The 69,606-nt window shown below is 40.2% G+C and overlaps 6 protein-coding genes across 8 annotated transcripts in view; 5 read left to right on the forward strand and 1 right to left on the reverse strand.

Annotated features, from left to right (window-relative positions):
* Positions 1–771: 771 nt before the first annotated feature.
* On the forward strand, positions 772–9,276 carry fermt1 (FERM domain containing kindlin 1). Its single transcript, XM_030721607.1, has 16 exons — positions 772–875; positions 2,441–2,600; positions 3,231–3,328; positions 3,662–3,797; positions 3,954–4,091; positions 5,127–5,310; positions 5,414–5,516; positions 5,644–5,751; positions 6,674–6,805; positions 6,949–6,998; positions 7,357–7,481; positions 7,717–7,823; positions 7,962–8,186; positions 8,278–8,402; positions 8,504–8,645; positions 8,753–9,276. The coding sequence occupies exons 2-16, from the start codon at positions 2,450–2,452 to the stop codon at positions 8,924–8,926; spliced, it is 1,998 nt and encodes a 665-aa protein (XP_030577467.1). The 5' UTR covers positions 772–875; positions 2,441–2,449; the 3' UTR covers positions 8,927–9,276.
* Positions 9,277–10,916: 1,640 nt separating this feature from the next.
* On the forward strand, positions 10,917–25,758 carry trmt6 (tRNA methyltransferase 6 non-catalytic subunit). Of its 2 annotated transcripts, XM_030721253.1 has the most exons (13): positions 10,917–11,223; positions 11,438–11,568; positions 11,782–11,891; positions 13,936–14,027; positions 14,134–14,217; positions 14,311–14,435; positions 14,546–14,716; positions 14,877–15,043; positions 16,139–16,224; positions 16,884–16,986; positions 17,238–17,324; positions 18,877–19,068; positions 25,484–25,758. In XM_030721253.1, the coding sequence occupies exons 1-12, from the start codon at positions 11,117–11,119 to the stop codon at positions 19,036–19,038; spliced, it is 1,425 nt and encodes a 474-aa protein (XP_030577113.1). In that variant the 5' UTR covers positions 10,917–11,116; the 3' UTR covers positions 19,039–19,068; positions 25,484–25,758. The 2 variants fall into 2 exon arrangements, with proteins under 2 accessions (XP_030577113.1, XP_030577112.1); XM_030721252.1 differs by lacking the exon at positions 25,484–25,758 and having other exon boundaries at positions 18,877–19,509.
* On the reverse strand, positions 19,524–23,750 carry chgb (chromogranin B). Its single transcript, XM_030721251.1, has 7 exons — positions 23,605–23,750; positions 23,420–23,466; positions 23,238–23,328; positions 21,471–22,899; positions 21,169–21,268; positions 20,857–20,967; positions 19,524–19,898 (listed from the first exon to the last, which is right to left on the reverse strand). The coding sequence occupies exons 1-7, from the start codon at positions 23,648–23,650 to the stop codon at positions 19,818–19,820; spliced, it is 1,905 nt and encodes a 634-aa protein (XP_030577111.1). The 5' UTR covers positions 23,651–23,750; the 3' UTR covers positions 19,524–19,817.
* Positions 25,759–42,926: 17,168 nt separating the features above from the next.
* On the forward strand, positions 42,927–49,310 carry LOC115774504 (solute carrier family 23 member 1-like). Its single transcript, XM_030721834.1, has 12 exons — positions 42,927–43,058; positions 43,600–43,746; positions 44,155–44,312; positions 45,020–45,179; positions 45,401–45,582; positions 45,841–45,961; positions 46,039–46,195; positions 46,267–46,520; positions 46,676–46,840; positions 46,931–47,039; positions 47,181–47,276; positions 48,901–49,310. Exons 1-12 carry the CDS (start codon positions 43,011–43,013, stop codon positions 49,131–49,133), a joined length of 1,830 nt encoding a protein of 609 aa, XP_030577694.1. The 5' UTR covers positions 42,927–43,010; the 3' UTR covers positions 49,134–49,310.
* Positions 49,311–55,020: 5,710 nt separating this feature from the next.
* Positions 55,021–67,174, forward strand: gpcpd1 (glycerophosphocholine phosphodiesterase 1). Its single transcript, XM_030721301.1, has 20 exons — positions 55,021–55,345; positions 55,658–55,747; positions 55,939–56,029; positions 56,195–56,279; positions 57,518–57,593; positions 58,394–58,435; positions 58,665–58,788; positions 59,023–59,263; positions 59,392–59,554; positions 59,710–59,839; positions 59,962–60,016; positions 60,101–60,193; positions 60,332–60,406; positions 61,089–61,128; positions 61,379–61,437; positions 61,541–61,606; positions 61,691–61,827; positions 62,150–62,285; positions 62,541–62,701; positions 65,822–67,174. The coding sequence occupies exons 2-20, from the start codon at positions 55,699–55,701 to the stop codon at positions 66,018–66,020; spliced, it is 2,022 nt and encodes a 673-aa protein (XP_030577161.1). The 5' UTR covers positions 55,021–55,345; positions 55,658–55,698; the 3' UTR covers positions 66,021–67,174.
* Positions 67,175–69,494: 2,320 nt separating this feature from the next.
* The window catches only part of napbb (N-ethylmaleimide-sensitive factor attachment protein, beta b), a 7,276-nt gene continuing 7,164 nt past the window's right edge, over positions 69,495–69,606 (forward strand). Inside the window, exon 1 of one of the 2 annotated variants that reach the window (XM_030721119.1) lies at positions 69,495–69,606. This exon is cut by the window's right edge and continues 111 nt beyond it. The gene's annotated coding sequence lies outside the window, so the exon portion shown is untranslated. The other variant, XM_030721117.1, reaches the window with a different exon arrangement.

Genomic DNA, 69,606 nt, shown 5'->3' on the forward strand with positions numbered 1-69,606 from the left:
TTAAGCACTGTCTATACGCACTGTATGCATTTCACTGATGTTTTTGAAATAAATATGTCAGTATGTTCTTAACATGATCTTATTGTGTTATTTTGTGAAGATCTGTTATGTCATGTTTTCATATCGTAAGATTGGTTAATATCTGTCTGTATTAATGCAAGTTAGGTTAGAACCTGTTCTCGTCTCATTAGGTTAGATTTGAGAAAAATTTACTTTTAATTCACATCACAGAATTAATATCTAGTTACCACTAGAACAGTGGCCAAGTCTTCTGGAAAAATACAAAGTTTTTTGATTTTCTTTGTTTGTTTGTTTGTTTTTTTGCCTTACATGCACAGCCTAGGATACCCAACACCAAAACTTAAATTTCAAAGTACAAAGCTTTTAAAGTTATTTTAGAGGGACGCAGTGGGTTAGCATGTTTTGTTGTCCCCACCATGGGCCAGCTGTAACACTCTGACTTGCACTAAAATAAATATTATAGTCTTGTCCTTATTACTGAAAAGAGTTGAAGAGTATTAGCTGAGTGGTTGACTAAAATATTTTATTAGTATAATATATCATTAGTAAACGCTCATTGCTATAGCTCGCCGGTAGTGTTTAACCCCTTAGACAGGGGTGAAATAATTTATTATTTTTATTATTCCGCCGTTGAAGCGGTCCGTTCATCTGGGCTGTGAATAGACTCACCTGACCCAAACTGTGGGCTAACATGCTACGTGCACCGTGACCACTTCCTCTTACGTCCCCACCTCTTTTTTCTACCTGTGTGAACTGGGCGTGTTTTACTCCCAGAGGAGCCTCATTCTCGGGGTCAGTCCATTTCATAAGGAAATTTCTGGGAATAGCTCACTGGCAGGAAACTTTAAATTACGGTAAGAACTGGTTTCCTATTCTTTGTAGGGAATATTGTATGGACTTGATAGAGGAGTCGTTTCCGTTATTTTGCTAATGAATCAGTCCAGTCTGAATAAAGCTCATATCTCTGACGGGAAAAAAAAATCATATCACATGCTTGCGAATGACCCTGTTGGGACTTATCACAGATTTGTAGGCCTGCTCAGAAGTCAGTGGATAATGTACACTAGGACTGGTCTAAGACTGTCCCGTGAATCCTGTATTTTCACAGTAGTAATGTTGTTCATGGCTCTAAAGAAAGTTTGCTGACATTTTTTTTTTTTTTTACTTAAGACAGTTTACCCCGCTGTGAATGATCTTAAGGATTAGAAATAATAACCACTTTGCTGTGTGTGCTGTGAATAAAAGATTGCTGTAGCCGGTTTTTCTTTTTAATGTGGGTTCCCTTTATGAGGAGTTCCAATATGAGATCTCATTGTATTGTATATTTTGCATGAATATATTTGATTTTCTCTTGTTAGACCTTTTGCATTAAAACACATTTGCTCCCTCCATCACTTTTGTTTTTTGTTTTTTTTTTAATTTTTGCAGCTTGTGCAATATTGTGCCAGTGAATTCATCATTCTCTGACACATCTCAACAAGCCTTCCCTCAGCAGGCATGCAGGCTCCAACTTTTTACTGTACCCTACAGCAGCACATAGTATAGGAAGGGTGCAGCACAAAGGAAGCAGTGTGTATATAAAACTTGGCCTCCCAGCAACACATTTTCTCTAACTGTACTCTTCCACTTGTATACAGCAGTGTGGTTAATACTTCAGACTAGTTTGTGTCAGAGTTTTCATGTCTTTATTTTCCACATTTCGGAGCTCAGATCTGATGTGAAGGGAGACTGGTGCAGTGTGTGGAGATTGTTGTTTTGTCTGATCTCTCCTGCACCAGATTCGTGTCCCTGCTCGTCACACATTCCACAGCTGTACTCCTCCTCATCCTCCTTTCCTTTCTTATCCGCCTCGTGTCTTTCATCCATCATTCTGCCTTATTAACATCAACCAATCACCCGCCAGATCTGTGCTGTTATATTCAGTCGTGCTGCATTAGTTGTGTATGCTGTCTGTTCTGCAGTCTCATCTGTTTTTCTTCTGTCTGTGTTCGATGGTGTCTTATTTATAAATGTATTGAGTGAGAGGAGTAGATCAGGGGCTGCAGTATCATTGCAGAGACACTGCAGCAGAAGCAGAGTTAAAATCTATTCCATACGTTGCCACTCAGAACTGGAACACTAGGTGATCTGTGGTTGTGAAATGCTTGCCAAGTCAATTAGGATGTGTGGAAACACTCAATCCTCTGACTCAATCCCAGACGTTTCCTTATTCTCCAAACAAAAAGGGATCATCAAAATAATCCACATATTTTCATGGAATTTCCCTCGCTAAGTGTTTAATTAGAAACGGCAGTTGGTATTTCCTTCTAATATCCCCTGTGCTGTGCCCCTGCGATGGTATTCACTAAACCTGTGAGCCACTTTTTTTTTTTCTATTTTTTTTTTTGTTACTAATCTCTTTACTGTCTTTTTTTTTTAGAACAGGGCCATGGTCACACCTGCAAAATATGGAGATGCATCATGGCAGCTAAGTCTGCAAGTGGATCAAAAAGACGGCATCGAGTCCATGAAATTTAAGATGAGGGTGGCAGGAGACTTGCACATTGGTGGCCTCATGCTTAAGTTGGTGGAGAAAATCCGTAAGTGCATTAAAATGGATTTGTTTCTGCATAGTGGTTGCAGGGAGTTTTTGTGTCTGTGTAACCAGAAAGACTTGCAAACTACCTCAACCTCCACGTGGTGCTACAAAAGATCTATTAGGCAAGGCACACCCTTGTTTGAGCTGCATTCTTCTACACCACAGCGCCATTGTGTTGTCACAATGAGTCAACGTTTGTAGCCCCGGGGGCCAAAGTTCAGCCAGTCTCTGATCTGATACCTGTTTATGCTCCTGCATAAAACACAGAGGAGCTAATATAGCTAATCTGAAGGGAAGTTTAGTGAGGTGATTCAAAGAGCATGGGACATAATAAATGACTAAGCAGCTTGTCATCAACAGATGGATTTCAGCCCAGCACCATGAGATGATGTCAGGTAGACTCATTAAACCACACCGCCTACACAACAGTGGGAGCTGGAAATAGTTGTGATTCTAGCAGATGTAGTTGTTGAAATATTTTAGCTACAGAGTCAGAACTTCCCCCCTGAAGGGCCTTTAAATCTGACATGTAAATTGGTGTCATAACTTTATGTGTGAACTACACCTTAAACTTGACATGTGACAGTAATATGGGAGTGATAAAGGTTTTACTTAATATGCCTGCCTGCAGGGGCTCCTCAGGATTGGTCAGACCACGCTCTTTGGTGGGAACAGAGGAAATGCTGGCTGCTCAAGACCCACTGGACCTTGGACAAGTATGGGATTCAGGTAATATGAATTCTTATGCTCAAAGGAATTTGGAATTTCCCTTGAAATATCCAATGGGAAAGTTTTTTTTCCAGTCAAAGCAGAATAAATAAATTACGTGTGTACTTGCAGCTCCTAAAGGTGTGGAGGGGTTTGCTATAACACACTGGAAACTGCTAAATAAATTAGATCCTCTACCTGAGAAACTCAAAGCTCTTTTTATTGATCTGTTCAGTGTAGCCAAAACAATATAGCACCATCTATATTTCATATGTTATGCAGTCAAGCAAGGAGGCTGCGTATATTGACTTTGCATCTGAAGCTGATATAAATTCAATTAATTTTGCTACATAGGCTGATGCTGAACTGCGCTACACACCCCAGCACAAACCACTCTTACTGCAGCTTCCCAATATGAAAACCATCAAAATGACCGTAAGCTTCTCCAGTGTGGTCTTCAAGACGGTGGCAGACATCTGCAGAATACTCAGTAAGTGTCTCAGTTCCTTCTGATTGCCCTCTCTCCTGCACTGTTTCAGTTTAGCTTTAGGGTGTTTTAATCAGACACATCATTCACCTATCTAAGCTCAAGGCTCAAGCTTCTTTCCATATTCTTCCTGTTTGCTCCTTCCCTGCACCATCTCAGACATCAGAAGACCAGAGGAACTGTCACTGCTGAAGCCTCCAGACGATCCCTCCAAGAAGAAGAAGAAGAAAGATAAGGACTCAGATCAGGAGGACATTTGGGACATAGATTTATTCAGTGGGGGACCAGGTGGAACAGGTAATGCGCAAGAAAAACTCTAATTTCATGGATTCAGTTATATGCTGAAATGATATGGTGAATTTATAGCTGACTTTAGATTAAGGACATTGTTTCATATTTCTGAACAGCTTTGTTGTTTAATAAAATCGGATCATTTCTGAATATTAAGTTCAATATCCTCTGATTTATATAAAAAAAAATTTTTTAAAAAGTCTATTGATCTGATTCATTTGAAAAAGCTTTGGGGCATAAGAACAATCTGAGGTTATTCACAGTTTGACGTAAAGAATTCTGACTGGATTTTGAAGCAAAGACCAAATTTAGGTCAGAAGGTGAGTTGCTATTTCAGTAGTGGGGGCAGTGTCTAAAAGTACACCTCTGGGAAAGGAGAAGTAAGGAGTAGGTACACACTGCATTGTCCAAAGGTAATCCAGCAGTGAGACAAATGACCCTAAATATACAGTCATAAGAGTCTTAAGGGTTTCTAACCTCAACAGCAAGAAAAACAAGGAGCTCTGAACAGATGACATGGCCTTCCCACTGACCCCTGATACATCATTATGCAAATGAAATGAACTGTACCAAGTTCTCTGACATGCTTGAAATAATATCCCTGTGCTTTGACAGACTGTGTAAGTATATCTAAGGGAATTGGTGTTGTTTACAGCCAAATATGCATTGGATTCACTACTTTCTGTATAATGCACTTTATATGATGTTAATTTGACCTAAAAAAAAATTATATTCATGGCATATAAATAGAGCTTCCCCACCTTAGTTTTTTTAACTTTTGCACAGTACTGTGTATGTGTGTGTGTAGTGCAGATGTGATCTGACAGGGCACATTTTCAACAGTGAGATCTGACAGAATTGTTCAGTATGCTGCAGAGTCATCCAGGAACACCCACTCTCCACTGAGTACCCAGTTCATACTCTGCACCATCCTAAAAATCACTGTTTAATATCTGCAGTCTTCAGTCTGTAGCTCACTTCACAATATGAAGTTATGTTGAATCTTAGCTAATTATCAACACCTTATTTCCCTCAAACAAGGCCCCATGTATAGTAAGACCATGACGGCAACCTATGACCCAGAGAATGGGATGCCAATGTCTGCCACCAGCGTCTGGTTTGGAGAAAACCCTCTTGCAGAATCTCAGCCAAACTTGCCACCTGCTGAGCTAGCCAAGATGTATCAGTCGTTGTCGCTGGTGGACAAAGCAGTCAACAATGCAGGGTAGGAACTGAACCTATTTCCTGTTTCAAGTGGATTCTTATACAGTCAGAGCGATTTCTGTCCCCACATAGACATCTGATTTGGTTGTTGCTCTAATTAACAGGTGGTTGGATTCATCCCGTTCTCTTATGGAGCAAGACATTCAAGATTACGACAAGCTATTGCTGCGCTTCAAGTACAATGTCTTCTTTGACATCAATCCTAAAGTAAGAGATCCAAAGTGTACACTTCACCCCCCCCCCCCCCCAAAAAAGGGGGGGGGGCTGTTGAAGTGCCCTGAAATTGTTGAATTAAACGTGCGTGTGTGTGTGCATCCATGTGTTTGTGTTTTAGTATGATGGTGTCAGGATAACCCAGCTTTATGAGCAGGCCCGCTGGTCTATCCTGCTGGAAGAGCTCGACTGCACTGAAGAGGAAATGCTCATGTTTGCTTCTTTACAGGTGAGGAAAAATCTGCCATCGCAGTTACGGAGGCACGCCAATGATTTTTAACACTTGAAGGTGATTAAATGCAGTGTAATGATTGTATCATTATTCTTAGCTTGTATATAATATGTGTGAATGATTATTTAATGTCAAATTAATAGAATTACAAGGTGTTTCACAGAATAACATGACAAATGATCAGTTATTGATTTTAGTTGGTTATTACTGGATAAATGCTCAGATTTGGATCCTGAGCTATAGATTGTAGGCTATTATACATTGCACTTACATGCCTTGTTTTAACCTAGATTTCAGCTTTATTATGATAAATGCTTTAAATCAAGATCATGACACAGTTCTTCAGGGCCACAGTAATGTGGCTTTTGTACCCTTAAATACAGTTTATGCTTTTCTTAAAGCTCAGAGCACAAGAGAGCGAGGTGGGTGTTTAAATTCATCTGAGGACATGTCAGGACATGAGGAAAATCCCAGTGGAAGGGGAGGAAAGGAGGGGAAGGCAGGGAAAAGAATCATACGATTAGAGGCAGAGTACCAGAAAAGGTAGTATGGTAACAATTAGAGTGTCCCAATGGACATAATGGGTCTAAGAAACTGATGCTGACGTCACTTTGACCTGACCTGACGTTTTAGCTGCAACATTATGAGTGCCTTAATTTCAGCCCATCTCTGGTGACTTCAGCTATTATTTTGCAATGACTGGGACAGTGATTCAGAAATCACAGATTCAACAGGAGGGCTGTGCTCACCTACACACTGGTGCAAAGGCTGGCACACTGGGCTGCGCTCAAACCTCCCTCTGACTCATGCCAGCCTTGCATAATCTCCTAAGTCATGTCGGGGGAACTTCATTACTGCTTGTAGCTGTTCATTTCAAAGCTCTTTGGGATGCCTAACCAGAAGTATTTTTTCCCGCCAGTATCACATTTGTAAACTGACCATGTCCAGTGAACCTCAGGACAACTCCAATGAGCCTGAAATTGATGAAGTAGAAGCGGCCCTATCCAACCTGGAGGTGACACTGGAGGGCGGGCACACAGACAAAATTCTGGTAAACATATTTTTTTTACAAATCAGATGTTCAGGTTTTCAGCTCCCGTACAATAGAACACCTGTTTTGAAGCAGAGGTTGATAGACAGGCCTTAGATAATTGCAAGCATGGGATAATTGACAGTTGTTTGTCCCGCCCCCAGGAAGACATTACAGACGTTCCAGAGCTGGCAGATACCCTCCGGCTGTTTAGGTAAACCCAACTTGAGATATATTACACTATATTGCACAAAGATGGTAAATAATTACTGAAGTGTAGCCATTTGTCATCTTAGTAATTTGCATGCTCGATGCCCTTAAATAACCCCAATTTATGGTTTGTAAGATTAATATTTAGTTAAAGATCAAAGGAGTGTTGGATAAACATAAAATATTTTCATTTTAAAATGTATTATGTGTGTTTATGTCTCTGATTCATGCTCCTGTTTTATAATGCCCCGAGGAGACCTGATAATTAATGAAAGACCGTCTAAATTGCTGCTCTGAACGAGCAGCCTGTGTTATTAAAAAGTAAGATCTTATGCATTTTTGCCTTTTCTGTGATAAATCAGGCCCAAAAGGCTGACACTGCGCGCGTACAAAGAGTACTGGTTTGTATTTAAGGATACCACAATTTGTTACTACAAGAACAAGGAGGCCTCCAGTGGAGAACCAATAGAGCAGTTTCACCTTCGAGGTCAGTAAATAAAGAATTATGTAAAAAATTATTAATAAGTTTAAAGTTTAAAGTTTAAGAAAAACTAAGAACCAAAGTATTTTAATCATTTACTAAGTAATATAATGTTAGATGGGTGTGAAACTGGGATATAAATTGTGATTCTTTGATACAAATTTTCAAGCTGCCACAAATGCAGGCGTTATATTCTTTGATAATATTCTTAAATTACCGTCTCTTCTTCTTGATTCCCCAGGCTGCGAGGTGGTCCCTGATGTCAATGTCACCGACAAGAAGTTCGGCATCAAGCTTCTGCTCCCAGTGGCCGACGGGATGAATGAGGTGTACATCCGATGTGACCACGTAAGGCCCACCTTCTCATCCATGTGGTGAAAAGTGCATTTTCAAAGCAAAATTTTTGCTTTTTGAGATTTTGCAAATACATAAGAAATTTGAGGCAAACTTTACGCCTGCTGTTCTGTTCGTTCCCGTCTCGTCCAGGAAACTCAGTACGCTAAATGGAAAGCCGCATGTACCCTTGCTTCCAAAGGCAAGACGATGGCCTACAGCTCCTACAAGACAGAAGTGAGGAACGTCCAGTCTTTTCTGAAAATGAAGAACCTGGCGCCCCCTCCTGGTCAGGCAGCTCCTGACATCGAAGCTATGGATATGAATGCTGAGTGTTTTGTTTCGCCGCGATACGCCAAGAAACAGAAGACCAAACAGGTTTGTCTGAGGTGCAGCATGCGTTACTTTTCCAACAGCCATCTTTTTTTTAAGTATTATTGCTCAATTTGCTTTTGATTCCTGCATCAAGCTGACCGCCCGCATCCTCGAGGCACATCAGAATGTAGAAAAGCTGTCCCTGGTGGAGGCCAAGATGCGATTTATCCAAGCATGGCAATCACTCCCAGACTTTGGGATCAAGTACTACATTGTCAGGTACAGAGCAAGTATTTTGCTATAATACACCTTCAACCTAGATGTCATTTATGAATGATAATCTGAGAGGTTTCTCTTTAACTTGTGTTTCATTCATTCAGATTCAAAGGCAGCAAGAAGGATGAAATTCTGGGGATTTCATATAACCGCCTGATTCGTATTGACATGTCTACCGGGCTGCCTGTCACCACATGGAGATTCGCCAACATGAAGCAGTGGAATGTCAACTGGGAGATAAGACAGGTGAGGGACGGTTTTCCCTTTCTTCATTCAGGAAATGTTTGGCATCTTATCTACAGACAGCATTACTTTAAAGACTCGGATACTTAATCTCTTGTGTGTAATTTCAGGTGACCATAGAATTTGACCAGAACGTGACAATAGCCTTCTGCTGCTTGAGCTGTGACTGCAAGGTGGTCCACGAGTTCATCGGTGGCTACATCTTCCTCTCCACGCGATCCAAAGACCAGAATGAAACACTGGATGAAGAACTTTTCCATAAACTTACCGGAGGCCAAGAATGAGCGAAGATGTATTAGTCTGTGCTTTTTTTCTGTTGGGCATCCATTGTTTACTTACATATATGTTACAGTACAGCATTCATCAGTTTTAGCGGTGGTATCCATCAACACTGAGCAAATGTGATAATGAATTGCAGTGAAAGACAATGACACATTTTTACTCAGAGAACAGCATCATCATATATTCTTCCATAATCAGTTACAGCAGTGTTCCCTGCACTAGAAAAATAATGATGTAAATATGCAGTCCAGATTTGGCTGTCTCTAAAAACTTGGATGAACCGATATTTGTAAGAAGTACACTTTTTTTTCAGCTGAAGAAATTTACTCGTTTCAACCAGTAAAAAAATCATTAAAGGATGTTTTTATATTTTAAAACCATTTTTACATTTGTTTATTAGCTTAATTTTTATTTTTTGCATTGATTGTTAAGCTCATCATTTTTCACAGAGTGTAATGAGCTCTTGTGTAGCGCCTTTCTACTTAATTTTAACACTCAAAGTGCCAAAAGTCTCATTCACCCAATCGCACACATTCTTGATTGCATCTTTCAGCTGCTTCCTTTACAGGTGGCCACAGTGGATCATCTGCCTCCATCTCATCCTATTGCACCCGCTTATGTCACACCAACCCTTTGCATGTCCTCCTTCACTACATCCATCATATCGGCCTGCTCCCTCCTTTTACCAGTCATAGTCGCTACATGTAAAGTCCCTGCTCTTATCGCCACGCTCCTATCTTTCCTTTTCTCTCGCTGCCTCCAAACACGCCTTCTCCCTATCCTCCTCTGTCTTTAGCCAACAGTAGCACAGTTTCTAAAAGCACCACCAACAGATGATGGTTGTTAATCTAGGCCTTGAATAATGACAATCTTACTTTTGATCATCTGCATATTTGATGTTGCAAAGATTTTATACCAGATGTCCTTCCTGACACAGCCCTCCCTGTTTATCCAGGCTTGAGACTGAATATTTGTCATATTCCCAGTGGGTTAGAAGTTACACCTGTACACTTTGTCAGTATTTGCTGGAACTGTCTTTAAATCCTGGTCAGACGTTTCTGGTTCTACAGATAAGTTGTAGGAGTATTGGCCTCTTCTTACTGGCAAAATTGATTTTGTAGGCCTCTTTTCTTGCACACTCGCCTTCAGTTCTGTCCACAGATTTTCTGTTGCCTCCAGGCCCGAGCTTTGCAGTAGCCATTCTAACACATTAACCTTAAATGATTTTGCTACAGTTTTAGAAGTACGCTTGGTGTTATGTTTATTTGGAAAACTCATCTGTGCTATCTTATTTCTGTAGTCAAAGCACCCCAACAACATGATGCTGCCACCATTTTTTCTTTATGCTTAAGGTGGTGTTTTTCTTTTCAAATGAACATCTGATCAACCGTGTGATTACAGCCCAAACCTGGGGAAGACCGTTAGAAATGGAAAATTGAGATAAACCTTTAAGTTTGGTGGATGTTGGATTCATGACTTCCAGCTGGCAGAAATGACTAAATCTGCTTAAGATATTCATAGTAAATGGTAAATGTCAGTATATTATAAGAGAACAAAATTGCATATTTTTCATTGTATTGCAGTGATAATAATGCTGTAATGCCTCAGGCTGTTTGATATTGATAATATACGAAAACATACTAAAATATTGCCAGAGCAGATTTTAATTGCCAGATATGACTGTAGAAAGAACCACATATTAGCTATGAGTATGCTTCTGCGCATATTGCCCACCACACATTACTACACTACAAATACAATCCATCATTTTGCATCTCTGTTAAACTACCGCTGCTTCCAGTTCAGCTGTGAAGTCGTTTTCTCAATCGGGAAAGATCAACGCCACCCTTCTCCGCGCCCCCTAGCCCTATATCGATGATTCTGAGATCTACAGTTTAACTCATCGCACTTCGCTCCTATTGGCTAGCGAGTTCATCGATCTCCAACCAGCCAATCACAGGTACATATGTCGAAGCACGACACTAGCACCACTCTGCTTTCGTTTAACCATCCTGAGGAGCTAGGGAAGTGAAAGCTAACACGTGGAAATATTAATTTGGGGTATTTTGCTATTAATTCAGGGTAGTGTAGTACCTTTATAAAGCGTGCCCTGACAGCGACGACCCTGTACGATTAGCAGAGAAAAGCATTTATCGTTCAAGTGACTGGTGAGCTCGTTTATCTGCCTCATTATGGCGGACAACGGAGACGATGATTATCAGTACAGGATTAAAGAGGGTGACTGCGTTGTGTTGAAACGAGGGGAAATCTTCAAAGCCGTGCAAATTCTGCCGAGGAAGTAAGTCGGCAACTTAAAAAGAAAAGTTTAAGCATTTTTAATTTAACCATCTTCAATACGTTATTTAATGTGTGTTGTTTGTTATTTTATCTTCTCAAATTGAGGATTAGCTCCACACAAGTGATATAAACATTAAAAAAAAAGTATTTGTTGTTTTCAGATCAACACGTGTGTGCAGATACTACTAACAGATTGCTCTTTCTGTCCCTCTCAGAAAGGTGATTTTTGAGAAGCAGTGGGTCTTCCTGGATAATGCAGTGGGACAGCTGTATGGCACCACATTTGAAATTTTGTCTGGAGGACATCTAAAGCCACAGGAGCTCAAGCAATCAGCTGCCGCCCCTGGTGTGTAACCAGCTGTTAAATATCGCACATACACCAGTCTTCTTCGTATTTCAGTTATACTTATTTTATGCTGCCAGTGATGTTTGGACTTGTGATGAAAGTCTGTTATATCCAGACTACCCAAAATGAACTGTGTCAGAGACTCCTGACTGCCCACAACTCTTGAATGTTTACTTTAATTAGTGTCTTGTTGTGCATGTTTGTTCTTCCCAGATGCAATGGAGACCGGCACAGATAACAGAAACATTGTTGATGATGGCAAATCACAGAAACTCACCAGGGATGACATTGAAGCACTTAAAGAGAAAGGTCTGAAGGGTCAGGTACATATGAAACTTTACAATTTCATATAAAAATGAGAAGGTGTCAAGTTATTCTGTCACTGGTTTGTAAATGATGATGGTGAAATTACTTATTTTTGCATTGCCTACTGCATGGCAACCCAAAACCAATATTGATCAGCATCCTATAAGCAAAAGTCAAGGCATGATATGGCTTATTGTACTCGCCACCCACTTCATTATCCATGATGTGAATCATCTGTTCAACCACATCTCAAAGTTGCTCTGCTGGATGGAGATCTGGTGACTGTGGAGTACCAGGGCCAGCAGCAGATCATATAAACATGACGGGCAACTTATCAGCAATGTGGGTGTTCAGGTTTTTCATTACCAAATTGTATGAGTTTGTGTAACTTATGGTTCAAGTATAATAATAAAATTCCACTCAGGGCCTGGACCCCCTCAGTTTCCTGTTCTTATCTGACAGGATTGCCACCAGTGTGGTCTGCTGCTGCTGTAGCCCATCTGCTTCGAGGTTTGATGTGTTGCGCATTCATAGATGCTCTTCTGCATGCCTTGGTTATAATCAGTGGTTATTTGAGTTACTGTTGCCAGATTGAAGCAGTCTGGCCATTTTTCTGTGACCTCTGACATCAGCAATACTCAAACCAGCACATCTGGCACCAGCAGCCATGTCATGTTTAAACTCACTTAAATCACCATTCCACTCCATTCTGAGTTACAGTGAACCCTCATTTATTGCGGGGCTTACGTTCCAAAAATAACCCGCGATAGGCGAAATCCGCGAAGTAGTCAGCTTTATTTTTTACAATTATTATGCAGTACTATAGAAGGAAACCAAAGATCAAAACCTGTTTTCAAGCCGAACACATTCTGTACTGGACAGAGACGAGGGACGGAGGAGATTGGCTGTCAATCAGGACGCAGAATACGATGCACGTTCATACAGTTAAAAAAAAAAAAAAAAAAAAAAAAAAAAAAAAAGAAGAAACTGCACTAAAAAAATCCTTGAAACAGCGAGGCCGCGAGAGGTGAAGCGCATTATAACGAGGGTTCGCTGTATTTATATTTTGCTTCCAAAGACCCAGATTTTCTTGTAATTAAAGTGGTCTTGAGCAGTAGTTCTTCAGGGTTTCTTAAGGCATTCCAAAGTTTTTCCTTGAACTTCAGCTGCTTTTTTGCTCATGTTCATTCCACTCCTTGTACCTGACCATTTTCAGTGGAAAGTTTTTATTGTTTTTGGTTGTTTTTAAGCCACTTAACACAGAGCTATCAATCATTCAAGCATTAAAAAAACACCTAACTCAAGGGATGAACCAGTATTATCTACACATATCAGACAACTTGGCAAAGAACCAATTTTAATTTTTTTCTTTAGGTGGAGGCTTTGTCATGGTTTGAAGCTGCATTTCAGCCAGTGATGTTGGGGATCTTGTCAAAATTGATGGAATTATGAATGCAGAAAAGTACCATCAGATTTTGATCCACCATGCAATACCATGTGGAAAACATCTGTTTGGCAGCAGCTTATTTTTCAGAATGGGAATGATCTTAAACACACTGCCAATGCAGTAAAATCATACCTGGATAGACAAACCCACGGTGGAACACTATCAGTCATGGTTTGGCCTCCGCAGAGCCCGGACCTCAACATTACTGAAGCAGTGTGGGATCATCTTGACAGAGAACAGAACAAAAGGCAGAAACATCCAAAGAAGATCTTTGAATGTCCTTCAAGAAGCCTGGAGAACTATTCCTGAAGACTACTTAAAGAATGACAAGAAAGGTGCCTCAGAGAGTTCAGGCTGTGTTGAAGAATAAAGTTGGTCACACCAAATATTGACTTTCAAGCTCATTAGAATCGTACAAACTCTGTTTTTGCCTTATGTTGTATTTTTATGTACGCTTGCTGATGTTTCAACAAAGCACTGCACCAATAAAGAGATGGGGTGATCACATTCTTGGGGGGGGGGCTTTTTCTGGAAACATTATTTTAAATATTTAATTAAAATGTTGGAATTTAACAGAAGTGAGACGAGCAACTCTGTGTGTGTTTGCTCCACAGGACATCATTCAGCAGCTTGTAGATAACCACTCCACATTCGGAGATAAGACTGAATATTCCCAGTATAAATACATCAAGAAGAAGAAGAAAAAGTGAGTCATTTATGATGATACGTCCACAGCCTGTTCTGGGCTGAAAATTAACAAACTGTTCTGTAATTAGTGTTATCAATTGTTTCCATTTTTTTTACTTTTGCAGGTATGAAAATACAGTGATGATTCTAAAACCGTCCTGTCGCATCCTGGCTATGATGTACCACGGCCGGGAACCAGGGAAGATCTGGTGAGTCATTATGGGAATTATCAATAAGCGTGAAAGTTTTCTTTTAATAGCAGTAAGATGACTATATAATGTGAGTGCTTGCATGTACCGCAGCCACCTGCGCTATGACACACTTGCCCAGATGTTGACTCTGGCGAACATCCACGCTGGCAGTAAGGTGTTGGTGTTTGAGACTTGTGCTGGACTTGTTCTGGGATCCATCATGGAAAGAATGGGAGGCAAGTTTATTCTTGTATATGCAATTATTAATTTTTTTTTTTCTTTCTTTACTACTTTCTACACAAATCTTTGAATATGAATAAATACTCTGTGCTTCCTCTTCATCCAGGCTATGGCTCAGTGATCCAAATGTACCCAGGAGGTGGGCCAGTTCGTGCGGGAGTGGAGAGTTTTGGCTTTCCTGCACATTTTCACAACATGCTGCATGAGTTTCCCATCTGCCACGTCAATGCTCTGCTGGCAGGCACTCTAGACACTACTGCCAAAGACCCCACTGCTGGTAGGGCCTGCCTCTTTTTTAACAGTCTTTCCAAGGTGTTTACAGCCTTTTAGTTACAGACATGAAAGTACAGCTACAGTGTAGCATTAGAAATGCACACTCTCTTAATATTAATCAAAATACTTAATGGTATTCAGGTCACAAAGATTTATCTTTTCAGACAATACAGATGAAAAGCCGCTCGGCTTGGCTGCAGAGAAGGAGCAAAACCAACCTGAGGCAGAAGAGCAAGGCAGTCCAGAAGAGCAGAACATGGAAACAAAGACCAGTGATGATGCTGGCCAGGATGTGGAGAAAACAGAGAAGGATAGACTCAAAGAAGCCAAGGTGAGTCCAATGCTAATGAATCTTATTTTATTCCTCAGTCCATGTCGTTTTATGTTTGTGATACGCAGCAACAGGAGCTAGCCTGCTGGTCTCGTTTTCCAAAAGCAAGCAAACACAGAGGCAACCACTGACATGAGGTTGAGCAGATTTAGTAGTAGTTAGCAGTAAGCTAGCGAGGTATTTGACATCTAAAAATGATTTATTATGTCCAAGAAACAAAAATATACCAGACGTCTGTTACTCTGGACTTAAAAAATTAAAACTAAATGAATAAATACATGTAAGGTTTTTCAGGGTTAGTGAAGTTAAGCTAGTTGACAGTTTAGCTTGTGAGTAACCAAAACGCAAATAAAAACTTGGCAGCGCTGTCAGATGTTTTCATGGTGAGGGTTGAATTGTTTAAATTGAAGGTGCCAGTTAAAGTGTCACTTAGTGAGGTAAACCTGTGAGTGCCCAGTGAGCACACCAAGTGCCATCACACAGCGGGAAACTAGAAGAAAACTGCAACCTTCAGAGTGTCTGAGACGACACCATCCACAGCGCAAAACTAGTTTTGTTGCTGCATGCTTGGAATCATTTTCTCCTGATAAATTATGGTCCTGATCTTAATCTACATAACAGAATCTCAGTTGGCTGTACAGTCATTTGTCTTCTCTGAAGTGTTAGAAGCATTTTAACCTGCTTAGTCCATTTGAATCGAACTATGATTTGTTTTGCTCCTCGGTGCAGTTAATTTGTGCAGATGTGAACGCTTTAATCGCACATGTGTGCGAACCAAAACAACCGGACTGAGACCCTTTGGAGGAGGCCGTCGCAGTCCGGTTCCAAACAAGCTGGAACATTTTGTTTATGGTGAGAAGGTGATCCGACCCAACTACCAAGTGTATGCTGCAAGTTTCAGACTAGAGCAAACCAGCGATAGGTGTAAGAACACCCTTAGACTTATACCTATTGGATAAAACAAGGGCGACAGTAGGATATGTTGAAAGGGCCAAAGTAAAAGGCTTACAGTGTTATATGGTATACTATGATACAGTTTCCTGACCTCATGGTTTGTTTCTTATTATTTATTTATTTTGTTTTTGTGTTTTTTAGGCTCAGGAAAAAAAGATGAAGCTAGAGGAGAAGCAGAAGAGGCTGGCAGCTGCTGCTGCCCTGCTGGAAGGCAAGAATGCTGACGGGTTGGTGTCGGATTTTGTTCCTACGTTCACGTTTCTGTCTCTTGTCCTGCCCTCTGCAGCATCCACCACTCTCAGCTCTGCTTTTTTTAAATTTTTTTATTTATTGCTTCCAGATTTGACCACGTTGTAATGAGCAATTAAAATAGATTACAGGGATGAGAAATTTATGAATGCTTATAGCGTTGTTAAAAATCTCCATAAAAGTCATTAGAAATTATTTGTTTCTTCTGAGCTCTCACATAATTATTTTTTGTACAGTGCCCCTTACAAGGTGAAGAAATTGATTGCTTAGCAATTTCCTTTCATATAAAGTGAAAAACCATTTAAGTGTTTTGTGATTGATGGATGAATTGTTATCAAGGTGACATCTGAGCCAGGAGTTCAAGTATTGAGCTTGTTAGCCTGTTGATTTCCTTCTGAATCATTGCAGCTTTATCATTCCCACATTTTCATAAATCAGCCTGTTCCATCTAAAATATGGTCTGAATGTCTTCTGCAGGAAGGAAGGTAGTAAATCTTTGAGTCTTCTGGGAATATGTTGCATGCAGCACTAATAGTTGAATTACAATATTGCCTACCTCCACATTTCCTGTACAGCTGACAGCGTATTTCATACTGGGCATGTTTGTGTGATCGTCTGTCTCCTCCTCACTTTGCAGGCTGGTTATAGCCAGTCGGTTTCACCCGTGTCCTGTCCTGTTGGGCCTGCTCAAATTCCTCTCTCCCTCCAGGCCTTTTGTAGTTTATTCCCAGTACAAAGAGGTAAGATTTTCCATGTCCCCTGCTGAACAAACATAATTAGTGATCCTAGAGTCATCTCTCATTATTTGCTACTGCAGACAGGCTTGTATTGGTTAGAGCACCATTGGGGAAATATCCATGCTACATGAACGCAGTGGACGTTGTCACTGCCAAGAAGTTGCCTGTCACATACCTGCACTTATATTAACTGTCTTTATGCCTATGTTGCTAGAAAGAGCAATCTGTCATATCTTTCATGTCTATTTCTGCAGCCCCTCATAGAGTGCTACAAAAAACTAAAGGAGCGTGGCGGTACAATCAACCTCAGACTCACAGACACCTGGCTGAGACATTACCAGGTGAGAGTATTTGGACTCTGAATCTGCACTGTGTTCTTTGTTTAATTTTCTACACTTAATGATACTCTACTAATAATAGATCGCATGACTGTGAATAAGGAAGGTTGCTCATATTGATCAACCTCTAGAGAATAATCGCACTGCTTTATCACCATTGAGTTCACTGTTTTGGTTTTATGGTGCACATCACATGCTGTTCTGACTCAGGCAGTTGTCTTTACTTGCATGTAGCAGACAGGATAGCCTGCATCTTTGCTGTCAATCGACTAGACAATGATTTGGACTTTTCTTACACAAAGGCGTTACACTCACTTTGTACTCGGTAGCTGCCAGACTAAACCTGCTAAATATCCAGTCCAACCTAAACAGAATCTATTGTACTGCGTTTGTTTCCATTTGAGTAGGTCTTTGGCTACTTAGAGTGAAGTGCTGTGGATATGCAACCTGCACAGAAATACTTGCATGCAGTCTTCCAAAACACCAACAGTGCATACCAGCTATAATAGCTGGTAAGTGCATACCAGCTATAACAGCTTCTACTCTTCTGGGAAGGCCTTCTAGAAGATTATGGAGTGTCTGTGGGAATTGCTTCCCTTTCATCCAGAAGATTTGTGAGCTCACATGCTGATGTTCAGTGACAGACCCTGGCTCGCAGTTTCCACTTTAGTTCATTCTAAAGGTTCATGGAAACCCACGGCATGAAGTTCCCAGCACACAGTTCTTGTGCTGATGTTAATGCCAGACGAGTTTTGGGACGCTGCAGTAATTGAGTCAGCGGAGTACTGGAGATTTTATGCACCGTGTGCCTCAGCGATCTGTGACTCCACTCTGTAGCGTTACATAGTCAGTCACTTTGTGGCTGAATTGCTGTGATGCGTAAACAATTCTGCTTTGCAATAAATGCCACTGACAGCTGATCGTGGAATATCTAGGAGGGAAGAAAATTCACAAGCTGGTTACAGTGCTGCGCTCTTTAGGACTGAGCTTTCACAAATGTTTGTAAAAACAGACTGCATGGCTTGATGCTTGATACACCTCTGGCTATGGGGCTGAAAACACCTGAATTCAAAGATTTAAGAGGTGTGGCCCACCTCTTAATCTTATATATACTTCTCTCAGATCATCAGTTCATGTGTGAAAACTGCTTCAGTCTCACTTTTCTGCATTACACTGTTTTGGTATATAAGCTCTCAATTAAATGGTTGTTGTGCCACCAGCTAAGTGTATTGCTTGACTATATATTCACAATATGCAATGACATCACAGAAAAGAATATGATTCTCATCTTAGAAGCTGGAAGCATTAAACTAATTAGAACATTAGGATTGTTGCTGATTATTATCCCTATTGATGCTCCTTAGTAATTTCTAAACACTTGGGACACAATTTTTTTTTTTTTTTTGTGTGTGTGTGTGTTGTTTTGTTTTTTTCTTTCCGGCAGCAGCAGCTAGATAAATGCGTGTTTGCAAATTCTCAGGTCCAAAGTGTTATTTGCCTCAAACCGTTCTTGTAGAGTTAATGTCTCCTGACTGTGATTCTGTTTGGTCCCTAGGTGTTGCCTGACAGGACACATCCTCTGCTACTAATGAGCGGGGGCGGGGGCTACCTCCTCTCAGGGACGACCGTTGCCATGGACCACTCGAAACCTGCGGGCTCTAAGCAAGCTGAAGAGCCACCACCAAAGAAGCAGAAACTGAAAGACACTGAGGGATAAACAAATGCAGAAGCATCAAATCATTTAAGGGTGCATTCCCAGTGGCCTGTAGGGATTTTTCCTCCAGCACTAACTTCTGTTTCTGTTGAACTGATCTGACACATCAGTAGTAAGGAAGACTGTCTGGTTTGCATTCATCGGAACACTTTTCCCTGTCGTGTGTACTCACATCAGTGGAGATGAGAAGTAAACTGTTAGCCAGTTTATAGTTTCTCTGTTGACAGTAACAGGTTTGGTGTTTTTTGTCATGAGGTCAGGTGTAAAAGTTTTATTTTTAATGCTTTCCAGCTTCTAGGTTATAACTTTTATTTTATTTTACTATCCCTGCAGAAAGTGCCCTTTGTTTTATTATGTAGTTGCTGGTGCAGCTTCATTGTGGACTACATTTGTACCTTCACTTTATTAAAAAGCAGTACTAAAACAACAATATGTGACCAAGTTGTATTTCAAGAAATAAACAAGAGACATTGATTTGGTCCCAGAATAACTGTTTATTGAGTGCAATCAGAACAAACTCTGCAGAACACATTTGAGTAACTATTATCCCATATATATATGTTGTTTTTACATTTCTCTGACTATAAACATCCAAGCCATTCCCATGCTGTTTAATTTGATAACATCAAAATATCACAAAAACAAGTCAATTAAAAAGCTTTGGCAAGGCTTCAGGGTTGGTTTCATTTTTTTTTCTATTTTAACACTGCAGGCACACTAAACTGGCAGACATACAATAAGACTGCAACTTTTATTCACTGATGGTTTTGAAATGTTTTCAGTTATGCAGTGTTTTCATGCAACTTGGCTGCAATTTTCTGCAACTCCATATCCATTGCCGCCAGGTTTTGTAGCTCTTTCTCCTGAAAAACACACATTTACAGCAAAATTATTACCATTTCCTCTTGTAACATCATCACATTTGAAATAGAAATCAGGGATAAATTATCGTAAATATCCACAAGCCTGCTTCAAGAAAATCATAATTGCTCATTTAAGTTAAATATTCCCCTGTCGACCTTGTAGCTGTAGTGCTGAAGTACTAATCACCATGCCATCGCCTCACGAATTTGTTTTTCTGTTTCAAAGTATGACAAGATAGAGAGGTCTCTGTAGGCTCTAGTTCTTTTTTTAATGGACATATTATAACTTTGTTTGCTGTAAGAGGCTGCAGTCATGTGGGTCTTGGTGTGATTCCTGCAGCACTCATAAAACGCTGGTGCAGGGAGAACAAATAGGAAAAAAAGGGGGGAGGGCAAACAAGCTGGGAGAAGAACTGCTGCAAGGAAGGCAACAATAGATTCAAAGCAACGCAAATGAGTTACTGCTTTCCTTTATGTTTTGGGGATATGCTCAGAAGGGGCGATTCTTGATGTGCATTTCCATTTAAACTGATGCTCTGCAGTTCTGAAGGCTAAATCCCAGCTTCACCGTGCAGACGGGAGATTTTCCTACTGAGACGGACTGTTTTTTTTTTTTTCCCCTAGTGAAATGGTGCGGTGAAGGGATGTGATGTGCTTCATGGTTTTACTGGGTCAGCTAAATGTGGTGCAGATAGTTTAGAAAAACAGCTGCAGAATAAGTGCGATTTTTATCAGGGTACATTCTTTAAATTTGAACAGACTTTTGTGTATTTTCAAATCGCCTGAATCCTGCTGGTCACCAGTACAGCAGCAGGCAGGATTTCATGGTTTGTTTTTTTGTTTTGTTTTTTCAGTGTAAAAATTACAGAAAATATATTCTCATTGGGCATAAAGCACTTTTTTTTTTTTGCAGTTGTAAATGAAGCTTTTTCTTTCTTTTTTTTTTTTTTTTTTTTACCTCCTGTGGTGTAAGTCCTCTCTGCTGTGAGCTTCTCTTTGCCTCCTCTTGATTAGAGTGGTTGGCCAGCTGGTTTATCTTATAGCTCAGCAACTTGGCCAGTTCATCCATCTGAACAGGAAAAAGACAGAACCACATTACCGTATGTGTCTATAAAAATGAATTCACAATGCACAATGAATTCAGTCTGGATGAAGCAACATTTTGTTGCAAAGGTGGTAATGCTGAGTCAGAACTAATGGCTCTTTGATCACAGTTACATTCAGTTTATTTTCTTAGGTCAAAGCTGGCATTATCACACCTCATGCTTACCTTGTTTGAGGTTGCAGTGTGTTCATCTGAATCCCTTTTAAACCAGGCTGGGTGGTAGTAGCCTTTGTAAATCCAGGGGTTGCGCTTCTCAGCAAGATACCTGAAAAATGGTCCCAATTATATGATGAACTACCAGATTTTTATTTTTATAGCAACATGTGTATGTGTCAAGTATTTTTCATTTATGAAATTTTGCTTTTATTGATTGTTATTACAGTAATCTGCAGTATTTTGTGCTACAAGGTGGAGGTAACGAACCTGCAATAAGTTATTTGATGTGAGATTTGAAAGTTTTGAAGTACCTCAAAGCTGTGTCTCTGTCCTTTGCCTCATCTGCATCTTCTTCGGCAACCTCCTCGTCCCGTTTGTGTCTCCTCTGGTGGTACCTGCCAGGCCTCCAGCTTCTCTTCTCTCTTCCAGTGTCAAAATCCCAGATCTCCTGGCTGCGTTCTTCATCGGGCTCTTCTCTGGCTTCTTCTGATAGTTCTTCATCTCGTTTGTGTCTCCTCTGGTGGTACCTGCCAGGCCTCCAATTTTTTTTCTCTCTTCCAGTGTCAAAATCCCAGTTCTCCTGGCTGCGCTCTTCATCAGGCTCTTCTCTGGCTTCTTCTGATAGCTCTTCATCTCGTTTGTGTCTCCTCTGGTGGTACCTGCCAGGCCTCCAGCTTCTCTTCTCTCTTCCAGTGTCAAAATCCCAGTACTCCTGGCTGCGTTCTTCATTAGGTTCTTCTCTGGCTTCTTCTGATAGCTCTTCATCTCTTTTGTGTCTCCTCTGGTGGTACCTGCCAGGCCTCCAGCTTCTCTTCTCTCTTCCAGTGTCAAAATCCCAGTTTTCCTGGCTGCGTTCTTCATCGGGCTCTTCTCTGGCTTCTTCTGATAGTTCTTCATCTCGTTTGTGTCTCCTCTGGTGGTACCTGCCAGGCCTCCAATTTCTTTTCTCTCTTCCAGTGTCAAAATCCCAGTACTCCTGGCTGCGCTCTTCATCAGGCTCTTCTCTGGCTTCTTCTGATAGCTCTTCATCTCGTTTGTGTCTCCTCTGGTGGTACCTGCCAGGCCTCCAATTTCTTTTCTCTCTTCCAGTGTCAAAATCCCAGTACTCCTGGCTGCGCTCTTCATCTTCGTCACCCTCTGATGGTTCATCACTGCGTTTGTGGAGTGTTTTCTTGTGATGATAGCGATGTGTGGGTTTCCAAATGGGCTTGTATCTCTCCTCCTCATCCTCATCCCCATTTCTTTTGTTTATATCCCAGTACTCTTGGCTACGTTCCTCCTCTGCCTCCTCTTCTTCTAAAGGTCCCTCATCTCGTTTGTGTTTCTTTTGGTGGTATCTTCCAGGCCTCCAGTTCCTCTTCTCTCTCTCTTCGCCTTCCTCTTCTTCATCTTGTGACCTCTTTTCATCAACTCCCCAACTCTCTTGACTGCGCTCGCCGTCCTCTTCTTCCTCTCCTCGTTTGTGCTTTTTTTGGTGGAACCTTCCAGGCCTCCAGCTGCTCCTCTTCTCCCGTTCTTCTTCCACCTCATTCTCATGTCTTTTGTCCTTCTCATCACCCAGACTCCAGGATTCTTGGCTGCGTTCATCTTCTGGGTTTTCTCTTTTCTCTTCCACAGATTTCAGGAGTTCCTCAATGTCTTTCACATCTGCTGCCTTTGCCACCGGCTCTGCGTGAACTTTGACTATCTCTTCTTGAGTTACTAAGCCATCCCCACTTTTTTTGTCTTCATGTTTAATACCTGTGATGGAACAACAATATAAAACCCATCTATAAAGATCCACATAAGTGCTAGTCTTGATGAATTTGTAGCAGAATTTTTACTTTTAGATGACAGTAATCATTATTTGTGTTAAATTAGAAATAAGCATCTTTTTTTTTTGAGAGAAGTGACATGAAAACTGTGATCCTTCTTTTTTATTATGTAAACCATCAGTGGATTTTACATGTGTTTAAAGCTTTGAGCTTCTGTCTACCACCCTGGTGTAGCATCAACAAACAGCAGTCTTTCTTATTAAAACCGAACACAAAAAAATAACCATGTCTGGAATAATATAGCAGATCTTTTGTGCTACAGACCTGCTTGGATGATGTCTTTGCATTGCTGATCCAACTGAGAGTCCGGTTTGGAGAGAGCTTTGGACAGGACTTCAACCAAACAACGTGTTACCTGCAAAATTCAGATAAACTAAATATGCAGCTCTTTGCACAGAAAATGCTTTGACTAAAAAATTTTTTAAAAGAACAATCGAAAAACATACCACATCTTGTCTCTGTTCTTCTTTCCCAACTGGAAGCGCAAGATTTCCTGTGTGAAATAAAGGATGCATGTTGAACAGTTTGCTTGTATTAAAGCTGAGTCGATGGCGTCTCTGTCCATGGTGCTGAACTAACTTATTGCACAGCGCTTAGCAAAAGAAAAGAAAAGCATAACTCTTTCACCTACCTGTCAACAGAGCCGCAACCGCTAACACGAATAAAATCAGTCTCATCTTGGCGAGCTGAGGGTATATCCGGGAAAACGTGACAAAGCTGTAGCTCTCGTCCCTCCGCGAAGGCAGGAGAGAGCTGCGCTGACTGGGCGCCTGCTGCTCTGAGGGCTGCAGCAGAGGAGCGCCTCAAATAAAGAGAGGAGTGGGCTGGAGAGGCGTGGGAGGAAGAACCTTAGGCTCAGTTAATGTCATGAATCATTAGACCTGCAAAGAAAGTAACTTGATCGGAATTTCACGCACGCACAATTTCGACATTTACTGAAAGTGAATTTGTAATCCGGTTAGTGTGACACATTCAGGTAACACGTTTTAAACACGTTAACGAAACGCAGAAATTAGAGTTCATGCGGCGTGTCTGCCCCCCGCTGCCTGCTGGTACAGCGGGTGGACACGACACCACCACGGAGAGCTTATGCAACGTGATACTCAGCCCTACAACACTACGCTGTCATTTTCATTGTCCGGGAGAAGTTTCTTGAGCCCAGAATTTTTTTGCTGCTAGGGTTGGTGTCCTTCTTGTAAAAAAAAAAAATATCTATATATATTTATTGCAGGTTATGCCTGGTGGCTAATTCACTTAAAAATATCTTTTGCCTTTGTGGTTTCTGGTTGAAGTTACATAATTGCTCCCTATTTTCAAATATTGCCTTTCCTCCCTTATGTTTGCCCAAACGGCATGCGTGTGTGCATTAAAGAAAGTCAGAATTGTGCCCAAATTTCGCCAGTGATTCATCCAGCTTTCAATACTCACCATCTAGTTTCCCCTTGGGAACTAGTGAGCTCCAGCACCAGTAGAGGAAAACTAATGGAGATCTGCATCATTAGTTGTTGTGCTTAATCCTGACGTGGTGTGCATGTAAGAAAAGAGTGTGTAGAGCTTTGTTTTCTGTTTTGTTTTTTATTAATTTATCTCCCTTTGCTCATTGTTCAGTGATCTTTTTAGCTGCAGATACTGTGTGGCTCTGATCAGGTGTGTTATGTGACTGCTGCAGAGAAGCATTAACATTTACCCACTGTGCTGCACTGACAAGTACAAAACACAAGTACATTTGCGGGTGTGTATGTGTGTAAGTGTAAAGAGATTTTCTTTCCATTCCCAACTCTGTGTGAAACTAGGCTGTGCATAAACAGTGGGATAATCTGTGACTGCTGCTGTCTTTATGGCAAACACTGGATTGGGATGAGCTGACACATGCAGCGACAGAGCTCAAACATAGTAAGGTGGCCTCAGCGTGGCTAAGGACATTAAAACTGACAACTGTTGGCAACGTCTTTTTGACACTGCATGATTTTTCCTTCCTTGTACAGCAGTTTGTCCTGTCTCAGTGCATAAGGTGCATTCAGACACAGGGGGGAAAACAAACAAACAAACTCTGACAACAAATCAAGTCAAAAATGAACTTTTTGAGACATTTGAAAATATTGGATGCCTAGAGTTTGAAATGTTTCAGGTTGAAAATCATGAACTTCAAAGTATTTCAGTGAATGCCCTGTAATGGGTTAACCCAATAGCAGGATCAGTATCTGCTGCTTTGTATAAGGAGGAACAGGATGAGCACTGCCATAGCCCTGCAAAATGACCTCCAGCAGGACACTGGTGTGAATGTCTCTGACCTAAACATAAATAGATTTAGTGAGGGTGGCCTGAGGGCCCAACATCCTCTATCGGGCCCTGTGCTCACTGCCTGGCACCGTAGAGCCCAATTGGCATTTGCCATAAAATACCAGAATTGGCAGGTCCACCATTGATGCCCTGTGCTTTTCAAAAATAAGAGACAGAAACTGAAAGATACTGAGGGATAAACAAATGCAGAAGCATCAAATCATTTAAGGGTGCATTCCCAGTGGCCTGTAGGGATTTTTCCTCCAGCACTAACTTCTGTTTCTGTTGAACTGATCTGACACATCAGTAGTAAGGAAGACTGAGTGTCTGGTTTGCATTCATCGGAACACTTTCCCCTGTCGTGTGTACTCACATCAGTGGAGATGAGAAGTAAACTGTTAGCCAGTTTATAGTTTCTCTGTTGACAGTAACAGGTTTGGTGTTTTTTGTCATGAGGTCAGGTGTAAAAGTTTTATTTTTAATGCTTTCCAGCTTCTAGGTTATAACTTTTATTTGTGCTTTGGGCTACATTTGTACCTTCACATTATTAAAAAGCAGTAATAAAAAAACAATATGTGACCAAGTTGTATTTCAAGGAAGAAGAAGAAGAAGAAAGAAGAAGAAACAGCCTTTATTGTCCCACAGAGGGGAAATTTGGGTGTAACAGCAGCCGCAGTTATTATAAATATAAATAAAGATATAATAATTCACACTATTAAGAAAAGAATATATATAAAATCAACAAACAATATTAACCTTAATACTACTAATAATAATAACACTATATACAATGTACATGATGTGCCTGTGTGTTGAACCTTAACAGGCCGGACTATTTACAGTATATTATATATTATCCTACATTGTGTAGGCTATTTTGGTTTTTGTTGGGAGCAGTGATGGTTATAAAGTCTTACAGCTGCTGGGAGGAAGGATCTACGATAACGCTCCTTTGTGCATTTAGGATGCAGCAGTCTGTCACTGAAGGAGCTCTCCAGCTCAGCAACAGTTTCATGCATGGGATGGGAGACCTTGTCCATCAGTGATGTTATTTTGGTCAGAGTCCTTCTGTCTCCCACCACCTGCACTGAGTCGAGAGGACATCCTAGGACAGAGCTGGCTTTCCTGATGAGCTTGTCTATCCTCTTCCTCTCAGCTGTAGACAAGCTGCTGCTCCAACATACTGCTGCATAGAAGATGGCTGATGCCACCACAGAGTCATAGAAGGTCTTCAGTAGTGTCCCCTGCACTCCAAAAGACCTCAGCCTTCTCAGCAGGTAGAGTCTGCTCTGACCCTTCCTGTAGAGCGCATCAGTGTTATGAGTCCAGTCCAGTTTATTGTTTAGGTGAACACCCAGGTACTTATAATAAACAAGAGACATTGATTTGGTCCCAGAATAACTTATTTATTGAGTGCAATCAGAACAAACTCTGCAGAACACATTTGAGTAACTATTATCTCATATATGTTATTTTTACATTTCTCTGACTATAAACATCCAAGCCATTCCCATGCTGTTTAACCGTCCACTGCACACATTGTGATGGTACATGCTGAAAATTATTTGACATCATTTACTGATTCACTTCGGGCCATTTAATTGCCAAAACTATTTTTTTTTATATTTCAGACCCCCCCCCCCCAAAAGATATTTTTTCGTTGCCTAGGGGCAACGTTGTGCAACAATGGTATAAAACTACAGAGAAAATTATTAACTCATAGATCATAAGGCAACTGTTACAGAGCAATAAAAACACCAGAAGTGTTTCCAAAAATGTCAGCAAATGATGAAACAAAGAACTGAAAGACCCTTGAAACATATAGGCTCAGGTTTGTATGGCCCATTGTCATGCCATGTTGATACTCATGTTGTGAGACATTGCTGTCATTCTGTGTGTGAAACTTCACAAAACAGTTCTTGTATGCTGTAAAACACAGGTGCACATTACATTTTATACACATTGCTTTTGGTGTTCCTGTGCACCCAGGAAGTCTCCATCTTTCCTTGTGCACTGAGAGTGGCAGTGGTAGGTGCTCACCTCGCAACCAGAGGGTTGCTGGTTCAAGTCCCCATCTGAGCACATGCTGTGAAGACACTTAACCCAAATTGCCTAAGCGTCAATGTGGTTGTGTGGTGTGGTTGGAGAGGCCATAGGTGCAAATTGGCAGCAAATTGGCAGCCATGCTTCCAATTTGCACTTACGGCAAATTGGAAGCATGGTGGTGGAAGGCTACTAATATAGCCTTCCACCACCAAGTATGATTGAAGTGTGAATGAATAGTGCATGAAATTGTAAGGCATCTTTGAATATCTTGAAAAGTGCTATATAAGCCTAATTCATTATTATTTGTTCTCACATATTGTTGGCCATTGTGATGAACTGTCCAAGCGGATAGATATCATGATTAGGAATGGGGCCATGGGCCCCTGCTACTTCCTCTTCTCCTCATACTTTTAAGATATCCCATCTCTGGTTTGCCCTCTCTTGCTTTTCTATTTTTGATTTGTACAGACTTTGCACAGAATTGCACACACTTTGTGCAGTTTGGGATTTGAATTCATACACGTGCATGTGGTCACTTTTTGTCATCCCATTCTCAGTGCAGTCCAGTCTGTAAAGCAGCCAGCATGTCACCACTGCCATGTATATCAAAGTAAAGGCAGTGGTACCACTTTTTTTGAGTGTTTGGGTTGCGACTGCAACTTTTATTCACTGATGTTTTGAAATGTTTTCAGTTATGCAGTTTTGTCATGCAACTTGGCTGCAATTTTCTGCAACTCCATATCCATTGCCGCCAGGTTTTGTAGCTCTTTCTCCTGAAAAACACACATTTACAGCAAAATTACTACTATTTCCTCTTGTAACATCATCACATTTGGAATAGAAATCAGGGAAAAATCATCATAAATATTCACAAGCCTGCTTCAAGAAAATCATAATTGCTCATTTAAGTTAAATATTCCCCTGTCCTCCTTGTAGCTGTAGTGCTGAAGTACTAATCACCATGCCATCGCCTCACGAATTTGTTTTTCTGTTTCAAAGTATGACAAGATAGAGAGGTCTCTGTAGGCTCTAGTTCTTTTTTTAATGGACATATTATAACTTTGTTTGCTGTAAGAGGCTGCAGTCATGTGGGTCTTGGTGTGATTCCTGCAGCACTCATAAACGCTGGTGCAGGGAGAACAAATAAGAAAAAAAGGGGGGAGGGCAAGCAAGCTGGGAGAAGAACTGCTGCAAGGAAGGCAACAATAGATTCAAAGCAACGCAAATGAGTTATTGCTTATGAATATACTGTTTAGATTTTCCTTTATGTTTTGGGGATATGCTCAGAAGGGGCAGTTCTTGATGCTCTGCAGTTCTGAAGGCTAAATCCCAGCTTCACCGTGCAGACTGGAGATTTTCCTGCTGTTTTTTCCCCTAGTGAAATGGTGCGGTGAAGGGATGTGATGTGCTTCATGGTTTTACTGGGTCAGCTAAATGTGGTGCAAATAGTTTAGAAAAACAGCTGCAGAGTGAGTGCAATTTTTTATCAGGTTACGTTCTTTCATTTGAACAGACTTTTGTGTATTTTCAAATTGCCTGAATCCTGCTGGTCACCAGTACAGTAGCAGGCAGGATTTGATGTTTTTGGGGGGCATGAAGCCCTTTTTTTGCAATAATGAATGCAGCTTTTTTGTTGTTGTTGGGGGTTTTTTTTGTTTTGTTTTGTTTTGTTTTACCTCCTGTGGTGTAAGTTGTCTCTGCTGTGAGCTTCTCTTTGCCTCCTCTTGAGTAGTAGCTTTATCTTATAGCAGGTTCACCCTGAGCACATGTGACAGATGTGAAAGAGTCCGGAGAAGCTGTGGAGAACATTATGCTGCCTTGTTCAGCATGACTGGGTTGGTGGTGGGTTGGTGATGGTCTGTGGAGGCATCAATAGAGGGACACACAGACCTCTACAAGCTAGACAACGACACCCTGGCTTCCATAAGGTATCGGGATGAAATCCTTGGACCCATTGTCAGACCCTACACTGGTGCAGCAAGTCTTGGGTTCCTCTTGGTGCATGACAGTGCCCGGCCTCGTGTGACGACATTATGGAGGTGGTTCCTGGAGGATGAAGGAATTGATACCACTGCCTGGCTCCTCCTCTCGCCTGACCTTAATCCAATAGAACACCTCTGGGGCATTATGTTTCAATCCATCTGATGCTGCCAGGTTGCACCTCAGACTGGTTCAGTGGCAGATCTGGACCCCAGTCCCAGATCTGGGGAGAGATCCCCCAGGACACCTTCCATCGTCTCTTTAGGAGCATACTCCAGTGTTGCCAGGCATGCATACAAGCACGTGGGGGACATACAAACTGAGTACCATTTTGAGTTGCTGCAATTATATTTCTGAGAAATGGACTAGACTGCTGCATCATTTTTTCACTTTGATTTTCAGGGTGTTTTTGAATTCAGCCCTTTGTAGGTTGATCATTTTCATTTCCATCAAAAGATGTGGCATCCTTTCATTCCTAACACATTACCCAGTCCATATCAGTGTAGATATGCAGTATGATTTTTTCCCCTCAGTGAGATCTGATGTGTTTTCAAAGTGTTCCTTAAATTTTTTGTGCACTGTATTTTTTTTTATATAGGATGACAAGCACTGACCTTTATATGCCACAAAATACATTCAAATTCAATCATGTCTTGGAAACCATAAGTCCAGAAACTGCAACCGCTGCAAGCTAAATGGGAATATTGCCTTCCACAAATCTGCTTTCTTCTCTGTGCTCGTCATGCCTACATGACTGGTTATTGACATCTCTATTTGTTACTCCACATAGCCTCCACTGGGGTGACTGGATTAATTACTGTTAAGAACATAAAACTGTACTGCCAGATGGTATATTGCGCATATAAGCAATACAAGCTGATTCTTTAGTGTGAAATATAGGCAGACTATTTTCATGCGTGTATGCTTTGTGTTCAGTGAACAGCAGTAGGGTAGCAGGGCTCTGCAGTTTCCTCTTTTGTCTCAGGGGAGGAAGTTATGTCTGAGGCTCAGTATTCCACAGTGAGCCATGCAGCCACTAGATATCAAAAGCACTGAGCCACTAAATTATACAAGTTCCATGCTCTGAAAAGTGTGTGTGTGTGCGTGTGCGCATGCACGTGTGTGCGCGCGCATGTGTGTGTTCATTCACATATGGTCCTGTGTATGTGATTTTGTGGCTTTACCGCTTTTGCTCTAGGCCTGATTAATATTTCAGTGAGCCACAAAGATATACTGTAGGAGCTTACAGGGGATTTGAGAGGAAAAGCTAAGAGTGCTCTGCTGGTCTCTTAGAGCACGACTCAGATTGGCTCGTCTGCAGCAGCAGCACCACATCTTTCATCATCTCTATTTACATGAATGAACAAAAGGCAAAGTGGCTCATGATAAACACAATGCAGTGGGTCGCATGAAAGCCTTGACCACGCTTTGATCTTTGGTGAGGACAAGCTCTGTGTTTGGCTCGAACCTATTGTGAGACTTTGATGACAGTCCAAGAACAATAGGGGAGTCTGTGCACAGTCATTGGTGGCCAAATATGCTTTTGTTAATATCCCTCTGGTCAATATACACTTGTTTTCTGATATTTTGTTGTGCAGGAGCATCTTATTATTAGTACATCAGTGCAGTCTGATTTACTAAAGACCTGAAGTTCTCACTACTTATCACCTCTTGTGTTTCTGTTTTTATTTTTGCAAGAATTATACCATTCACAAAAATCAACAAAAACTACAATATATTTAGAATTTGTGGATTAAGATTTTAATAAAATGTTTTTATGAGGTCTTTACCATTGTTGGTTTGTTGTGGAATAAGGCTCCAGGGTCAGGGTCATTGTTCTAGAGTTGACAGTCTCAGCCTCGAGAATGAATCATACTGACATTTTGTTTCCATTGGAATTTGTCAACAATGTCTCTATTAAATGGGTTTACTTGCAGTTTGGTAGCTCCCCATGTTGCCTGGGAGATGGTACTCTAAATACCCCAAGAGGATGAAGCTACTAACCGTTACAAGGTTGTCATTTGTGGTCCTGAAATGTTTCAATGGCTGGAGTTCCATGAATTTTGATGTGCATGTTAATGCCAATGCCTGATGCAAAAGACATGCCATATCCATCAACTAGAACTGTACTTTGTGCCTAATAACAAATGTTAGTTTATGAGAGGCCCTGGTTCCAAGCCCCAGACAAGCCCCCAAATTATAAGTCCCTAAATCTAAATTCTAAACCCTAAATCTAAATGTAACATTTTAAATACCCATCACCCCCCCCCCCCCCAAAAAAAAATACTTTTATCCAAACACACTTAAGAGCCCCTGCTGAAACCAACAACAAAATGAAAAAGGCTTTGAATAAACCAAAAAAGTGGATCATTGTGTTCTACCCTAAACTAATGTTAAATCAACTAAACTAGTGAAAAAGAAAACCAAAAACGGGGTGTCTGGTAGAGCTCAACTCACTAATTAATCATGAAAGAAAACTGTACTCTACTTGATGGGGGTTGGTGGAGGAGAGAAAGCCCCCTCCATCCCCTTTGGTTTTATATTTGGCATAACTCACGTGCTATTTCCTTCAGCCATACTATACTTTGCACTAATTATCATAATCATTATCCTGATCTGAAATCACCACTATTCTTAAATACAGCCTCAAAGAGTTGTCACTATGGTTGTGGACACTTTTACTCATGATGAGGTAGCGATCTGTTTCAACATAGAGCATCAAATTTATGTTACAGAGCAGGAAACACATTTTGATGGGGGATATTGTCTGAAAAGGTTAATAATAAGCCTGGAACTTAAAAGGCTTCTGTTGTTCTTGTGGGTAGATAACAAACATGACCAAGCAGATTATCGGGTGAAGTAGCAAGAGACAGCAAGCAGTAAAGAATGGAAATGAAGCTCCAAATGGCCCATGCAGGTGTCATTACAGAGCAGCTTGGTTGTTTATGCACTCATCAGACTGTGCCATATCTCCCTTCATCCCAAACTGTAATGCTATTAGCATCTTCATTGTAGCATCAGCGTGCTTTCTCAATACAACACTCAATGGGGGTCCAAAAGGCCTGTGCAAGGATGAAATGGCCTATAAAGAGGATTTAGCTCTGATTTATTGTGTAATACTGGATCTGAATTATCCTAATGAGCAGCCATGCAGGTGCAGGCTTATTATTATAGTATAATATAATACTTTACTGGATGCCCATCAAAAATTGGTCTGCTTTGGTAACTTTTTTCCTGCTATAACAGAATTCAGCTTCTTGACTGAATATCACAGACATAACCTGAGAAAATAAAGTTGAACGTCCTCTTTCAGGGTTGAGAAGTGGGAGCTTATGTGAGTGTGAGATGCATACTCAAAGAGCTGTGTAACTGGCACCACCCATGAGTAATTTTTTATTAATGCAAACTGTTTCTGGATTTTTATTTATTTATTTTTTTCATTTTAGTAAAGGTGAAAATTCTAATGAAGTCTTCAAGGCGTGAAAGCTAATGAGTGCAACTTAAAAAAGAATATGAATGTGAATAAATTGAATGCAGGAGAATAGGCCAGTCTATTACTATTCAAGGTTTGGAACAAAAGAAAATGTAGTTTTGATAAGAATAAAGGTCACCGAGTGATTTGTACATCCATATTATCAAGCTGATTACATAACCCACCTCCCATGAAAGAAATCTCATATAGCCAGCCAAAATGCTTGTGCGTTTTCTGAATAATATTAGGAGCACTTACGGTGGTGCAGGACCTGCACATTTTAATTTGGTTATATGGCTGTTTGCTGGAATGTGTTAACGAAAATTACATAGTTATTGAGGAAACAATCTCATTGCTGCACTCAGCAGAGAAAGCAAAACATGTCAGGCAGTCCAAGAAAGGCTTGATCAGATTGTCAAGTTGCTTAGAAAAGCTAATGAAAGTTTTTTTTTATGTGGACCCAGCTGCTGACAGCATGACACTCAAGGCTGGTAGTAAAATAAGAAGATCTTTATTGAGAACTTATGGTGAACAAAAAATGCTGTAGCAGGAAAAAGGCCAGTAAACCTTTTTTCTTTTACCCCCAAAACATAAATAATTGACAGCTACACATCTCAAATTTACAAACCCTTCGTACTGAAACTCTGCAGTGAATTAACGTTTAATGTGGTCCTGCTGCATATGTTCTCCTCTCCTGGCTTTTAATAATGAGTATTGATTTAGCTGTGTTAATGCAAACTGTGGCTGTTACATAAATCAAACTGTGATGAAGAGACAGAGATAAATGTTCCACAGGGGTTGGCCATCAAAACATTTATTAAAGTGTGAGTCCAGGCTGATGGTGAAGGAGATGCATGTATTTGTATTTGCGCCTACATAAATTTTCTCAGACCACATTTCTTTTTTTGCTAAGAGACATTTTTTAAAAAAAAGCCCTCCAGCTTATCCACCATTCCTCCCTCGCTTTCTCTCAGCTACCTTTTGTTGCTGGCTTGCTGTAGTTTCTGCCTTTGTTGTTTCATAACATCACGTCAATATGCCACATGAAAGAGCTCATGAGCGGGACGACAGCTTCACAGTCTAAGTCCGTTTGTTCTTCATGGGATAAGCAAATTAAAGCAGAAATCACATTTTTTGGAGAAAAAAACGGTTCATTGGGGATGGTGTTAGCTCAGCAATAAATCTAAATGCACATTTTATTGCTACACTACAGTGACTGCACAGACAGGTGTGTGTCTACTTCGACTTTGAGAGACTCTTTAAAAAGCCCCAATAAAACACAAAATAGCACAGCTTTGCCATGTCATTGATTTTCATCCCCACTAACTGCAGCTGAGGAAAGGCAGCTAAAACGCAGTGTACTGAAGAACTACAATTCACAGGTAATCATTTCAGTGGATTTCAGCGATTTGTTTGGCACTCTGTGTCCTGGGCTGGGCATATTATATTGCATTTTGCACAGTTAGGACTTCAACCATGGATTAAGCACCTGGAAACTACTTAGAAAATACCTATAGGAAAGGTTTTATCTCCTTAGGCTCACTGGGGAGGTTGTAAAACATGTCAATAATTAAGTTATGTTGGTTTTTTTTGTTTTTTTTCCTATGCAGTAAAGCAGTAACTTTAAATAAAAAATATAGACAAGAGTGATTCACCACTTTAACAACTATGCTGAACTGATATGGAAGCTGGCTGATTCTACACTAAAGCATCTTTACTGCTTTGACCTTCAGCCCTTTGGTTGAATTGACACTAATGTTTAGCAAACTTCACAGGAGTGACAACATCAAGTGGTCTGAGAGAGCAGTGAACAAGAAATTCAATTATTTTGTCTCAATTCTGCCTCAGGTTCAAAGGTTTAACGCTTGTCAATAAGTGTAAAGCATCAGTATGCTAGACTGACTACAGAAGAAGCCTAGGGGCAACTTCTTGATTGCATTTGATGAGGCCTTTTTGTTTGAAAGGTAACCTTTGTGCTGTATTCAAATAGGAGGTTGCACTACACCAACTGCAGCTCACATCAGTGTGCTCTTCAGGACAATAAAATAATTAATAATACTTACAATCTGTGTTTTTCTACATGTGCCACTCAAAGCAAAATCATTTTTGTGATCATTATTGTCCTAGTCTGACCCATTAGCACTGATTGAATTCCAATTGGACATCTGCTGCACTTGTTCTGCTTATTTGATAAGGAGGCAAACAGCACACAATGTTTGTTGTGTAAACTGATCGCTAAATATTCAAAGCACATCAGTGATATTGTCTGTTTGTTGTCTTCTTAAGTTGCTGATGAATTTCTATTAGTGTTCTCTTACAAAAACACCCAAATGTGAAAAACACAATAATCAGAGACTGTTGTTGCCTTAATTCTTCATTGCCCAGATTCAGCAAGGTGCTGCAAACATTCCTCAGAGATCTGGGGTCATATTGACATGATAATATCACACAGTTGCTCCAGATGTGTCAGTTGTACAGCCATGATGTGCTCTATTGGACTGAGATCTGGCCCTTTAAGTACAATGAACTCACTGTCACGTTCAAGAAACCAGTTTGAGATGATCTGCGCTTTGTGACATGGTGTGTTATCCTGCTGAAGGCTGAAGATGGGTACACTGCAGTAAAATGATGGTATGGTCAGCAACAATACTCAGGTAGGCTGTGGACTTTAAACAATGCTCAGTTGGTACTATGGGGCCCAAAGTGTTCCAAGAAAACACCCCCGGCCAGCACCCTGAACCACTGATACAAGGCAAGATGGAGCCATGCTTCCATGTTGTTTGTGCCAAATTTTCACACTGCCATCCAGATGCTGTAGCAAAAAACCGAGACTTATCAGACGAGGCAAAGTTTTTCTAATCTTCCATTGTCCAATGATGCTGAGCCCCTGCAAACTGCAGCCTCAGTTTCCTGTTCTTCGCTGACAGGAGTGGCAGTCTGTGTGGTCTTCTGCTGCTGTAGCCCATCTGCTTCAAGGTTCAATATACTGTGCATTCAGAGATGCTTTTCTGCATATCTTGGTTATGAGTGGTTATTTGAGTTACTGTTACCTTCCTATCAGCTCAAAGCAGCCTGGCCATTCTCTGACCTTTGACATCTACAAGGCATTTTCACCCAGAGAACTGCTGCTCACTGGATATTTTCCCTTTTTTCTGGCCATTCTCTGTAAACCCAACAGATGGTTGTGCTGGAAAATCCCAGTAGATCAACAGCTTCTCAAATACTCAGACCAGCCCTTCTGGCCCCAACAACCATGCCACATTCAAAGTCACTTAAATCATCTTTCTTCTCCATTCTGATGCTCAGCTTAAACTTCAGCAGGTCATCTTGACCATGTTTGCATGCTTAAATGCATTGAGTTGCTTGATTAGGTTAAGCATAGACAAGAACTATAAGTAAAGAGAGTTGGGATTTTTTTTTAATCTTTTCATAGTTTTTAAGTAAGGAAAACTTGAAAATACATCTCACTTGCTCGAAAGAAGCCTTTTGGGAAGTCAAGTTGGCTAGTGCTTATACAGAGACACCAGTAATTTTATTTACCGTATTTTCCGGAGTATAAGTCGCACTTTTTTTCATAGTTTGGCTGGGGGTGCGACCTATACTCCGGAGCGACGTATATGTGACATTTATAACACATGAACCAAAATACTCCAGCCACTTGACATCTCCGTGAACTGCAGCTTTAAGGCAGTCTTGCGTAACCTGTGGGTGCATTGGATGATGGATGGAGAGCACAGCTTAACGGCAACTGGGAGAATGCGCCACCCAACTTTCCTGGAAGTCATTGGATGGATCAAGAAAACATGGGCTTCAGTGACAAACCATCCTGTTGGGATTCAGAAAGGCTGGAATAATTGGAACTGCAGCTGACGACGAGTCTGACTAACGCGACACAGAAGAGGAAGCGGCGCTTCGTCTACGGAGTGTACGGAATTGTTTAGAAGTGACACCGAGGATGAAGAATTCAATGGATTGATGGTTTGGTTAACTTGTTAGTATGTTCTTTATGCTATGATTATCTGAATAACTTAATGTTACGTTAACATACTGTAGCGATTCTCTTAGTTAGAGAGCGTGTTGATGTTGTGGGATTTCGGACTGTTCGGGAGGTTCGTGAAGGCAGCATGGAGAGAGAGAAAAAGACCGAGAGCTTGCCTGTGTGTGTGTTGCTGTTCAGCTGTTGTAGTTGTGGTTGGCGTGGCTGTGGCCTACAGCAGCCGTTTTTCTGTTAATAAAGACGACCTTTGTTGTGAATATCGCCGACTTTGGAAGTGTGTTTACAACGTTACAATACCGAACACGTGTTCGTTGTGCGTCATGTAGCTGAATGTGCTACGTTAGCATAACGTAGGTGTAACCGTGTTCGTCCTGTTCTTTAATCCATTATTATTTTAAATTGCCGTTCAAGATGGAATTTGTGCTCTGAGTCTCGGATTCTATCAACCCCCCCCCCCCCAAAAAAGTGCGACTTATAGTCCGGTGCGACCTATATATGTTTTTTTCTTCTTTATTATGCATTTTTTGGCTGGTGCGACCTATACTCCGGAGCGACGTATAGTCCGAAAAATACGGTATATCATTTTTTTGTTTTTTACATGAATTTATGCATTCTTAATTTTTGTCACTATTTAATTAAAAAAAAACAAAAAAACCTGTATTCCACTTGTCTAAATGAAACCCCAATTATCAAAACTGATTCCAAAATGAAATGTTTTGTTTGAATCAGTTTGTCTCACTGCAAGAGCGTACACACTGTTGTATTTTTCCTTTTCTTACCCTAAGCTCACTTTTGAACAGAGTGGTCCTGTCACTTGTTTACTTTGAAAACTCTGTGATTTTAAAATGTACGCGACACGAGAAAGGCAGCCATTAATCTGATTTTGTTCAGGTAGAAATGCAGCATGTTTGACGTTCTCAGTCTCTACAAGCTTGTCTGTGGAAGACATGAATGACTCACTGCTCCTTATCACGGCCGCAAAGAGATATGAGAAATGATAGAAAGGGGTTAAAATAATAACGTGAACTTTATGATAACTGTTATCTGCTGTAGCCTCCCTACTGACTGTAAAAGTTCTTTTGAAAACCAATTTTCACCTGTTTACGCCTGGTTTAAAGTTTACTTTGTACTCTGGGTTGTTAAGATGTCCAAATAATTTTTTTGGCCAGTTATAAAAGAAAGAAAATAATACAAGAAAGAAAATAAGCCTGATCCTGTACAATGCAGCCATAGTGACATATGTTGCTACAGTGTTTCCAAGAGGATGTGCATTCTTTATGTGTTCCCCCAGGCTCATTGAGAGACCATTGTTGCTGCATCAATAAATATGACATGAAGTCCGCTAACTGGATTTTCTTTGCTGCTTCCGGCCCATGTGTTTACGTTTCTGCATCCAACCTTTTCTTTCCAGAACATGTCAAAAGGAGTCTGTACTGTTGTGTTAATGTATGAGCAGATGTGCATGAATGAATGTGAACACGAGTCTCAGTCGCACCACTGCTAACTGATGAGTGAACCTGACGGAGATGCATCACTACAGCTGTCACATTTTAAATAAGGAAACATTACACAGCACAGCACCATGCTGTTGATTTGTGGCATTTTCAGAAGGGGCTGAAAAGCAATGTTTTCTCAGCACGGTGTTGCAAGTATTTTTTATGCAAATAAATAGATGCAACAAAACACATTAGAGAATGTACTTCAGCGTTTTAATGATCAAATAGCTCACTTTTTACTCGCTCTTTCCTCACAAATTGGCTGAAATGCCTTTCTGATCTTAGAACATGAAAAATTCATCTGCCTGGTAATAAAACAAAATGATAAAGAGGCACTACATATGAAAATGCTGCAGGGAGTTAATGATTTGCTGGATTGCACCCAATGACATTAAAGCATGATATCCTAAGAGTAATCTAGAGTATAAATGGCTCTTTAATTGTGGAGCCCAACAGTACTTTGCAAGTGTAAACGTAGATATTAGCAATGGTATGAAAAGAAATATCTTGCTTGTGCTGCTGCTGCTAACTGATGATCTATTGATTTTCTCTTTACTTTGAGGTGGACCTGGATGCAGTTATGTTTTCTGATAGTGTCATTACTGTCTGGGTTGCTATGACCTCATACCAAATACCCCTCAGGTACCCACAGGCAAGAGACAAAACACAGCACTACAACTGACCCTCTTTATGTGCTACAATTAATATGATAATTTCTGTTATATAACTGGACACTGGGATGTGTTTTCATCTGATAGTTTCTCAAATATCTATTGTTATGCTTGGCTCACCACACTAATCAGTCCCCACACTCTCTTCACTGCTTTGTGACAAAGAGCGCTCCAAGTCTTTGCTGGCCTAAATCTTTTTATCTAACAATCTTCTCAGTTTTGTCCTGTCAACGACTTGTAATAGTGTGAAGGAAGTGCCACATGCAAACCATAAACCATCAAACAGAATCTGTCAGCATTATCTCTGAGCGCAACATGAAATTAGTAAGCTAAAGAGGAAAGCAAACTATTCTGTAAACACTAGACCTACTGAGACACTATGAGAGCACAGTCCTTCCCCAAGGCTAACATCCTATCTTACCATATCAATGCTGCATCTTTCTACCTTTTTTAAAACTTTACCCTCTGTTTTCTGCATCAGGCGTTTAGTTAGAGCAGTGGTTCTCAAACTTTTTCCATCATGCCCCACTTCACCAGATGAAAATTTTTCACGCCTGACTTTTCTCCCAGGTGATTCGTGCCCCACCTGTCATGACCCTGACTAGGTGGGGCGCCCCACAGTTTTAGAAACATAGAGTTAGACAATTATTCACCTCAGTATAATCTGATCTCACTATTAAAGCCTCCAACAATAATGTGAAAAATGTCATCTGGTTAATGTTCTACTAAGAAACATTGGGTACTGCCATCCAAGTGGGTGCTACTTTGACACTTATCACATATCTGAACATTTTGCTGCCAAACAAACACACCCACTTATGGCAATGGCACAATGGTCTCCCTCTCCCAGCTGGATGACGGGGCCCCACCCTAAAACCTGCAAAGGATCTTCTACCAATCACAAGTGGTTTTATTGTGACTATACCCCCTCATATTCTAATTTACCAGATTAATTTTATATTCATTGCAGCCGCACCTTCCACCTAACCTCAAGTTTATTTCCAGTTTAATTTAATTTCCTCATGTTTTCTTGTCTATTTCCTTGTTGCAGTGCCAAGTTTCATGGATCATGTTTTGGCATTTTTGGACCTTGCCTCTTGTCAACTCTTTGCACATGTTATCCTCCTCACTGACTGACTTCAGTTGTAAGACTCAAGTCTAGAATTGATGATTTCAGTTTTGGACTTTTATCTTTCTCTGGTGTCCTGCATTTGGGTCCTTTCATGTGTGACTCATCGTGTCATATCAAGCTGTGCAGCAGGAGCAGGAAGACCCCAAAATGAAAAACAAAAAACAACGAAAAACAAAAGATCAGGACTTCACAGGGATGGTCAGGTGCCAGAACTAAATGAGTGAACACAAACACAGGGACACACACACAGCAGCGGGAGTCGTGGACAACGACACGACAACGAACAGATGAAAACTGAGGGCTTAAATACACATCAGGTAATCAGGGCAAGAGGAAAATGAAACTAATAACACAGGGAAGCAAAACTAAACACAAAGCACAGGGAACACAAGACTGGTAAAATAAAACAGGAAGTGACTAAACAAGGTACACGCAGAGTAGACACGGGGGACTGGCACACAGACGCGGGACAGAGACACAGACTAGTCACAACACTAGGAATAAAACTCAATATGAAACCACAGGAGGTCAGGGTCAAGACAAAAGGATAAAACAGACACAAGACCATAGATGCAGGGGAGACAGGGACAAAGGGAACGAGAACATCAAAACAAACTGGGAAATAACAAAACTCAGGGAAAATTAAACTAAACACAAAACGCTGGGCAGACAGCCCAGGACCATGAAACATCGCACCACCTCTTTACCAAGTTTCAGGATTGACTGTTATATCTTGAACATGTAAATATAAATGAAATAAAACAAAACAAAATACATTGTAAACAGAAGAAAAAACAAAGTAAAAAAAAAAAGTATATAACTCTGTATACCACACCATTTACATGATTGAAAAGGTGTAGAAATAAGTTTACATGTATTTGATCCTACTACCTTAATACTCTTAAATAATTTACAATTCAGTGTTCATCAATCAGACAAAATACATGTATAACTATATACAAGTCTACACACACATACACACATAAAACATGTATGAATATAGAAAAGCTTCTTCTGGTCATCTGAAAACTGTGGATCTTTAGATTTAGTGCACCCCTTAAATTGTGAGTTACTGCAAATTCACACCAGAGCACAAGATATTTGTGTCATCAGCAAATAAAAGTCTGTTGTGTATTGATGCATCTCTTTCTCCTTGCTGGGAAAATATACCCAACCATCCACTTATCTATCTATCTATCCATCTGTAATCAGCCATTGTTTTATCACTAAGTATTGCTTAAGGTGCTATATAAAGTTGTTTAGGCGTATTAAATCCCTTTCCTATCTGACAACTTATCAGAGCTCTCAGTGGATTTTATGATCACTTACATAAGTTAGGTATCTAAAAATTAATCTGATGTTTGTGAAACTTTTAATTTTTTATGCTTAAACCATCATATTTGAACACAAGTCCTGAATGTAGCTAAAGAGAACCCATATAAATAAAATAAAATGAAACAAAAATATTATACTTGGTCATTTGTCTATTTCAAAGAACAAGCCTATATTATCCAGCCATTTTTTTCTGCTTATTCAGGGTCACAGCTGGGATTGAGCCTATGCCAGCTGTCATAGGGCAAGAGGTAGGGGACGTCCTGGATGGGTCGCCAATCTTTTGAAGAAGCTTAACACAGGGAGACAGACAACCATTTACACCTACAACCAATTAACCTAACATGCATGGTATGGAGGCCAGAATTTTTGGAAACCATGCAGACAAAGGGAGAAAATGCAAATTCCACAGCCTGGGGGTGGATTTGGACCCAGGACCTTCCTGCTGCAAGGTGGTACTAACCATCACACCACCACAATGCTGCCACAATGCAAGCCAATATTAATTCTCAATGGCAAATAAATGTGAACCTCTTGGAGTAGCAGTTAACTTTTGGGTGAGTTTAGAGTCAGGTCAATATCTTTCAGTTGACGAGATTCAATCCAATCCAAAGTGGGAACAGGTGGCCTTTTTCATTTAAAGAACAGACTGCATAAAATGGGCAAAAGTCAAGACCATTATTACTCATCTTCATGAGTCCACCATCAAGAGGTTACTGAACAAGAGTGCAGCACTTGGAAGGGCTGCAAGAAGGTTTTCCAAAAAGAACACTGCTGCTCAGTTTGAGGTTTGCTAAAGAGTACTAGCAAAAGCCAGAGGATGGTTTGAACAATGTTTTGCGGTTGGATCAGTCTAAGAAATAGATGAGCATTTTGTTGGGAGAAAGGAAAACACTTGCACCACAGCATAAGAACCTCATGAACTTTATCTTATCCTATGGTAAAGCATGGTGGTGAGAGTATCATGGTTTGGCCCAGTTTTCCAACATCTGAGCTAGGATGGGTAGTAGCTTTTGATCGAGCAGTAAGTTTGGAAATCCTCTGTCTGTAAACTTAAATTGATGTTGAATGTGGTTCATAAAGAAAAACAGTGACATTAAGCACACTAGCTGTTTTATCACAGATGGTCTAAGAAGAATAAATATATTGTTTTTGGCATAGCCAAGTCAAATCAGATGACTGGGCAAAAATTCCCACTAGCTGAAAGTCCAGGGCTGACTGACAGTGAGCAGAAGTTTTTGCTTCACAAGGCAGTCACACCAGATCCTGACAACACAAGTCTGCATAATTTTTAACTCACAGAAACTGGGTAAGATATGACCAAGTACAGTATTTTTGTCTTATTTGTTTACCTTGTTCTCTAAACCTACTTTTAGGAGTGCTTGGAATTCCACATGGTTAAAAAATAATTAACATGGATGCATGGAGCTGAACTTAGTCCTGAGATGACATACCTGTGCCAGCCATAAATGTGATGACAAACTCTGAAAGGCAAACACTGCCAGTAAGACACCATTACAAGCCCCTGTCCACCTTTGACACCTCAGCATGTGATCTGTTTGTTGGTGTGTGCTTGTATTTCCTTTCCCATTCGTCTCTTGGTAGAAACTCTGCTTCTTTGTGGAATTTCAATGGCTTCAGTGAAGGAAAACGGTGGAGTCGACAATCTTGCATTTGATGTGAGTACAATAACTTATTCATGTAAAACATACTAATGCAGGCATCTTTAAGTGTTATTTCTAAATAAAGTCAACATTAACAGGCACTCAGAAACTTTCACCTTGCTTTGAACTGCACACTGTGTTAAACAATAAGAACTGTGCTTCACCCTGTTCCAATTAATCCAACGGGAGTAAAGGGTGAAAGGACATTTTGGTATCTTGTCTTAAACATATTATGAGACAATAAAGAAATACAGTGTTTCACAGTGTTTATCTCTGGCATCTACTATCTGCCTGGAAGTACACATAAAAACTCAAATGTTTCAATAACTCAGCATGAATGAACTCTAATGTTTACTAATCATAAATAGGAATTGAAGACAGGTCTTTGCATTGTCTGGCTTTAGTTAAACTTTTTTTTTCAAGTAAACTGCAAGTGAGCTATTTCTGAGATAATGTGAATGATTTCTCATTTCCTTTTACTCCTCAGCATTTGTTCTGCTTGTTTGTCTGTGGTATTGATTTTTCTTTTTTTTTTTTTTTTTGAATGATACTACAGATGGAAGAGCAAGTCAATGATCAACTCAAAGGAAATGCAGATAAAACTTGTGGGAGCGATTCTGTAGCAGAGGAAGACAGAAATAAACCAACCTATTGTGTGACTGATGTTCCACCTTGGTACCTTTGTATTTTCTTGGCCATTCAGGTGGGTTTAATCTGCGATGTGATTAGTAGGCAACTTTGTGGTTTTAATCTGTCAAACATGGTGGAGGCAATGTTATGACATGGGCATGTGTGGCTGCCACTGGACCCGGGTCACTAGTGTTTCTTGATGATGTGACTGCTGATAGAAGTAGCAGGACTTCAGGCAGTCACTTACTGCAAAGGATTTCCATCCAAGAATATAAAAAATAATCCTTATATTTATGTTAGTGTGTCCAATGACTTTTGAGCCTCTGAAAATATAGTGGTGTACGGAGGCAAAAATACAAATAAACGTGTCATTGTCCAAATAATCATAGAGTCTTCTGCTCTCTTGGTGCCACTAATGTTGGTACCAGTGGAATCATTGCCATCATTTTGCCATTCTCATCATTGTTCCTCTCCTCTACAGCATTACCTGACAGCATTTGGTGGGATAATTTCTATCCCTCTCATTCTCTCGGAGGGCCTGTGTCTGCAGCATGACAGCCTGACCCAGAGTCGGCTCATTAACAACATTTTCTTCGTCTCTGGCCTGTGCACACTCCTGCAGGTCGTCTTCGGTGTCAGGTAATAGCAGTGTTGCTGGGTTATTGCGCTGCTTAGCATCCTTTAGGGAAAGACTGAATTGATAGTTAATTTGAACTCTGTTTAGACAGGAAGTTTGGCTGTTAGCGTGGATGCACAAAGCCCATCCATCCATTTTCTTCCCTTTATCCAGCTCAGAGTCGTGGGGGGGGGACCTATCCCAGAAAAATTCCAGTACGTTTTATGATTTTGATCACAGAAGTAATGACATAGATCCTTTATTAATTAGTAATTAATTGCTTTGTTTTGTTTTTCAAAACAAAGGTTATTTAAAGAAATGATAAAGTTTGCAAGACAAGTTTCAGTTTGCAAGACACCTGAATTAGCAAGATTATTTGAAATAACAAAACAAAGAGCAATTCTTCCAGGTATCACTTGGTGCTTGTATCAAGTCCAGCTCCCTGGCTTTAATAATGCGGGCTTGCTATTATTTTTAATACTGTTAATATTGGCTTTCTGTGAGTACTATAGAATACAAAGCTACAGGATGTTTCTCTTATTGTGCCATTATTGTATAACTTATGCTAAAAAAAACTAACAACTAACAAGTTGAAACTTCTAGCTTATATTTGACAGCTTTAATGTTTTCTTTTGTAGGCTTGCATCACTACCATGTGCTAACTATGGATTCAACTAACAGTCTATTTGCCTGAGAGAGAGAGTTATTTCTCTTTATGTCACACTTTTAGGCTTCCCATCCTACAGGGAGGTACATTTGCCTTGGTGACCCCTGCCATGGCCTTGTTGTCCATGCCAGACTGGGAGTGCCCAGCTTGGACCAAGAATGCCAGTTTGGTCAATACCTCCTCACCTATCTTCATAGAAGTGTGGCAGACCCGCATGAGAACAGTATGCCAACACAAATTCTGTGCATCCAAATCTTCCCTTAAAGGCATGCTAACAAAAACATAAGAGCACTTCTGCAGAGCTCGTGATTTATTCAGTGAGCACATGTGGTTTATCCTCCAGGAAGTAACAAGTTGCATTAATCCTTAAAGTCTATCACTCAGCCAAAGAAAGCATGGTGACATTAATGCTAATGTTCTTGGACACTGTGTTCCTGTCCACAGCTGCAGGGCTCTATCATGGTAGCCTCTCTCCTCCAGGTCCTGGTTGGTTTCTCCGGCCTCATCGGCTTCCTGATGCGCTTCATTGGCCCCTTAACCATTGCCCCAACCGTCTCACTCATAGGCCTGTCGCTGTACGACTCAGCTGGAGTGAAGGCTGGCAGTCACTGGGGCATCTCTGCCATGTATGTCACCATTCTGAAGCACCAGTATGGTGTTGAAGATTTAGCACTCACCCTCCATCCGAGGAGGACACGGTCTAAAATTAAAATACAATGTAAATTCTGCCTTGTGGTGCTTTAGTATTTAGCCAAAACTAGCAGTTTCGATATGAGACAAGCCAGCTTTATTTTCACTGTTTATGGTGGCATCACCAGTACGTTTCAATCATTAGACTGTTTTTTGTTTGCACATCCTTTTGCTTATTATTTTCATATACACAGGACCGCAGCGCTGATCATCCTTTTCTCTCAGTACCTCCGCCGCATACCGATCCCTGTTCCTGCATACGACAAAATCAAGAAACTGCACATCTCGAAGTTCTTTCTCTTTCAGATAATGCCTGTATGTTTTCGAGAAATTTCATTTAATATTTAATGTGGCAAGAACATACTCTATTACTAACATTAGATGTTGATTAGATTCTACTGGGCATTGCAGTCTCATGGTTAGTCTGCTACATCCTCACCATCTATGATGTCCTGCCATCTGATCCAGCTGAATACGGGTACCTGGCCCGCACTGATGTGAAGGGCAATGTCGTGAGTGAGGCTTCCTGGTTCACATTTACTTATCCTGGTAAGATCATCAGGAATTAAAACACTGCCAAAAGATGTGTTCAGCAGTGACAAGTTTGACTCTTTATTCAGGTCAGTGGGGGTTACCAACTGTCAGCCTGGCAGGTGTGTTTGGCATTATGGCTGGAATAATATGCTCCATGGCAGAGTCTGTGGGTGACTACCATGCGTGTGCCAGGCTGTCAGGTGCACCACCTCCTCCCAAGCACGCCATCAGCCGGGGCATCGGCATTGAGGGAATTGGCTCTTTGTTGGCAGGGGCCTTTGGCACGGGCAATGGCACTACTTCGTTTAGTGAGAATGTGGCAGCCCTCGGGATAACCAGAGTAAGATACTGTAAATATTAATTGGATCAAGTACGCAAACCTAATTTATGAGTGAGGCTGATACAATTTCTATTTCATACACAAAGAAGTTTTGCTGTGGGACCAGATTACCTGAACAAAATATATGAACCGCATGATGCTCCGTGTGGTAACAGGTGGGGAGTCGGACAGTGATTCTTCTAAGTGGAATTTTCATGATTTTGATGGGAATGCTTGGAAAAATTGGAGCAATCTTCACAACCATCCCCACACCTGTGATTGGAGGAATGTTCACAATCATGTTTGGGGTCATAGGAGCTGCTGGAATTTCTAATCTACAGGTAAGCAACCACACTAAATCATTTTTTTCAATCATTTACAAGCAAATTTTTGCTACTATTGGTGTTTTGCTGACACATTTTATATGACAGTCCACAGATATGAATTCTTCTAGGAATATCTTTATATTCGGTTTCTCCATGTTTTCTGCACTCGTCATTCCAAACTGGATCATGAAGAATCCCAACTGTCTTCAAACAGGTAAAACTAACATAGAAAATATAATTTTAAAAATACCTCTCAACAGCTTTACCTGAATCAATATAAACTATTTTCTGTGTTTAAAAAAAACCTCACAAATCTTTTGTGATATTTTTCTTTTATCATCGGTGTGTGACTCAGGAGTCAAGGAGGTGGACCAAGTGTTGCGTATATTGTTGACCACCCATATGTTTGTAGGAGGGTTCCTCGGTTTCTTCTTAGACAACACAATTCCTGGTAAGCTGAAATGGACAGTTGCTCCTGAATAATAAACTTTTTTTTTTTTTTTTTGACTTTTCACAACCAACGGCATGGGTGTATTTTAATAGAAATATTCATGGCAGCATTTCATTTAAGTATACAAGTTGTATAGCCCTGGTTTTGTGCACGCTATATGCTTGAATGAATGTGACCTATGCTTTAATGATATCAGTAACAGCTCTAATTTTCCTACTGTGACCTGTGAAGAGACTACATCAGGGACTGACAAAATAATAGCTTTGATTGTAGCTACCTTTGCCAGGTCTCCCTTGCAAACAAGATTTGATCTCAATGAGACTTTCTAGTTGAACTAAGTCAATAAATACAATTAAAGCTGCAAGCAGTGATGATAGGGCCCACACGCCTCGATGCACGTGCAGGGGTACTGCGGTCCAGCTGTGCTGTAGTCAAGCTGCACTATAGCTCAGGCACCCTGTGGGTGAGGAGTTTCATGTGGTTACGCAGATGTTTTAAGCCCGGGATGCTAATTGGGTGTCATGTAATTTAGCTACTGAACACGTCCTATGAAATTTTTATTGGTGGGTCCACGCTGTTTTATATCATGCGTGGACCCATCCATCCATCCATTCTCTTCCACTGGATGATGATTACAGCTTACTGCTGATTTCCCGCCACTAGGTGCTGCCATAATTTTGCATTTCATGGCCAAACATTGAAATTTGCCATGGCAGCCACGGTCACGCCCTTTGAGGAAAACTCAGTTTTCAAAATAAAGTAACACCAACTCCTTAAGGTTTTCATCACCAAATTTTTGATGGCTCTGGTTAATCAGCTGGAACGAGTACCACAATGCACAACATGACATTTCCCATTGACACTAGGGGTTGCTATGACTCTTTCCATATATTTCCATGTGGATGTTTGGGCATCAACACTTATCACACACAGGAAGCTCTTCAATGAAAACTCAAAATCTTCACAATTTAGCAATGCCCAGTTCTGTAGTTTAGATGGACCAAATATGAAATTGATTCCATTAAAACCCCAGGAGGAGTCTGAAAATGTACGACTGGAAATCGCGAAAAAACTGCTCCAAAATCGCCTAATAGATTCAAAGTGGCGGACTTCCTGTTGGATTTAAGGCATTGCTCTGAATCAAACAGAAAGGATTTTTTGTGTGCCTTGGGGTGCATATGTGTACCAAATTTCATACATGTTTGGAAAACACAGTGGTGAGGCTCACCTTTTGCAATTTTATATGGGGTACTATTGGGCCATTTTGCTATGCCCATGTCTGAGATCCATGAAATATGTAAATTTTCACCAGACCTGACATATGTGCTAAATTTCATGAGTATTCAAGCATGTTTAGGCCCTCAAAAGGGCTATTCAGTTGCCTGAATAATAAACACAGCATATACAATAGGGCCTTCACACTGAGTGCATGGGCCCTAATAAATAAAACCAATGTGTGACATCCACCTTTTATATGCAGTGTACGACCAATCATAACACGTAGAAATGTCATACATGGAAAATGCAGATTCATTTAAAGTCACTGAGCTTTTTTTAATCTTGTATGTAATTATAGAGAAAGGATGTGTACCACTCAACTAAAAGCTTTCTTTATACCATTCAGGGACTAAACGTGAACGTGGCTTCTTAGCCTGGGAAAAGGTGTATCTTGAAGACTCTAGCAACACTTTGGCAACTGATGAGGTGTATGATCTTCCATTTGGCATAACCTCTCACCTCCAATCTCAGTCCTGGGTTCGTTACATCCCTTTCTGCCCATACAAGGGTCACAGTTCTCAGCCAGAGGACAACAAAGTGACACAGAGCCCAGGGAGTGAGTACAGCACACGGATCTGAGCAAGCTGTAGTAGACTGAACTATGACATTTGCCTCTTATTTTGGGTCGGACTGCTTGTTTCTTCCCAAGAAATATCACAGAAAGGACTCCAGTGTTTAGACTGTTCATCACAGGCTGATGGATATCTTTTAAACTGACGCATGTACTGTATTGATGCGGACATCAGCAGAATATATTTCTGGTAATTCTCTCTGCTAGCTTTTGATTGTAAATATAAAAATGTTCATCTTAAACACCCAAACCACAATGCGATCATCTCTGTTTCCGTCGACCTGCAGTGGGTTTGGTTTTGATGTGCAAAGTAGATTTTCACAGTCTGCACAAAAAGAAATAAAAAAATATCTAAAACTCAGATTCTGTCAACACCAATTAAAAAAGGACTACTGAGCGATCAAAGCGTTTCTGTGTGCCACCATTACTCCGAAATCTTCCAATAACTCCCAGCTGGTCACACGCGCACACACACAGAAAACAGAGAATAATGTGCTTTTCTTTCTTCTCTTTCAAAGGAAATTAAATTTAGCCCGTGGATAAATTTATTATCACACAGCACCATCTCCCCATTGATCCAGGCAGCTGCTTAAAAACCCACAGCAGCAGCCCCTGAGCTGTTATTGTGTTTCCTTTAGTGAAAAACAAACACAGATAACACATCTTCTCAATCTCCCTGCCTTCCACGCTGTCATATCTTTCTCCCTGTATTCATTTCCTTTGTCTAACCACCTTTGACAGGCAGGTGGGATATGGTGCAATGCTCTGATCTGCAGAGCCATCAGTGTTCCCCAAGGCCTATTTTGACCACTAGTCAATGGTTGGTTGCACACCCTAATGTTATTTCAGGATGGTATGCTAGCACGAGCCACTGAGTGTAATTTGCACTTTAGACATCTCACATTTTCTTTGATTGGATGTACCTCAGTGGGGACATATTGAAGAATATTACATTTTACACAGTGTTCTTGGAGTTCCTCCTCAGTAATTCACAGTTTTATGTCAAAGCGTGGCAGTGGCAGTCTGCATTTCAGCGGCATAAAAATAATGATAACTTAGCAATTCCTGCTCATGAGGATGACTTCAAATTTATCAGCAACACATGCTTTTCGGTTCGAGACTTCAGCCATAAGGAATTGTTTTTATTTTCTCTTTCTGTGATCAGCGTCCTACGACATGGCCCCGCGGCTATGAACTGCTTTATGAGACCTGTTGTAAGCGCTTGAAAGATCAGATCTCAAATGCCAAGTTTATATTTTCTCACACAACTATGCCTGCAAATGGAGCTTTAGAAGAACAGTGTGAGGCACAGAAAAAAAAATATGAGAAATAGAAAACGACTGTGCATTCATCACCGGTAGATGGAACCACACTGCAGGCAAAAGCCTGGCAGTCTGCTGAGTCATTCATTAATTCAAACTTCAACATGGTAAATAATAAGCATCCAGTGACGGCATGTGGACCCACGTTCCTTTACTCCCTATCTTGTGGGTTGTAATTAAATTTTAACAACTATTTTTTTTTTGTATATATATTTGATTTATTTGTGCTGCACAGGAGAAAAATATTGTGCATAGTTTCTGTCTCAAAAGAATTATACTCTGAAGGTCATTACTAAAGAGAAATAAATGTGTTGACAAGAAAAACAAGTGCAAACACATTCTTAACGTAAAGAACTGAACATTTTTAGCTGTTTTTGTGCATATTCTGATATACTTCTATTCACTAAAAGGGTATAATACCCTCATCTGACAAAGCCTGATATATTACTACAATAAAGATCAGCTTAAGCCTTGGACTGCTGTTGTAGGCCTTGGGAAACAACCTTTTCATTTCCTGAGCTGGGCAGCAGGCATATCTTGTACATCAGTGCAATGCTGATTGTTGTGACACTGAAGAGCTTTCAGGATCACATTTGATGGCTGAGACGAAGCAACCGCGTCTAAGGCCCAGTGAAGCAAATCTATTTGTGGCAAATAATCTTCTATTTTATATAAACACTACTTTTTTTTTTTTATGTTGTGCAGAAAAAGCTGCTAACAGGGTTACTTCTAAGACAGCCTGTTATGCTGCTGTGTATTGCTGTGGTCCGGGGATTACGCCTGGAATAGTGTGACTATAAAGTCCAAGAGTTTCCTTCTGCTCACTGGTGGAAGAAATTATGACACTGGTTTACTTTTATATAAACTCTGACAGGTTTTAAATAACATATTACAATATATAACAATAAAGTTACAACTTTATATTTTTATCTTCTTTCTGTAATATTTCCAGTTAGAAACAATATCTTTGTCACAGACATATTGATCATGTTAATCATCATACGTAAGTTCCAGAATTAAAAGCCTGGTTCCAAAATGTTGGGATGTTGTGTAAAATGTAAATAATAGCAGAATGCAGTGATTTGCAGATCTTATAAACACACATTTCATTCAAGGAACATGGAAAACATAGTGAGAAAATGTCCCATTTTAAGGAACAAAAACCACGTTGTTTTGAATTTGAGGGCAGCAGCACGGCTCAAAAAATATATATACAGGTCTGTGTTTACCGCTGTGTAGTCCAGAGGATGCAGAGTCCATGTTTTCCAAAGAGGATTTCAAATTTTGATTCATCTGACCACAGAACAGTTTTCCCCTTTGTCTCAGCACACGTTCTAAATGAGACTTGGTCCACAGAAGACAGCAGTGTTTCTGGACCGTGTTCACATATGGCTTCGTCTTTGTCTGAGTTTTAACCTGCATTTGTGGATAGCACGGTGAATTATGTTCCCAGACAATAATTTCTGGAAGTGTTCCTGAGCCCATGCAGTAATTTCCATGGCACAATTAACCTAGTTAGTTGCAAAATGTTCCTCCAGCTTTTTCGTTTTGGTGCCATTTTACATCTCAACTTTTTTGAGATGTGTTGCTGCCATCACATTCAAAATGAGCTACTGTTTTTCATGAAATAATCAAATGTCTCAGGTTAAACATTTGACATGCCTTCTGTGCTCTATTGTGAATAAAATATGGGTTTATGAGATTTGCACCTCATTGAATTCTGTTTTTATTAACATTTTACACAGTGTCCCAACTTTTTTTGGAATGAATGAAATATTGCAAGATTATAAAACTAAAATCCACACTGATTTTTCTGCCAATGTAGCATTAATAATAATTCTAGTGATTGAGCAACAGCCTCATAATTAGACTACTGCCTCATAATTAATAGAGAAAATAACAGAGAAATACATGCACAAAAAAAACAAACCACATGTAAATGAATAAGCATACAGCAGCAGGAAGTATCTGGTAACAGTGATTTGTAATGAGAGACTGCTGAATCCTGAGAAATAGCCTGAAATATTCATTATGTGGCTATATTTCTATACATATTATGATTTCTGTTTTCTTTACTTTTTCATAAGATGCTTAATCCCATCACCCTCACCCTCTCAAACCCCTTTTTGGTATCAATACGGGATCCATATATCCAAGTTAGTACCTCTAAGTGGTTCATACTTACTACATCTAGCAGAGAGATTGTCAGGATTTCCACAGGTCAGACTAATAATTCCTTTTCGCTCGAAGGCTTGCTGCTGCCTCATCACAGTGGGGTCCCACTAGTGTCCCACTGGTGTTTATGAGCAAAACCAGACCACAGCTGGATACAGCCTGCTTTAAGGAACAGCTCATCACCAAATGTAAATTGGATTGTACTCATTATCTGTCAAGCTGTAGTGTCCACTTTTAAACACAAATATCTTTAAAAAGTATATAAACTGCTTTGCTTCCATGCATATATATATAGCGCTTATGCTTACAGGCACACTGCATGTCAGACATAAAGGATTGCAGTTGTGAGGAAGCTTTCGTTTTTTTTCTTTTAACTGTTGCATGGTGTATTACTTTCATTTGAACACTAGAGGAGGCTACAGGCTAAACTTTGGTATTGATTACTAAGACAGTTAATTCTTCAGTGGCACAATTCACAAATATGTCTCATACAACGTAATTTGGAAACCAGAGCTCTCTTCATTACATTATAGCCACTTTGTGCACAGCCCAAACTTTATCTGGGTGCTGAAAGTAACACTAGTCGACCATTTCCACAGTTGTGCAAGCTTTTGGGATTCAGATGCCACTTTAGTGCAGGTGGAAAAAGCCCCATATATTTTATTTAGCGCATCCGCACCACCAAGATATGTTTGAGTCTATTGATTTAACAGAAGCCTAAAGTATTCCCTCTAGCACATGTATCACATGGCTGCAGATGCTGCGGTTGTGCGCCGATGCGCAAGTCCAAGTGGGTGAAGTGACATTAAATTGAGTTCCGTGTAAGTAAACTTGCAGACAGTGGCCTCAGGTGCTGACATCTTGCAACACTATTTAATTTCATCATAAAAATATGCCGTCACATTTAGGCTATAGTGGGCTATTAGTATAATGGACTATTAGTGGCCGACCATGTAGTAAGACCATCCGTCCATCCAAGCTCAGTGAAGATGCTGAATTCATTATGCATCAGACCAATATGTAATGTAATATAAATTATCAGTGTTCATTTAGCACAGTAGTGGGTTAGTGTTTCAAAACTGTAAATAACTGCTCTTGGCCCAAGGACGTCCAGCTTACTTATGTTAACACATATTTACAGTTCGTTATGCAATTCATGTTTTCGTGGAGAAAGACTTCCCGATGACACGACTCCATTATTTGTGTGTGTGTGTGTGTGTGTTTTGGAAATCACTGCCAGTCTGCGGGACAGCTGTGTTTCCTCAGCAGTCAATAAGGCGGATTCATGACGTCGTTGTCCGAACCATCTCCTATTTTCATATTTTCAGCCACAATGCTCAGGTTTATAGATTTCAGCTGATGCTATGTTGATGGTTTTTTTGGGGGTTTTTTTTTGCTATGCCGTGTCGTACAAATTTATCCGCGAAGTTTAAGCAAGTCAGCTGATGTGGCACGTTTAAAAGCTCTTTTGAAAACGCTTTCGGTTTTACGATTAAATCTTTCTCTTTCCTTCGTCTTTTACTATCATCTTTTTATCATTATTATTTCTAACCACATTTGACTGTAAATTATACCAAAACTGACCTGGTGAGAAAAGCGTTTTAATTTCTAACAGTAATCAGTCGCCCCGGGCGGGGCTCGACCTTGTCGTGCGGCTACCCCGTAATTGCGGTTTTTCTGAAAGTACGCGAATGCGACACAGCTGACGCGGCACTGATCCGGAGTAGGGCGGTATGAACCGGCTTCGCCGAGAAGTTAGCGGAAGTCAAAATAGGAGAAACGAAAACGATGCTTCCAAAATAAAAGTGCTGGATATTGGGGTATTAAAAAATAATAATATATAGACGCAAATAATCGTACTGAACACATTGCTCATCAGTTTATTTAGTCATTTCTGCGCATTCAATGTCATCTACAGTAATTTTGATTATAAAAATTGTAATATGTGAAAATGTTAGTCTAGTCTTTAAAAACCCAACATGTAATATTTCTTGTAAACATAAAGTACATAAACTCCCTTGTGGGTCTTATAGCTGTCTTACAACCACAGCACAGGGACGTACACAGCAAATTTAAGCAGCACATTAATAAACTTGTGGTTTAATTTTTGTATAATCTACAGAACTGTAATAAAATTCTTGTGTAATTCTCTTTAAGCATGTTACATAAACTTTATAGTCTTTAATGCGTTTTATGGAGAATTTTGGTCCACTGTTGCTTTAATTTCAACTAAAAATTGTTTATCATTTACATTTATGCTGTCAGTGTTTGTCAACAGATGTTTTGCTATAGTTCACAAAGTTCTTCTGGATCTAATTTCGCTGACTTGAAGTCTGTGATTTTACTTTAAAAAAACTATCCCGGAAGTGCTGTGTTAGTTCTGCTTGTTTGACGCACGTGTTGCCGGATGTTCACTAAATCAGCAAAAGCAATGGTGATTATTTGAAGTCTAACAGATACATTTTAGTAAATCAACACTTAGTTAGAACTTTATACTTAGGGAGTTGTGAAGTTTGGAACAGGAGCTATATTTTCTCTCGTTATTTTGTTTTCCGTTGAGGAGAATCTCTTTTCAACCCGGTGCTTGTTTCGCTGGGTAGCGATGGGTGTTGTTCGACCGGCCGGTCAGCGATACCTGTCAACGGGATAGGCGCAGTGTGTTTAACCGCGGGCTCTCCTGAAAGTGTGGGTGCCAGGAACCGACAGTGGGCAAAACTGAGAAGGTTAGCTGCTGCTACTGCCTGTGTTTGTGTCCTTTAAGGTTGTTCTGACGATGATTTTGTGCCACAGTTTCTATTCACACATAATCTAGATTAATATGTTAATAAGTGTTGCAAATGAGGTTACCGTTACTTCTCAAATCATGGCATTTTCAGAGTCAGAAGCCTTCATTGTCATCAAACACAAGTGCTTGACGAAATTAAAAAAAAAAAAACAAAATTAGCAGCCTGTGGCATCACTTTGAACAGTGCTCTAATCTGCATGTTTATTTACTGAGTTATTGCACGCACTCAGACATCTTTATTATCTTTCAGCTTGTTTGCGCTACCTGCTTTTATTTTTTCCCGTGTGAACGATGGAGACCTGTGAGGTGACGTTGGCCATCAGGGGAGAGACATCCCCGGGTATGTCTGATAAAGTTGCTGTGGCATGACCTTTAACCTATATTCTCCAAGTTGTCTTTTTTTTCCTTACTTGATACTTGTATCAAAAACACGTTCAGTTAAAAACTGATTACTTTGTTTTATTTTGTAGCCATGCCGGATTTGTTCTTATAAGGTTCATCAGGTAAAATCCTTCTTTGGCCCCTCTATAGGTGAGGTCTTTGCAGTTGTTGGTAGCTGTGAAGCCTTGGGAAGCTGGAGCCATCAGAAAGCTGTGACTTTACATCCTGTTGGTGACGATAAGTAGGTTAAACCTTTATTTATTTATTTTTTTTATGTGCAGTGTAATTACTTATGTTCAGGTTACTTTTGCCCCCAGTGTGTGTCCTTTCTCACTGCAAGTATGCTCTAAGGGTCATTGGTAATTTCTTTGTCATGATAAAAAGTCTGTTATGTATTTTTTCATAGGTGCAGGTGGACTACAACAGTCACTGTGCCTAAAGGTGTTGTTACCAGCTACCGCTATTTTAAAGGCTTCTTTCTGGAGTCTAAGGTGAGCTGCTTTTTACCATTTTATTGCCCTCAAATGACAGATTTATTTCCTTGTAATCATAAAAGATCCATTGATGATGCTAGACTAGTAGTTGCTTGTTTTGTTTTGTTTTGTTTTGAAGGATTGTGGTTCATTTTGGTGTGCGTAATGCTTTGAGTTTGCCTTAGCAGTTCGTGTTTAAGGTGATGTGGTGATGTCATTTTGCAGCTCATCAGCAGAAAACAGAAAAACTTCTTTTTTTTTTCCTTAGATTATTTATATTTAAAAGTCACAATAAATTATAAAGCTAGTTCTTCAGTTTTTCTATCAATTTGTGAGGATGAATATTAGAAAGCATATTAGTTGCCCCAGGTTAAGATAGTATCTGCACAAACCCTATGTGTACTGTCTATATGTATGTTTACACCCTCATAAATAGCTGAGTGGCAGCCAGCTGCAGGGACCTACCCAGGTGGCCTTCTCTAATCTAGCAGTGAGCCTCATGTGTGACTATAGGCATAAAAAACAAACAGAGAGCAGGGATCAAAATTCCTTTGATGGGGGATAAACAGTGTATAAGGGTTGCTACAGTTTCTGGTGACTTTGTCTCGCCTGATCTTAAGGTTTAGTGTTTTTATTTTCTTTCTTCGAGGCTGGCGCTCTCTTTGTGTGAGCGTGGTTCAACCTGATTTCATAATGTGTTTGCGCTGTGTTTTATGGGATGCTGTTTTGTAAATTACAGAGATATCTGCGCAACCTCAGACTTGCTGATGCAATAAATAATAATAAATAATAAATAAAATTTATTACCTGCCATATTAACAGAGTTTTAATCAGTCGGCAGGTTGTGTTTACTAGATGGTGACTTGACAGCCGTCTATATTGAGTTTTATAGGAGTTTTTCTTCCTCACTCTTGCCCAGTTTTGCTCATAGGAAATTGTTTCTTGACTGTACTATGTAAACTCTGATATATTTACATATATAAAAAAAAAATGTATAGCTATGTGCATGTTGTTGCTGTTGTGACTATTACCCAGGCATAAGAAGATGTTTCATTTTTTTTCCCATCACTAACAAATCCACTTTTCAGATTTCAACTCATGGTGGCTGACTGCCCTTTCTGGGGATTGGTGACTATACTGGCTCTAATTCCTTTCTCACAGTCTGGTCCAAAGACAGCTTTGAGACCAGACTGAAAAGTAGGTCAATGTATCTGATTTGAAAAAGCCTAACGTTGTACCAAACATTGGAATTGCAGAGTGCAGGTGGTCCCTGTCAAGTGATCGTCAATTTGTGGGAGACCCATCATCGCCCCCGCACGATGAGCCCCACAGGTATAGAACAACAGGAAACGGTGCACAGTTTGGTTAAATGTGTCATACTCAACCCTCCCTATAAAGCTCCCATTCCCTGTCTTAGCACTTATAAGTAACAGTTACCTGTAAACACCAGCTTAGAGTTTGTTCAAGCTACACCCACTGAAGGTTTGTTGTTTTGGATAACACTCCCGACTAAATTGGCATTCCCACCTGGCTGCAGTGTTTCCTCTTTGAATGTTGTGTGCCTGGAGCTTCGCCGCTGTATGTGTGCGTTGGGGAAATATTTGGCGAAACAGATGCGGGAATAATCTTTAGCCACAGAGGCGACACTGCATTCTGATCTGTTGTTGTAGCGCTCTCTTTGTTAACATGCCCTTGTGTAACAAAGTTAATTCAAACCCAGTGTACTATATGTTCTTTTTTTGGCCTTGTTTTTGTGTGCGATTTAGTCCTGAAAAGCTTTTCCTACTGCAATAGAAATTCGTTACAAGAATTGCTTTGTTTGATTTCTGCTTTATAAACATCCTGCTAAAGTAACATCAGTGCTTTGCTCATACTAAGTGTTGTAGTTAAATATTGTTCTGGGGAAAATTCATTTTATTGCTAAGTCAACTCTTTTAACATTGAGGCAGGTCAAATTCAGAGCAGGCCAAAATTTGGCATCTTTTTTTATTCTAAGGAACTTTGAGTTTTCCTCTAATTACAATGAAAATAATCCCAGATCAATTTCGGAAAATTCTGTAATGCTCTGGTTTGATCTGACTTCAACTTTTGTGTCTAAGATCCATTTCTAATTCTCTTATCTTTTATTGCAGCAACATACCAGGATATTGATGATGGACAGTTTGGATTAAATGGTAAGTTGGATTTAAAAAAAAAACACACACAAAATAACAACAGAACAATGACAAGTGTTACTACTGACTGAACTGCGTGCAAACACGTCATGTGTGTTGATTTTTGAGGCTGTACATTATAGTTCTTCTAATATTGTAGCTATAACCTGTTCTGTGGTCAGCATTCATGAGACACAGTGGATGTTAAGTCTGATCACATGCTTCCCATCTGTGTCCTCTCTTTCTGCAGATGGGATAAACTGCGTTGACTCTGGGTGGCTGACGTGTCAGACAGAAATTCGCTTGCGTCTGCACTATTCTAAGAAGGCTCCAGTGTCCATCACTAAGAAGAAATTCAAGAAGTCTCGCTTCAGGTGTCGATTGCACAGAGAGTAAATTTAACACCAGCCAGAGAAAGTAGCATGACACCGATCGTTACAGTGCTATAGTTAGCTTAGCAGTCTGTCACCTAGTGCAAGAAGTCAGGCATACTTAGTTATAAATGACATAGCTGAAGATATAACATCATTTAATGTACAGTTTCCTTATGTGTCTATGAATGTGACTTTATCTATAATGTTAGACTTTATTTTACCTTTTTTATGCAGGATCAAGTTGACGTTAGAGGGCGTTGAAGAGGAGGAGGAGGAGGAGGAAAATGAGCTCTGTCCTTCATCTTGGCACAAGATGACCACCACTCTGGAAATCAGTATGATTAGTGCCAACGGCTATAAGTCGCGCCACTCCCAGCCTGAGTGCGGCTACGCACTGGAGCCTTCCCAGTGGACTGAGTACAGTATCCACACCATGGACCCAGATAACCTCGAGCTCACGTTTGAGTTCTTTGAGGTAATTTGAGGGATCACTGCCTCTAATAAATCTGTATAGCTGATAATTGATGATAAAAGACAAAAACAAGAAATCAAAACTGCTGGTATTTATCTAGTATTGTAGTAATCCTTCCTTTCTGTTAACAGGAGGATCTGAGTGAGCATGTAGTCCAGGGGGACATCCATCCAGGACATGTAGGCACTGCCTGCCTCCTCTCTTCTTCATTTTTAGAGGATGGCAAGGATATTGGAGTAGTTACTCTTCCCATAATGGGGCGAAATGCCAGACAGACCATTGGAAAAGTAAGAGGTAAAGTTTTTTTTTTTGGTTTTTTTTTCCCTAAAATATTTTTGTATGATAGAATGAGATATCATCTGCATAACTTCTGGAGCAGCTAGAGTTTCCTTTTACATACTTGGTTGTCGGTGTTTGTGCAAACATGTTTACTTATTTATTCATTTTAGTGGATTTCCTGGTAATCCGACCCATCCAGGGACTGCAGTGTGACATGAGCTCATCATACACCAAGTACTGGAAAAAGGGAAGTACTTTGGATGTGGGTCACAGGGGATCAGGCAGCACCCATGCAGCCAAGTGAGTGACAATATTTACCTGCACCCTTATGCTGCTATATGTTCATCTTGAGACATATAACCATTAATATCCATCATGGAACATTTCATGTGAACATTTATCTTTTATTCTGTGTTTAACAGGCACCACAGAATCAGAGAAAACACTATAGCCTCATTTAAAAGTGCTGCTAAGCATGTAAGGCACCGAGCAGATCTTTGCATGAGTCAATGCTGCTGCCTTGGCAATGCGTCTGTTTTAAGTTTGTTGTCTTTGTGTCAGGGTGTAGCGTTCGTAGAGTTTGATGTTCACCTCTCCAAGGATGCTGTACCTATTGTATACCATGACTTGACTTGCTGCATATCCACTAAGAAGGTAAACTAAGATTGTAATTGGCTCCAAACTCTTGCATACATGTATGTCAGAGAAATTTAAAGTAACACTGCAAAATCACTACATCCAGTGCATGCCACACTGGATATGAATATTTTTTTTTTTCTTCACACTCAACAGAAAAATGACAAGAATCTGGAGCTCATTGAGGTGCCAGTCAAAGACCTGACATTTGACCAGCTGCAGCTTTTGAAGGTAAAAATGCTGTTGTGGTTAAACCTGTGTGTCATGGTTGTTTGCTTAAGATTAGCATTTGTTGTAACCCAACTTGACCTAATTCCTGTGCAGCAAGTCAAAAGCCCTCCAAACCATACCTCTCCTAACAGTTCAAGCTGCACAGCAGAAACATCCAATAGTGTTGCACAATTTCTTACAGATAATGAGTGATGCGTGCTTTTCCTCCGCTTCTGTTGTCTGCCAAACAACAGAATTCAATGAAATGGTCACTGGATGAATAACATGAATAACTCTTTTGCTAATGTTTAGTCGTATTCATAGTATCATAGTACCACCTGTTTGCCTAAAACAGAAATGGGGAAACAATTAGTTTTTTTTGTTTTTTTTTTAATTGATCCTATTGACTATTCTATTGATCAGACAGAAACATCATGCCCCCCCCCCCTGCTCTGATGCATTTCAGATCATTTGCTTGATGGTCTTTTTAGCAGGACTGCAGAAAAAGATGTAGCTCCAATGCTGGTGGAGAGGAAGGATGTGGAACCCATTAAATTTTTGGACTGATCGCTTTCTTTAAAATTGTGAAACAGGTCATTGGCTCGGTGGAAGATGCGCTCTACGAGTATCTGTCTAGGTGTTTAATATAATTAGTTGTTGATGGAAAAAAGTACATGATGTGTGATTTTGTTTTGTTGCACAGCTGGCTCACGTCACTGCAATGAATGTAAACGATCACAAAGGTACGCATATATCATTTTTTCAATGCTCACATCTGCCTGCTAAGACAGTTGGGTGAAAGAGTTAAATAGCTTAGTTATGAAATGATATTGGCATGTTTGAGTGTGTTTTGTTGCATAACATCTGCTCTCTAAACAATAATTTGTTGCCTTGTGTGTTGTAGATCAAGAGGGCAGCGTGAATGTTTATCAGATCAAGTTGCGTTGAATGTTAACTCGTGCGATGTCGAGTCATCTGTTTTTGTTTGTTCAGACCTGCAGGACGACGAAGATGAAATCGATGAGCATCAGCCGTTCCCCTCGCTCTCACAGGTAACTGACTTCATTTCACTAAAACATCACCTGTTTCTCCTCCTCTCGGTCTGATTTTGACGTCACGCTGAAATAAATGATTTTGCTCTGTGCCTCGCTGCAGATCTTCCAAGCCGTTCCTGAACACGTTGGCTTCAACATTGAGCTCAAATGGATCTGCCAGATGAAGGTGTGCATTCAAAAGTAAATCCAAAAGTGATCGAATGTATCATTGTCAAAATAGCCTGATGTCGTTGACGCTTTGTATTGACAGGACGGGTCATGGGAGGGCAACTTATCCTCTTACTTCAACATGAATACATTTCTGGACATCGTTCTGAGAGATGTTCTGCAGAAAGGTGGAAAAAGACGCATCGTTTTCTCCTGTTTTGACCCAGATATCTGCACCATGTAAGTGCAATAGGATTAACAAGGGCACGTACCTTTGAGATAAACTGCATGCTATTCACAAACACAAAAGTGTGTATTCAGTTGAAAGAGATTCTTTTCCAGTTGCTTTAAATAAGTACATGAAAAAAAGAACATGGATAATAATGCTTTGTTGGTGCAGCTTTAGTTAGCTCAGTCTGTAGCATTGTAAATGTTTAGCTGCCTGATAGATTCCTATCCTCTTATTAGATTTAGCCCGTAAACAGATGCTGCCCTCCCAGGATTTAGTTATAAATGGGTGCTCTCCGGCCGTTCCTGAGATCTGTTTGTGTCTGTCCTCCAGGGTGCGTCATAAGCAGAACAAGTACCCCATCCTCTTCCTGACTCAGGGAATTTCAGACAAGTATCCCGAGCTGATGGACATCCGGTGCCAGTCCACTCAGATTGCCATCAGCTTCGCCCAGAGTGAAAATATTCTGGTGAGAGCTTTTACTGCAATGGTCCACCTTCAGGTTTTTCAGGTTTTCTATAATTTAGCCACAGTTGCTTTAAAAACCATAAATAGCTTTTGATTGTAGTGGACAGTCAATAAATGCTCCAGTCTGAAGGACTGAGAGTACTTCAGTGCTGCATCCTCCACACTTTATATAAGTTATTTATTTTTATGCTGGACTGCATTTAATCTGAAATATATATGACTGTTTTTTTTTTTGTTTTGTTTTTTTTGTTTTCAGGGAATCAGCGCCCACACAGAGGAGCTGTTAAAGCACCTTGACTACATTGGAGACGCCCAGTCTAAAGGCCTGGTAGTGTTCAGCTGGGGAGATGACAACAATGATCACGAAACTAGAAGGAAGCTGAGAGCGCAGGGAATCGACGGGCTCATCTATGACAGGTAGGTGAAATTGAACTTGCTTATCTGTGGCTGCCACGTTGATTTGTTGTTGTATAAACTGTTTCAAGGTTCACAGTAAGCAGGAATAAGGAATTACTTGTCTCCTCTTTAGTTGGCGTCTATTGAAGTCAGTATATTTGCCTGTTAATTATTGCTCATGGCTACATTTGCACTACTCAGCTCTGTCAGTCGAGTGTAATCTTACAAGCAGAAAAGTACAAGTCATAGAAACATACTCGTGTGTGTGCGTGTGAATCCGTTTGGGTGTGTTTTTTTTTTTTTTTCTTTCTTTTTTTGGTAAAGTTTCCGAACAGGTTTTTTGTTTTTTTTTTTGTTTTTTTAAACCTGATAAAATAAGTTAATATTTTTAGCTGTTGACACTCAAACTCTGTGTGGTGTGAATTTCTAAGCCTGTCTTAAGTCTCACTTTGTTTTCAAAATCTTCTCTGGAAGCTTGGGATTATGTTACTTGCCAAATTGGTAGGACACACATTGTTAAGCATGCTTCACATGACAGTCCGGTTACAGTTTTTCCTCTCTTCAGTCCACTAAGAGGACTAACAGAAGGAGAACAGCGTATTCCTTCCCAGTATATTATATGGTTAGTTGGCTGGTGTGGAGGTCACTAAAAAAAGGGAAACTCCTTTTCATCATCACCTGGAAGTGTTGTTTTGTCCACACTACAAATGTGCCATCTGATGGGCTTTGGTACAGAGGGTGTTCTTAGTGAGTTACAAACTGCTCCAGTAAAGAAACACAAACAGATGATACATCTTTGTGCTCTTTTTTTTTTTTTTTTTGGAAACATTATGGCACAAAGTGTGTGAAGCACCTGCTCATTAAATAACAGTGTTATTATAACACTCTGTCCTGCACACTCAGCTGGGTTTCTGTCCTGGCTGAGGCTGCAGGTTATTTAACAGGTCATTCGGTTTTGAGTGATTATTGTATTCAGAGCTGCTTCTCTTATTACTCTGAGTACAATACTGAGCTGTTTACCAGCTTGTTTCTCAGGTTTACAGAGTTACATAATCAAGCGCTGGCACACATTTTAATTATTTGGCACTGTCGTTGCTTTTGACATAAAAGGTTCGATTATTCATTGACTAATTTATGAGTGTAAAATTAATGCACAAGATGTTCCTGTGCTGTTGCATAAAGCTTGGCTGGAGGTGTAGGCACACTCAAAGAGTTTTCTCTGGTCTTTAGCACAGCTGCGGGGTCAGCACAGCCTGTTTGTGACCCGTTTCGGTTTTGTGTTTGGACTATACAATGACATTCACTCTATATTCCCCCAGATTTCTGCAGACCCCTGCAGAAAACACAACATGGACTGTTGCCCTTTTATTACAGCTGTGCACGCTCCAGGTGTAACCTGTTTAAATGCATCAAGTCTAAACAGTTGACATCTCCCGGTTGTTGTTGTTGTTGTTGTTGTTGTTGTTGTTATAACTGTGCCTCTTTCTTACAGAATTTGTGAAAGCTTGGTTCCATATTTTGACTCAAGTTCTCCAGATTCCCGTAATGCCTCTCTGGTTTCTGGCTGTGTTTTTTTTCCCTTTATTTGCTCACTTAGCACCCCTTGGCTTGTTTTTGGTCTCCCCCCCCCCCCTCCCTCCCCCACAAAAAAAAAAAAAAAAACACTGCTTGAATGAATCTTCCTCATTAAATGCTGCAGGAACAAAATTTTGTTCTTGACAATGATGCAAGACGGTTGACTTATCTTCTCCTTCCGTGTTCCACTCGATCTTAGAGTGGCAGCGGTCTTTTTTAGCGTTTTGCATTTAAAAAAATGTAAATGTACTAATCAAAGCTGTTTTGATTGGTCAACTGCCATGTTTATCATTTCCTGGTTTCCTTAGCTGAGAGCAGCTTCACATCCTCCTTAATAATGCCTGTGTGTTGTTTGGGTATGCTTTGAAAGGCCTCCTTATTACTCCTATACTCCTTCATTGCTGTACTCAGTGATATTGAAGAAAGCAGCAAGAGCGAATGGCTTGTTTGGTGCATGAGACGGTGCTTCAGGAGACATCGGCTTTTATATGAACTACTTCTAACAGCTAGTTTTAATGTATGGATGTTACTACACAGCACCGAGCCACCTATTAAACCACGTAGACTCACACTGTGTAGTTCCAAATAGATCCACATGTACTTGCATTCAAGCCTCATGAAAAACTCTCCACCTCTCAGAAACTTTGTCACCGCTTTATGCTTCACAAACATGCGTTCTCTTTATTTGTTTGCATTTAATGAGCTTGTGGATGATCTGCTTGTAATACAACTTTCTTTACAAAAGGGCTGATCGCACTGGACCCTTTATTTTGTGTGAAGCCTTTTAACACTTTAACATCATTTTATTACTGCTGTTGTCTCGTATCTGACTTCCTTTGAGTGTGTTCACTTCAGCAGACAGGTCGAATAACCTACAAAGTATATCATAAATGCTTTCATTCAGGCTCGACTTAATTTGCTTTGGCACGAGCTCAGACAGTGAGGCACACAAATGTACACAAATTAAATAATTATGTTCTGTGTCAATTAAATTCTCAATTTATGTAGTGCCCACTCACTTTATATTGTAAGGAAAAGAGCTTAAGGGCCCGTGGATGTGGAACGTGCGCGGCAGGTAAAAAGCAAGGGGGTCTTCAAAGACTGGCTGGGATCCAAAAGGAAAAGGCAGCTCCTCGGGTTGCAGAATGGCCGCCAGTGCGATCAGTCCCCTGATCAGATCCTGCTGATGGTGTTAATGTGGGTGCATGGAAAAAAATGAATGTGGATTTCTGTAAAATTACCACTCTTCTCGGTGGTTTGGAGAAGAACAGGAGTAGTTTCCCTTGCCTGGTGGAAATTTTTGCTTGGCTTGTATCTGATGAGTAGATAAGTTAAGTTTTGTGAGTACTAACAACAGATTTTGTCTGGGATTGTTCTGCGATGGTGCCACCATACTGTCATATTCAACTTTTACAAAGTTATCTTGCCTAAATTGCTACGTTCAAGTAAATTATTTATTAATTGAGGTTTCTCAAATATGAGACAGTTGGCACCAGAGTGAACTCAGGGTTGTCACTGATCTAACTACTAGCATGTCCTGTTTTTTTTCTTCTCCTGTCCTACTAGTATTGGTGAGGACCAAACAGACCAGCCAAACTTCTTCCAGATAGAGGAACAGCACTCCCTGCAGGAGGTTATTACAGAGGAGACCCTAAAGAGTGCATCTTGCTCCTGCTACTCCATTCCCTGCTCCATGGCACCATGCATCGCCTCCAGGGTCCGTGGTGGAAACGCCGAGTCGGACTCCGGTCTCAGCTCCTCATAAATATCCCTAAAGCTCTACCTTTGTCTGTACTCCTGTTGCACAGACATACTCAAGAGGACCAAGGTGGAAATGGCTGATTTATAGGGGATCCTTTCTTCATACATTTATATCACTAAGACCACTCAGACTGTCTACCACTCCGCTCGAATCATCAGAAGATGTTTGCAGTCTTTTTAGCTTCAGATAGGTTTTGTTTGCTTTCTGTTGAACAGGTGTGTGTGTTTTAGCCAAAAGATGAAATGCTTTTAATTTTTCCTCGACAGGCAGATGCCTGTTTATGGAAGAACAGTCTGTACAAAGCTCTTCATCGTGGTGGAATCAGGGTAAATTGACAAATTGAACATGAATGGATATTAAGCCAGTATGTTCCATTTGTTCAGTTTTAGTGCTAAATTGAATGCATTTGTATAATACACATGTAAAGGTATAACACAAATGAAAGATGCATGATGCAGGGTTATGGTGTTTGTTCCTGTTTTGTTATTCATGTGCATGAGGCCATGACTTAAAGTGTTATGTTTATGAATGAAGTGTCAATAAGTTATGATTTGGATTTTTTTTTTTTTAAACAAATTACAGTCAGTTGCTGGGTAGGTTTTGCATACATTGGACAAACTAATGTCTCAGCTGGATGACATTATAGGCTGATAAACCTTTGGTCCTCTTTATGATGCCTTCAAACTCCCGTTTATGGATATACTGATAAATAGCCATTTTTTAAACTTAAACACAGAACACTGGATGTACTGTTAGATTTAGTTTTTTATTTATTCTTGATTTGAGGGGAAAACAGGTGTTTTATTTGCAGTGCACATTTATACCACAGCCTTAAAGGGGAAAAACGCCTTTTTATTTGAACATTACCATTACCTCACTCACCATGAAATAGAGTAGACTTGAGCTGAGATGCATACACTTCTATACTGTATGTTATTGGAATTACACACCAATGCTGTTTATTGGGGTGGCACATTAATTTCTGGTGGAAATTACCTTTCTAGTGTGCTGTCTGTATTCTGTCTTATCGCACAATTTTTAACCACAAAGTCTGATGATTGCTGCCTCTGTATGATTGAACATGACTGAATTAAAGAGCCTAAGATGTATTATAACTGCCAGTTAAATGTAAATGAAATAAAAACAGACTGTGTTTATATGTTTTATCTTTGACTTTTTTTCAAAATGCTTCATCTGCATTTTGCTTTCATCAAAGCTGCACAACAATACTGCTGAGTCACTGATTTATACTTGAGCTGTTCAACCAGTTCATGCGTAATTACACTTCACCTGAATTTAATCAGTTTTCCCTTGAAAGTTTCTGCTGTTGAAGACGAGTCATGAAAGTCAACAAGCCAGTGTCCTGAACTGGCCTGTGTTTGGTATCAAAGATTAATCAGTAACTATCCCGTAGGCTGATAACTGCTTCACTGTTTCATGTTAGTCATGTCTCATCCATCCATGTAATCGGTTTGCATTGGATTCTCCAAATTCTATCAATTAAACAATCAGAAACTGGTTTAAAATTGTGATCAAAGTACCTTTAGAGTATTTGAAAACCCTTAAAAATGCTCAAATTTCATGTTTATGCATTATGTGTATGCTTGCTTTAATGTCTTTAATCTATAAATGCTTTTATAGATTGAACAGTTTCGATTGCCAGGTTGCTTATTCCAAATGTAGCTTGACCAAAAAAACAATTCTCTTATCAAATGCTGATAACAGAGTTGTTTTTGGTAACCTGCATTAAAAAGGTCAAAGCAAACAGAGGATTTTTGAGGCCATTACAAACACCAGTTCCAGTCAGTTACTCTATATGCAGATATTTTTTGAACTATGTTAAAATCATATCAAAAGAGCTATGTTATACACAAGACTCTCAGATTATCAGACAGTGAGATAACAGGTTGAGTTCAAACACCGCTGTCTGAGTTGAACACTGAGTCAGTTTCTAGGAAGGACAATGTGATCACACAGGACCCCCACCCCCCCATCAGTCCTTTCAGTTGTTGCCATCAGGCTGGCATCACTGAGTCCCCTTGACTAGGAAAAAGGCATATAAAACATTTTATTCCATCAGCTGTGAATATGTGACATTTAACATTTTAATTTTGAATACTTTTTATTGATGTTCTAGTATTATTACAGACTGTGATACTTTTTCTTTTTTTTTATCACTCTGATGACCTGTAATGATGTTTGTGGTTGTTGCTTTTTGTCACAGATGAATTTCCATTGCTTTGTGACAGACAGAGTTGTAAAGGTAAGTTAAGGATGCCACCCAACTCCACATCATCCGCTCATTATGTTGCACAATGCAGAGTTTTGTAAATAATAGAGTTGGAGCGCACTCTGCTGGACATCTAAGGCTTCTGGCCTCCAATTTAGCCAGTAGGTAATGATTGGTAAGACAGAAAGCAAGTTCAATAGTAATAGGTACCTCTGATGACATCAAATTTATCTGCCTTGAAGCATCAAATGTGCCTTCAGTCAAGTTCTGTCATGTGCTTAGGTGATGTACAATGGGAACCACTGGCATTATGGCAGGTAACTTACTGTTAGCTCTCCAGTCAGTTAGTTTCTATTTAATTTAGTTAATATTGTCTGTGTTTACATTGACATTTGCATTGGCACTATCATGTATTTCAGCTGTATTTCACTATCATGTATTAGATGTATTATGCCCAAATGACCAAGCATGGACAATAAATAGTTGATAATGACGGTTTATCTGGGGGCAGGGGGCCCCAGATCAAATTCTCCTTAAGGTCCCATAAAACCTTGGACCTGCTCTGAATGCCTTGACATTTGCAGTTGGCTTGAGTGTAACAGTTTATGAATCTTAGAGCAGGTGACCTAGAGGGCTATGGAGCTCACGCGCTGTGAATTTGAAACTAACCCACTACTGAGAATTTCCAGTTGCTAGTAAAACTGACTCAGTGACCTTACTGTGTTTTTTAATTATTAAACTCTACCCCAAAACATTAAAGATAAAGTTTAGTTTATTGCTGAACTAAGCTGAAATAAAAGTGTCAACTCCATTTTGCAAAATGAAAGGGGGAAAGGAGAGTCAAAATTAAGTGAGGGTATAGTGAGGCAGCCGTACTGCTCTCGCGCCCTCTGCTGTACAGAAACGCAAAGCACACCGACCGCTCTGTTCCTCCAATTTTATTCCGCCATCAACAAATTGATGATCTAAAGTCAGACAAAATGTTTTTAATATACGAATTAAGTGATTGAAGGCTACTGAAAATCATGACAAAATTAAAAAAAAAAAAAAAAAAAAAAGTCGAACGCTTAATTTTTTTTTCAATTATTTTGTAATTTGGAACATGATATTACGTAACACGCCCATCAAAAATTTATTTACATGTCGCTGGGAGTTGTAGTCCTTGTTTGCCTTGGCTCTTGTTACGTTGTTGCGGTAAAGCACTCCAACTCCCGCGATGCCACAGCACTCACCTAAGCCACTAGCTGTGCACGCCTACGCTACATAAACCCCGTCGACTGTAATCCTTACTGTACACACTTGAATCCTCTGCGGGTATTTTCTGCTTAACTGTTAGTTGTTGTTTTTCCCCCCCAACTA

Source organism: Archocentrus centrarchus, chromosome 24 (assembly GCF_007364275.1).
Source record: "Archocentrus centrarchus isolate MPI-CPG fArcCen1 chromosome 24, fArcCen1, whole genome shotgun sequence".
NCBI classification, from domain to species: Eukaryota; Metazoa; Chordata; class Actinopteri; order Cichliformes; family Cichlidae; genus Archocentrus; species Archocentrus centrarchus.

What these genes read in the sequence shown, in the direction of transcription:
- fermt1 (XM_030721607.1), top strand. Translation starts at nt 2,450, where the DNA reads ATGGTCACACCTGCAAAATATGGAGATGCATCATGGCAGCTAAGTCTG. An exon ending in TCATGTTTGCTTCTTTACAG is followed by an intron (nt 5,752 to 6,673) that starts GTGAGGAAAAAT and finishes TTTTCCCGCCAG; the next exon opens with TATCACATTTGTAAACTGAC. An exon ending in GATACCCTCCGGCTGTTTAG is followed by an intron (nt 6,999 to 7,356) that starts GTAAACCCAACT and finishes GTGATAAATCAG; the next exon opens with GCCCAAAAGGCTGACACTGC.
- trmt6 (XM_030721253.1), top strand. Translation starts at nt 11,117, where the DNA reads ATGGCGGACAACGGAGACGATGATTATCAGTACAGGATTAAAGAGGGT. An exon ending in CATCATGGAAAGAATGGGAG is followed by an intron (nt 14,436 to 14,545) that starts GCAAGTTTATTC and finishes CTCTTCATCCAG; the next exon opens with GCTATGGCTCAGTGATCCAA. An exon ending in TGCCAAAGACCCCACTGCTG is followed by an intron (nt 14,717 to 14,876) that starts GTAGGGCCTGCC and finishes TTATCTTTTCAG; the next exon opens with ACAATACAGATGAAAAGCCG.
- chgb (XM_030721251.1), bottom strand. Translation starts at nt 23,650, where the DNA reads ATGAGACTGATTTTATTCGTGTTAGCGGTTGCGGCTCTGTTGACAG. An exon ending in GGTTGCGGCTCTGTTGACAG is followed by an intron (nt 23,467 to 23,604) that starts GTAGGTGAAAGA and finishes TATTTCACACAG; the next exon opens with GAAATCTTGCGCTTCCAGTT. An exon ending in ACACTGCAACCTCAAACAAG is followed by an intron (nt 20,968 to 21,168) that starts GTAAGCATGAGG and finishes TTTCCTGTTCAG; the next exon opens with ATGGATGAACTGGCCAAGTT.
- LOC115774504 (XM_030721834.1), top strand. Translation starts at nt 43,011, where the DNA reads ATGGCTTCAGTGAAGGAAAACGGTGGAGTCGACAATCTTGCATTTGAT. An exon ending in GTATTTTCTTGGCCATTCAG is followed by an intron (nt 43,747 to 44,154) that starts GTGGGTTTAATC and finishes TCTCCTCTACAG; the next exon opens with CATTACCTGACAGCATTTGG. An exon ending in GTTCACATTTACTTATCCTG is followed by an intron (nt 46,196 to 46,266) that starts GTAAGATCATCA and finishes CTCTTTATTCAG; the next exon opens with GTCAGTGGGGGTTACCAACT.
- gpcpd1 (XM_030721301.1), top strand. Translation starts at nt 55,699, where the DNA reads ATGGAGACCTGTGAGGTGACGTTGGCCATCAGGGGAGAGACATCCCCG. An exon ending in GCTTCTTTCTGGAGTCTAAG is followed by an intron (nt 56,280 to 57,517) that starts GTGAGCTGCTTT and finishes TTGGAATTGCAG; the next exon opens with AGTGCAGGTGGTCCCTGTCA. An exon ending in CCGCACGATGAGCCCCACAG is followed by an intron (nt 57,594 to 58,393) that starts GTATAGAACAAC and finishes CTTTTATTGCAG; the next exon opens with CAACATACCAGGATATTGAT.